The 61190-nt window shown below is 40.8% G+C and overlaps 4 protein-coding genes, 1 long non-coding RNA gene and 5 other non-coding genes across 14 annotated transcripts; 5 read left to right on the top strand and 5 right to left on the bottom strand.

Moving 5' to 3' along the window:
* Nucleotides 1-6141: 6141 nt before the first annotated feature.
* snx15 (sorting nexin 15) lies at nt 6142-15000 on the top strand. 2 transcript variants are annotated; one of them, XM_038731250.1, is made up of 7 exons: nt 6142-6345; nt 7106-7262; nt 7881-7996; nt 8217-8499; nt 8584-8757; nt 10614-10811; nt 14338-15000. In XM_038731250.1, the coding sequence occupies exons 1-7, from the start codon at nt 6247-6249 to the stop codon at nt 14475-14477; spliced, it is 1167 nt and encodes a 388-aa protein (XP_038587178.1). In that variant the 5' UTR covers nt 6142-6246; the 3' UTR covers nt 14478-15000. The 2 variants fall into 2 exon arrangements, with proteins under 2 accessions (XP_038587178.1, XP_038587179.1); XM_038731251.1 differs by lacking the exons at nt 6142-6345; nt 7106-7262 and adding an exon at nt 7284-7657.
* trnal-aag lies at nt 9673-9754 on the top strand. The gene has a single exon. It is a non-coding gene; the product is annotated as a tRNA-Leu (tRNA).
* Nucleotides 13671-13752, top strand: trnal-aag. Its single transcript has one exon. It is a non-coding gene; the product is annotated as a tRNA-Leu (tRNA).
* Nucleotides 15001-20249: 5249 nt separating the features above from the next.
* prox3 (prospero homeobox 3) lies at nt 20250-33399 on the top strand. 2 transcript variants are annotated; one of them, XM_038731809.1, is made up of 7 exons: nt 20250-22135; nt 24071-24163; nt 24620-26478; nt 26584-26691; nt 28559-28671; nt 29416-29521; nt 31390-33399. In XM_038731809.1, exons 3-7 carry the CDS (start codon nt 24622-24624, stop codon nt 31561-31563), a joined length of 2358 nt encoding a protein of 785 aa, XP_038587737.1. In that variant the 5' UTR covers nt 20250-22135; nt 24071-24163; nt 24620-24621; the 3' UTR covers nt 31564-33399. The 2 variants fall into 2 exon arrangements, with proteins under 2 accessions (XP_038587737.1, XP_038587736.1); XM_038731808.1 differs by having other exon boundaries at nt 26578-26691.
* On the bottom strand, nt 27803-27876 carry trnai-aau. Its single transcript has one exon. It is a non-coding gene; the product is annotated as a tRNA-Ile (tRNA).
* trnai-aau lies at nt 30336-30409 on the bottom strand. Its single transcript has one exon. It is a non-coding gene; the product is annotated as a tRNA-Ile (tRNA).
* Nucleotides 33400-35782: 2383 nt separating the features above from the next.
* tmem179ba (transmembrane protein 179Ba) lies at nt 35783-41407 on the top strand. Of its 2 annotated transcripts, XR_005446173.1 has the most exons (6): nt 35783-35933; nt 36957-37153; nt 38176-38313; nt 39409-39487; nt 40247-40496; nt 40627-41407. XR_005446173.1 is itself a non-coding variant. In XM_038731741.1 (5 exons), exons 1-5 carry the CDS (start codon nt 35838-35840, stop codon nt 40415-40417), a joined length of 681 nt encoding a protein of 226 aa, XP_038587669.1. In that variant the 5' UTR covers nt 35783-35837; the 3' UTR covers nt 40418-41407. The 2 variants fall into 2 exon arrangements, 1 of the variants encoding a protein (XP_038587669.1); XM_038731741.1 differs by having other exon boundaries at nt 40247-41407.
* Nucleotides 40640-40721, bottom strand: trnas-gcu. The gene has a single exon. It is a non-coding gene; the product is annotated as a tRNA-Ser (tRNA).
* Nucleotides 41408-51287: 9880 nt separating the features above from the next.
* brms1 (BRMS1 transcriptional repressor and anoikis regulator) lies at nt 51288-59450 on the bottom strand. The gene is made up of 10 exons (XM_038732572.1): nt 59297-59450; nt 57827-58037; nt 57646-57736; nt 57357-57484; nt 53313-53392; nt 53119-53215; nt 52106-52195; nt 51850-51914; nt 51661-51700; nt 51288-51577 (listed from the first exon to the last, which is right to left on the bottom strand). The coding sequence occupies exons 2-10, from the start codon at nt 58029-58031 to the stop codon at nt 51570-51572; spliced, it is 804 nt and encodes a 267-aa protein (XP_038588500.1). The 5' UTR covers nt 58032-58037; nt 59297-59450; the 3' UTR covers nt 51288-51569.
* On the bottom strand, nt 54270-57347 carry LOC119913209. 2 transcript variants are annotated; one of them, XR_005446406.1, is made up of 3 exons: nt 55802-57347; nt 54987-55159; nt 54270-54837 (listed from the first exon to the last, which is right to left on the bottom strand). It is a non-coding gene; the product is annotated as an uncharacterized LOC119913209 (long non-coding RNA). The 2 variants fall into 2 exon arrangements; XR_005446405.1 differs by having other exon boundaries at nt 54987-57347.
* Nucleotides 59451-61190: the final 1740 nt, after the last annotated feature.

The following is a 61190-nucleotide window of genomic DNA, read 5'->3' as shown; positions in this document are numbered from 1 at the left end:
CTAGTAGCTAGCTGAGCAACAGAGCTGACGATTACAAAAACACATTTTATAATGTGTCAAATGTTCATAAGAATGGTTGCAATGAATCGTTTGCATTAGCAAGCGACTGATTGGGGTGCTTGATGGCAGTGATTAGTTTCCTAGAGAAGGTCCAGAGGCAGCCTAGTCACTTATTATTAATAAAACTTTAAAAACAAAATACGTTTGTCAAGTTGTTCTTGAAGTTGCTGCTTTTTGGTTTCTGTACAAAAGAATAAAGGTTGACCAAATTAATGTTGATGATCAATGATAGTACGTAATATATAGTAATACTGTGTAATGTGATCTATATTATATTAGAGACAACATTGCGTTTGCATCAGCTAAAAAACAGTCTCCTGTCCGTGCTTGTGCTCTGAAGCCTTCCCCAGCTGTTGTTGATCTTCTCACAGCAGACTTCTAGGAAACACACCCACAAAATCCTGATGTCATGTACATGAGGTGCTGTGGTATGTTTGTATACAGTAGGAGATGAAGACTAGGAGAATGACGTTGATGTTGTTGCTGTTGTTTATTTCTGTAACGCAACCTGAGAGTTGATCAAATGCCAGAATAGGTATATTTTTGAGCAAGCACATGAGCCTTGTTATTACTGTGTGTAAATAATAACCATATTCCTGTGAGGTGTATTTGTGGTAAATGTTCATTGTTCATTGGTCATTTTCTACATTTTTTACTAACTGTTGTAAATATGCATTTACAAAGCAAAGAACACTAATTGGATTGGCTGACTGAAAGCAAGCAAGACAAATGTTTTTGATGACTGATTGATGGCACAATGATGTAGCTGATTTCTTTCATTTTGAAGTCCATTTTGTATTTTTTCCTACTTCTTTGTTACATTCTATCCCCACCCCCACCCCAAAATCTAGACTTACGTCTTTTTGTCCTTTATTCCACCTGTTCTTTCTGTCCCGCTCCACCACTTTTCTCTGATGTAACTGTACCTTTGCGTTTTTATGTGTGCTTGTTTTGTGCACCTGCATGTTTCTGTTCAGTCTATATCTTATTTCCCTGAAGGGGTTTATGGCTGAAGCACAGTAAAAGCCAGTATTAAAATATGTAGTTCGTAGGGTAATAACAAATCTCAAATTGTGGCCTGTGGACAATTGTCCCTACAGATAGTTGGTAGTTGGTAAAAGGATATTTTAATTTACTATTATTGGTTTAACTAGGAATAATGTTACTGAGAGACTGTATTTTTTTCTCTAATGTCAGGCTTCACTCTTAACTCTGCTAACTTGCCACATGTAGTGCAAACAAATTCAGTATAAACACATTCACCACAACATCTTTCTATATGCAGACCTTTCTATATTTGGGTCTGGGATAGATTTGGGTCTTCTTTGTTTATATGTGTGGCTTCATGGGTGGCAGTTTGTCTATTTGTGGATCTGTGACATTATAACCCGTTATAACACAGATATTCAACCTCAATTATTGTGGCAGGTTTTGTAACATGTAGCAACACAATGTGACTGCCAGGGCTACCAAACTGGAAACTTCTGTGTCTCTCCTCTTAACAAACTCAAACACACACCATCTGTTTATGTTTTTATCTCGGGCCTGTTGATCATGTGTTTTTGGCAGAGTCAGGTTGTAACAGAGCTGTTGACTGCAGTGTTGATCCACGAAGGATGGCGGACAGAAAGGGACACTCTCCGTCTCATGTTTCTCTGTTATTCATCGTCCCTTCCCTGTTTTTCCTAACCTTTCTGCTTTATAGACTGAAGGCAATGAACTGGACAATGTTTGAAGAGACATTGATGTAGGATAGTAGGAGATATGGGGGGGGACAAGGAAAAAGGAAAATACAGATGAGCGGCTAACTTAGGAAACAAGAGTAAGGAGGAGTGGCCCAGAAATGAGAAGCTCGAAGAAAGAGAGGAAAGGACATATGGAGAGAGGGAAGGGAGGGGGTAGGGAAGGGTAAACATGTTCTGGGGCTGTAGCAAAATGTGAAATGGAGCATGGGTATTAATGGAAACCACGCTGAACTACAGCAAGACTGTGTCTGTTCCCACATTTTGTCCGAGTCCTGTTGAGTCCTTACATCTCAAAACAACCAGAGCTTACATAGCGTTTGAAACTTCATGTGACAGTACACTAATCCACGTGTTTAGTGGGCCTACAATGGTGATGAGTTCACGGAGTACAACGTGTGCTTTGTTTATGTTTGGCAGTAGGGGAGGGGGCGGTATCACTAAATCCATCTGCAAGCCTGCACACCCATAGAAAGAAGGGGAGAGAAAAGAGAGACAGAGAGAAGTCAGGATTGCAAAGTATAGTATAACCTGTTGTTTTCTCTGAAGCAGGAAGGGGACAGGCAGGGATTACTGTATATTACATTGCACTGGTGTTTCTGGGACCGTAGCCTGTTGTCAAAACAGCTTCAGTGCTTTGAATTGATTTTGTCTGTTTCTTTGAAAACCTCTCCTTAAAGAACAGAAACTATCTCAATCAAATTGTTAAATGGTCTAGTAAGCTGACTGGTGTACACCAGACAGTTACAGCTGATAACTGGCTCGATTTAAAGTGATGACTCCTGCCCTCTGCACAGTGAATTTCAACGTCTTCCTTCTAGACGATAGTCCCAAAGTGCAGAACAAAGCAGTATATAAATAGCTTTGTTCCAGCAGCCATCACTCTGAAGAACAAGTTGCACAGATGAAAAAGAAGCAATGTTTACATTTTATTATGTTTGTCTAGTGTCTGCCGTCTGTTGTCTATGTTGCTTTTAAAATGTGAGGATGACTTGTCTACTGCAAAACCCATCTACCAATGGGCACAAATAAAACAACCTGAACCTAAAACATATGGGTAATAAAGAACTACATCTTTTTTTCTTTCTAAAATCCCTAAAAGTTTCATTATAGTGATGCTTCCATTTCCTTGTATTGTTCTGTAACAAAACTATAGTCTGCAGGGCTGGAGGGACACACACACCCGCACACACAGGGCCTCACTATAAAATCCCTGTGTGATCCCTCTGAGAGAGTTTATTTTGCAAGACAGCTTTAGCTTGAAAAAAAAGAGGCAGAGCAAACCTGGACTAGTTTAGACCAGTTTGCCCGGGGTTTTGTGCTTTCATCTCATTGTTTCAGGCTCCCTGCAAAGATTAGACTGAAACAGGGAGATACGCTTTCAGTGTGTTGTGTGTGCCCTAAATATGGTGTAGAAATGTGAGGCAAAATAAAAGTCCATTAGATCGCTGTGCTGCAGAGAATCATTTAGAGAGAAAGTTGTGGGTGAGACATTTCATAAGTTCATGCAACATGCACACACATTCGATAATATAAAGTTTACATCATGGGGACTTTGTGATTTAATGTTGTTGCTGTATGGTCTGTTCCACTGATATTGCTGGAATATTGTAGGTGTACATAAAACCACTGAGTATAGCCGTGGAATTCAAATTCACACTCACGCCATGCCTTGCTGATTGTACATTTTAATAACTTTTCAATTTCTAATCTCTCTCCTCTTCCATTTGTCTTTCTTTCCGTAATATATCCTCCCTGTTCTTTTTTTCTGTCTTTGTTCGTCCACTTTCTCTTGAGATGAGAATGTGTGGCCTAGTTTTTCTCTCACATACAAAGGGGAGACTGTTCCATGTGGAAAGCCTCCCTCTCTAACTCTTTACTGGCACGAACAGAGAGCTAATATGGACAAGGCAAACACGGATTAGTTCATCACATTCGCATATTCACCACAGAAATACATCAAAAAGATATAAAAGAATAAAAAAACAATGAGTATAGTATGTGGGTATGTGGTGGGCTGCAAACTGCAGAAATTAAGAGGAACTCAGAATCACCAGCAACACACCCTGCTGATACTACAGCCTACTTTACCACAAGTTTCACCACAGTATTTGTCGTATATTAAGCGCAATGTAATGAATTCTGTCTGCTTTTTACATCTGCCATCACTGTGTAGTATTTAGGAGGATCAATTGACAGAAATGCAATATAATACACATATCTATGTTTTCGGTGGTGTATAAAGACCTTACATAATAAACTGTAATGTTTTTAATAGCCTATCTTAGAATGAGGCATCTCTATTTATCAACACCGCGGGTCCCCTTACAGGGACGTCGCCATGTTGCGCAACCATGTTTCTACAGTAGCCCAAAAGGACAAAAGCTCTTCGGAGCCTGTTTCCTCACTACGTTGCATATGTATGAAGATGAAGAAGAAGTAACCTTAGAAGTAGTAGTCATTTGGTTTATTAGAAATGAGAAAAGAAGAAAATTTGGACAAATGGAGGACCACAGGTATTATTTAGCACAAGAGCTGACAGAGCGTTTCGGCTACTGTAGCTTCTCCTGCTGGGTGCATTCATGTGTAATCACAACTGTTTTTCCTCCTTAAATCTTTATTGCAAGAAGAGACATAAAATGCATGAGACATACAGAAGTATACAGAACTTTGATTCGTGCATAATCAGGTGTTGCTTATTTTGCAAACATGTAATATGTTATATGGATATAACAGTTAGTTTGCTTTCCATGTAGAGTGAACTAGATGTCTGTGTGTTGTTTATATGCTCTGATAATGCTAATCCAACACATCTTTGCGGTAGCATCCATGTTGGTTCCATATTCTGACTTAAGATCACATGAACATGTCGGAAGAACGACTTCACAACTCAGGAAATGGGACCATCCCAGGAGCACCTGAATGCACCGTGAGCCACTGGCTGCAATTTGCAACCTCCCCACTCAAATGTACACACTGAACCTTTAATCCATCTCTCTTTTTTAAGATTTTTTGTGGCTTCTTTGGGCCTTTATGTAGAAAGGACAATGGATAGTGTTTGGAAATGGGGGAGAGAGATAGGGGACGACACTCAGCATAAGGCCGCAGGCTGGACTCGAACCCCGTCCAATACAGTGAGGACTCAGCCTTGTACATGGGGCGCGTGAAAGCATTTTTTCCCTCTCCTTTTGACTCTCTGAACCTTGTTTCCTCGTCTGGGCCCCTTTTTCCCCCCTTCCCTACCACCTCCTCCTTCTGTCAACTGGACACAATGGTTACACGTTATGTAAAACTGCTCCAGTCTGTGAGGAGAATTTCAAACAGTTCACGTCAGAAATTCAATAGTGACTCGCAGTAAGCACGTTCGTCGCAGAGCAGAGTGGCGCAGCGGAAGCGTGCTGGGCCCATAACCCAGAGGTCGATGGATCGAAACCATCCTCTGCTAACTTTTTTTGCCCTTCATAGGCTTTCATTGTCAAAAGTATAACCACATTAAATATGTTCTTTAGCCTTACTATATAATCCACCATAAATCCGTTTGACTTCTAACGTTATTTGTCTCAAAGCTTGTCGCTTATTCATCACTAAAACGAAACCAGCCTAACACGTTATCTGAAATTAAATATTTGCCTCATTTGTGTCTGCTACACATTTTCCCTTCAATTTAACAGGCAATTCCCTGAAAGGAAAGCAGGCACCAGTAACGATGAACACCGACCTTTGAGCCACAGCTTTATGAATGCACAGCTGGAGACTTCCACGGCATCACATAAAAGTCTGGCATTGCTCTCTTTGTTGTATTGTCTCAAACAGGCTAAGGCAGAGATCTGCTTTTCTTAGTTTAGCATTTTTGACAAAGAGACACGTCTTAGTTTATCTGCAAGAAATATGGACCTGTAGTGCCCCCTGCTGTATTCCAATGGTCTTTACATTGATTTTTTTTTACAACTGACTTCCAATTGAATTAAACCATTGTTACGGGTTTTAGGTACATTCAGGAGGTAAATGCACTGTACTGACATAGACCTCTATTTCATGTAGCATTTTATAAGCTTTTGGATTCTATATTTTTGACTCTCTTCTTTGACATCTCTTATTTGATTTTGTAATTGCATTGCCATTATGAGTATTGCAAGTAAGCTAATTAGATTAAAAAATAATGTTGAATATTATTACAGACAGCGAATAAAATATGAACACATATATTAGAACTGCTACAAAAAAGAATGACATTAAGAATAAAGAGATGTGTATATGAAAAAAGGAGAAAATCAAATAATTTGACGATGAACTTGACGCACATTACGTAGTCACGCATTTGCACACGTCACCAGCCAGGAAGTGAGCGGAGAGGAGGGACGGAAGAATCACAACAGAGATACTACAGCTTTGACAGTTGTCTTTTGCGCCGCTGAAACACTTTTTGTTGATACCGAGAGCTGACATGTCACGAAAACCCAAAGATGAATATTACCGTTTTTTTACCGTTACCGACCCACGCACGCACGAGAAGGGACACACCGAGTACAAAGTGACAGCAAGGGTTGGTTCACACTTTTATCTCTCTTTTGCTACAGTGTCACCTATGGAAACATAATGTTGTTATTATGCTTAATAACTCTCTATTAAGCTAACTTACTCATGGTTTGCCTACATATTTTGTTATTACACATTGCTATTGTTATTTCTCTTAAGTACGTAAAATATTACTTGTTTTGTATGTTGTAGCCTTGTATTAATTGGTCAGTTACATCCATCAAAAGCAAGTGACTTTGTTTTGTTGTTCGTTTATAACACAAAGTCAGTCAGTCATAAAAGGACAAAGGCCCTGCAACTAGCTCAGAGTCAGACAGATAGATAAATACACAATGGGCCTTTTATTCGAGGCAGTGGTGCACACTGAGCACTCCAGTGAAGCAGAGCGAACTTGTGATTCAGTTCATGAGCTCCAGCGCCCCACATGACCACACTAATACCCCGTGGACAGGCATGCAGACAAACTCAGAGGAGATGACATCTTCCCAGAGCTAAGCCTTCATCAGCCTCATGTATATTTACACATAAACATATTTACACAGAACAACTGAACTGACTCACGACTTGTTGCGCCTTACCTTTACTTTACCTACTTTTTATATACAGTCTATGGTCTTACTTCTTTATACTGTTCATCTATTTCAAAAAACAATATCACCCATAATTTCAACATAGCTGTCCTCTGATATGTGCAAAGGTGCCTAAAAAGCTGACACTTAATGTCAAACATGTGGTTAATGAAATGATCTGTGCTTTCTCCTCTGTAGTTTGTGTCCAAGCGTCATCCAGAAGATGTGAAGGAGGTGGTCGTGTGGAGGAGGTTCTCAGAGCTGAAGAAGCTCCATGGGGAGTTGGCCTACACACACAAGAACCTGTTCAGAAGACAGGAGGAGTTTCCACCTTTCCCCCGCGCACAAGTCTTTGGTATAATAGGCAAAGATTGCGATATAATTTAGATAAACCCAGTTCCAACATGATCCCCTGTTGCTACGATCACTGACTATCTGAGTTGGTTTTATGTTGCTGCAGCGGCAGCGGCTAGATAAATCACAGAAAAAGCTCATAATACACTACAGAAATGTTTACACTGTCAACTCAACTGTCATTTTTAGGATGTGGTTTTTAGCTTCTTTTGCTTTAGTTGAGTGTCTTTCAGTCATTTCTGGTAAGGATGCACTTTTTTTTTGTATTTTGTCATGATTCTTGTGACATTTCTCCCTGGCATGTTACAATATTTTTCTGTGGTTACAGATTTATAACTGCAAAGGGAACAACACAGTTGTGTCATATAGTCTACCAATGGATAGTCACCGTTTACAGTGAGTTTCAAGACAGCATATAGTTTCTGCCTTGTTGCATCGGTTGAATATACAAAGGCAAATCGCTTTGACAAAGAGTGACAGTGGTTCCAAAACCTCACTAATTCTGACTTGATGGGATCTTTGCTTAACAACACTGCAAACTACAACCTAAAAAAATGACATCATCATCATCATCCAAACCGTCATTATTATGTTGGTTATCTGTCTTTCTCTGTTTCAGGAAGGTTTGATGAAGCTGTGATAGAAGAGAGGAGGAAGGCCACAGAGGCCATGCTTCTATTTACCACCAGCATACCTGCTCTCTATAATAGCCCACAGCTCAAGGACTTCTTCAGAGTAAGACACACTCACACACACACACACACATACAGGAAGTGAAAGAGAAATAGCCACGAACTTCTGCACACAGAAAAACATATGCCAGACCAAGTCATAATGTGACTGGAATTTTCACTTAGCCTCTATGCAGTGCTCTCCACCACACCTCCTTCCATCCTACCTTTCTGTTTCCCTACATCTACCACATTTTCCTCTCTTTCTCCCTACCCTCTTTCAGGGCGGTGAGGTCACAAGGCCTCTGGATCCCACGCCTGTTTCCTCTGCTGGGCCTCTGCCTCCCCCTCTCATTCCCCTCCCCAAGCGGAGAGCCTCAGACTGTGAACCTGCAGAGGAGGAGGAAGGGAGGGAGGCTCCCACCTTACCCCAAGACCTGGGCACCAACGTGGGCTTAGAAGTGGGAGAGCCAGAGGTGGCGGCTGAGGCTTACAGCGAGATGGGAGGGTCTCCGAGAGAAGAAGAAGAACAAGAAGTACTTAGCGATACAGAGCTGGAGGAAAGAGGTATGACGGGTAAAATGCACACAGGTTTGTTCTTTTTTGTACGTAATCTTGTGTTTAACTTTTGGTCCCTGTTTCCACCTCCAGTTCCGTCTCCTGAACAGTCCCCAGCCAGAAACCACCAATCACAAGAGTCCCAGGAAGAATTTGACTCACTGTTTGACTCTGTGACAGAAGAGCAAGTCCCATCCCCAAAGGAGGAAGGTCCGCCTCCTCTGTCTGATAATGACTTGGCTGTCTTTGATCCCTGCTATAAAGAAGGTGAAAATAAATGTGAACGCACACATAGAAAACAATACCACTGCTCTTAGTCCACTCAAAACTCTGCCTTAAATTAATTCCTCCCTGGCTTTGTTAATTTTCTCTAAATGTTTGTGGCTTGTGCAGATTCTGTTTTTTTTTAAAGTTCTGATTTCTTTTTTAATTCCAAGCAATAATTTCTGATCAGGTTCCATTTTGGAAAAAAAAACAGTTGTGTTGGAAGTTATAAAAACTTATTTCCTTTAACCACTCTACAGATTTCATGTTAAGAAACTATAGTTTTGGGTGTCTGTCACTCAGGAGGTAGAGTGGGTTGCAGGCAATCTGCCTGTAAACAAATGTTGGAATTTCATTTACAATTCACTGTATCACATTTAAGTGCGTCTGAAGTTTATACACACACACGCGCGCGCGCGGGTAAGTTGATAGTGCCTTTAAACAGCTTGGAAAAGCTGTTATTCCAGAAAATAACGTCTTGGCTTTAGATTTATTTTAAGGCCTACCTTTAAAGTCAGTGCCTCACTGCTTGTCATTATGGAAAAATGAAAAGCAGCAAAAGACCTCAGACAAAATAATCTGGAATGCCACAAGTCTGGTTCGAAACAATCTTACACAAGTAAATGCAGCCGTCATACTGCTCAGGATGGAGTTGTGTTCTGTCTCTTAGAGATGAACATACTTTGGTGCGTAAAGTCCAAATCAATCCCAGACGGACCTTGTGGGGATATTGGAGGAAACGGGTACTAAAGTATCTGGCTGTAATGACCATCATTATGTTTGGAGTAAAAAGGTTGAAGCTCACAACCCAAAGAACACCATCCGGACTGTGAACTTCACCGACTGACAGGTGTAGCAGAGTTAAGTTGAACTACCCTCCCCAAAGAGATGTCTGATAATGATTGTGGTGTTCCATGTGGTAGCGTGGCAGAGCGGTCTAAGGCGCTGGATTAAGACTCCAGTCTCTTTGGGGGCGTGGGTCCGAATCCCACCGCTGCCAAGATGTTTTTATTTAATTTTTTTCCCCAGCTGTAGTGTACTTTCTGAGAAGCTGGATCTTAAAGTGAACAGCATGTTGTCAATTGATTTCAAGTTCATCTTTGGAATCAAATGCTTTTCTTCAGAATTAAGAAATTCGGAAATAACGATAGATGATACACATGTCATGGGATGGTGTGGCTGCTTGGTCTAAGGCACTTTATTAAAGATTGAGTATGTAGTTCTGGAGAAATCCAATACCATGATGTAGAGCAAACAACGACACAGCTAGCAAGTGTTAGCAGCTAGCGTTATCTAGGTTGTGGGTTAGCAGACTGAAGCCAACATCACAACAAAAGCACGTCTTGACAAACTAAGCTGAATGTCAGTGGGCAAGTCATATAACATTACCTGACACACAAAACATTGTGAGGAGATATTTGCTGAATTTGACAAAGAGATTAGAATCGCTTTCCCTCCAGTCTCTAAAGGGAGTGTGGGTTTGAATCCCACAGCTGGTTATATTCTTGATGAATTTATTATTTATTTAGCTATAAAAAGTTAGAAATCCTGAAGTGTAGATTATAATTTCCCAGAGCCCAAGATGCAGATTGCTTGTTTTGTCTGACCAACAGCCCAAAAACCAAAACATCATATTAGACAACCAGTCAAGGCAGCTGGAACCAGACAGGGTTTCCCATTTTATCCAGTGATTTGTTATAAATAGTGATAGTTTTATAAACCATAGTTTTTTAATTGTTACAAATGTGAAATCAAACATAATCTTACTATATACACAATTGGCTAACTGTGAACAACTGTAATTTTTCTAATTTCTCTACTAGTAAATCATTTTCTTCCTCTTTTTCTCTCTGTTTCAGATGGATCCAATCCCTCCAGTGACTACTCAGAATTGTTCTCAGTGCCACCAACCAGTCTGGACGGAGGCAACGCTGAATACTTGAACCAAGCTGCCACTGAGCTAACAGCTGCAATGGAGAGGGAGAAGGAGGGAGAATTCAGTTCTGCCATTCATGGATACCGGACGGCGGTGGATATACTGATAACTGGAGTACAGGGTGAGAAGATGTATAAAGGGGTTTTGGAAGATGGGTTGGTGGAACGGGGGAGAAGGGAGGGGGACATGGTAAAACACCCAAAAACTGTGTGGTCTCTTTAGGTTATTCACAATCTTGCATCTGAGTATGCATGGTATGGTATTTTACATGAAAGCACTCTTTCATGTACATTTCTGCATGAAGCTTGACCCAGCTTTGTTGCTATAGTGACAGACCATGCACTCAGCTGCAAAATCTGCTAATTGCGTGATCATGCTCCATGTGAAAACAAGCTAGTGCATCAGCACAAATTATACTGTGCAATTAACTATGTGTCGTTGACCGTATTTAATCTGCGCTACATATTCTGACGTGCTACTCACACGCTACCTCACTGATGAATGCGTTGTACACAGCTGATACACGCATTAACTCAAGCGAGCAAATGGACACTGCACAGCAGAGCATGCGTGGGATGTCAGCATGTGCCCTCGATGTAAAGTCAACACTGCTATTTTGTTTTAGTATTGGCTGTCCTGCTGTAGCAAAGGTAAAGCGTGTGGCTCTGCCATTTAATAATTTACATGATTCATATATATTTTGGCAGAGTTAAGTTGACCCACCCTCCTCAAAGAGATGTCTGATAGTTGTTTAAATTTTTTTATTTATTTAAAAGGGACATCTTTTCAGCAATGTAAATATGCCAGAATTAGCCCAAAGGCTATTTTACATCTGTAGTCCCCCGTCAGGTCATCACAGTACAAGTTAACACAGCTAAACATTGAATTTGGATACGATACAACACAATTTAAGAGACGCCACAATTTTCAACAACATATTATAAAAGACACCACAGTTAGCAGAGAGGGATTATGTAATTTAAGGTGCTGTTTTATGCAGTTAGTTGTTTTTAAAAATCTTTTATTTGAAAGCACGTCAAATTTTACAATGTAAAAAGGAGCGGTGCCCCACACACAAACAACAGATAAACACCCACACACTGTGCTTGCTAAAATGACCCCATTAATAAAAAAACACACAAGTCCTGTTCATTGTGAGGTAGCGTGGCTGAGAGGTCTAAGGCGTTGGATCAAGGCTCCAGTCTCTTCGGAGGTGTGGGTTCAAATCCCACCACTGCCACGTGTGCTTTCAGAGGATGTGTGTCTTGGGTGAAAGTATTAATTCCCACCGCTGCCAGGGAAGCTTTTCACTCTCTGAAAGACAGAAAGTAAAGAATTATATACTGCTGAAAAAAATCAAATAAGGGAACACTTACTCATCACAGTGTAACATCAAGTCAATTAAACCATCTGTCCAGTTAGGAAGCATAATCTGTTGTGAAACTGGAGAGGTAACAGCAAGATAACACCCAAATAGGGAATGGTTCTGCAGGCGGTGGCCACAGACAGTTGCTCTCTCCTAATCCTTTCTGACTTATTCTCTAGTTTTATGTGTGTTTCGCTGGTGTCCTTGTCACTACTGGGAGCATGAGGCGGTACCTGCAGCCCATACAGGTTACACAGGTAGTCCAGCTCCTCCAGGATGGCACATCTATACGTGCTGTCGCAAGAAGGTTTACTGTGTCTCCCAGCACAGTCTGAAGAGCATGATGGAGATACCAGGAGATTGGTCGTTAAGCTGGATATGGCTGTAGAAGGGCATCAACCCAGCAGCAGGACCGTTATCTGCTCCTTTACACGAGGAGAAGCATTGCCAGAGCCCGACAACATGACCTCCAGTGGGCTACTGGTGTGCATGTTTCTGACCAAACTGTCAGAAACAGACTCCATGAGGGTGACATGAGGGCCAGACGTCCTCTACACATGCGTAGTGGAAGTATAACCGGTCGGGAGAAACGCTTTTTAAACCTTATTTTGAGGCAAAGTCTTCAAACCTTTTCGTTTTTTTATCAGATTTTATTGACTGGGTCCAGTCATGTAGTTTTTATGTCCCGGTGACCAGTAAAACTGCAGTTCTGTCTCTCTCCCCATTCGTTCAGATAGGAGCCTGGTCTTGTTAGTCCGAAATAGCTCCCCGGAGGTGTTGCCAAGATGGCTGCCAAGTGGCATGACTTGCCTATAAGGACTCTGTTGGCATTCACAGAGAACACCAGAATTGGCAGGTCCACCATTAGCACCCCGTTCTCTTATCAGATGAGAGCAGGTTCACACTGAGCACATGTGACAGGTGTCAAAGAGTCTGGGGACGCCGTGGCGAACTTAAAGCACCTACAATCATCAGAAGGTGCCAAATGAATTGCTTCAGCATGTTAGTCCATTCATGCAATTCTGAAAAGTCTAAATTCTATAAAGTCCAGACAGGATCAAAGTTTTCAGCTGTAATTCAATAAAATCGTAGATGTTGATGATGCTGTTCATTCATTCAGAGTCAGCATTATTGCCAGGTATGTGTATACATATGAGGAATATGACAATGTGCATTGCTCGCGATGTGCTTACTTATACAATAACACAATAATACAGTAATAAAATCAAACACAGGCTACATTATAGAGAACACACATATATACACACTGTAAACAAAACAGACAGATGGAGACAATAGTGCAATGAGCAGAGTACAAAGGATGCAGGAGAAAATTATTATTACCATTATTGCTATTATTATGTACATGTTGGAGGTGGATGTGACATACAGGTGCACATACAAGCATACATGTACACATGCATGCATTAATCAACCAAAGAATGAACCCTGTGTCTTCTGGTGTGCTGTCTACTAACTAACACAGGTATGTGTGTCTTCTGCTACTATGCTAACATGTGACAACCCTCTAACGGGTTATCTATGGTCCCTTTGTGCCTTCCCAGTGTCTGTGGGGTTTTTCACCTTGTCGAGATCTATTCTGGAAAGTTGTGAGGTAGCGTGGCCGAGCGGTCTAAGGCGCTGGATTAAGGCTCCAGTCTCTACGGAGGCGTGGGTTCAAATCCCACCGCTGCCAAGGGATTTTTACAGCAAGTGTGCTTTCAGAGGACGTGTGTCTTGTGTAAAAGGATTAATTGTGGATTTATGTTAAAGCATGTTGTTTGATCTTGTCATTTTCCAATTTCTGATTAGTGTTTCACTCCTGAAAATACTTTCAGTCGTGCAGTCTACATCCAGAAGTGCTGAGGAAACTGAGCGTTCTTTAGATTCATGAAGACATTTCGCCTCTCATTGAAAATACTTTCATACTTTCAAATGCAGTTCTTCTCAGTCTAAGGCACTGGACTAAAGCCCAAGTGTCTTTGGGGTTTGAGGTTAGAGGTTACCTTAGTGACATTTAATTGCTTACACTGTGTGGCCGAGCAGTCTAAGGTGCTCCAGTCTCTTTGGAGGTGTGGGTTCAAATCCCACTGCTGCCCCAGAGTATTTTTTCCTGAACACTTCAAATGATATAAAAAAGATTATATTGCAAACCTTCTTACGACGGCACGTATAGATTCCACAGCAGCACTACAAGGGGCCCAAATGCCATTACTGGACAATATTAATGAATATATCTTTCTATGTCTTTGTCTTTCTGTCTGTGTGTCTGTCTGTCCAGGTGATCCAGATCCAATTCGCAGGGAGTCTGTGGTGAGAAGGACAGCCCAGTATCTAAAGCACACGGAGATGTTGGTTGAAAGGCACTCCTCGCCCACACACACTCACACTCCTACACACACACATCCACAGGACCCTTAGATGCACACACACACACACACCGATTGCATACACTTTTAACACACGTGACAGATCTAAGGCAAACAAGCTCAGGGTTGTGACATACATACGCACACATACATGTCACACACTTAAAGACACTATGTTGGTACGCATACATAAAGTGAGATCACAGACTGGATTGGACAAGACCATTCAGAAACGCAAGCTCTTTCAGGTGCAAAACTACAACCCCAGCACACACACACACACACACACACACACACACACACACACACACATAGACACACACTTGTGAAGTACACTGCACAGTCCCTTTAGCTACCTTTGTTTTGTGAAAAAATCTGTGATTTACTAAATCAAGAGAATCTGGAAACTAAAAGTGACCTGCAAACCTAAAGGATAAATAATCCCTTCTCTTTCTTAAATATTTCTTTCCTTTTAAAATGTTTTCTTGTTAAATACAGTAATGAATATGTATATCAGCAATTTGCATTTTGCACAAACTGTGTATTTGTTAATAAATATGATTTTAATCAAAGTCAATAAGATATCTGTTTTCTTGGCTAAAAGCTTCGCAGGGGACAGGTAGTTTGCTGCAACAGTGTTCAGTAAGAATGTAACTGAAACTGCTGGGTTACATAACCAGATGGTCAACATAACAAGGTCACAAGGCCAGGATATTTTAGTAGGTCTAACCTCATTCATCAAAGTCAGAATCACTTACTCAACATCTACAAGGAATGCACGGGATTTGTTTTGATGACAAATGGTAACACCACTTATAGCGCAGGAGTCGCTGGTGCTAGAAAAGCTAGAAACTTCCAATTTCAGGCTGTTTGGCTGTAAAAACAACAGATTTGAAACTACACCTCTTCAGCATGCAAGTTTTATGTACATATATATGTATACACTAATGTAGTATTTTTTATCCTTTCATCATTTCAGAGGACTTTGTCCAATAATGTCGCTGTAGTTCAGTACACAATGGCTGCTCGTCCAATCGTTCTCATAGATTTTGGAGGTTTGAAGGTTTGCAGTAGCAAGGCTGTACCTCTCAGAGGCGCTGTTGGCTCTTAGATAATATTAATTACATATCTACTCGTGCAGAAGCTCCTCATTTCCTGTGTTCACCACCTATAAATTGCTATATCAGTATCAGTGTTTGCTTAGCGCTTACTGCAATAAGCTGCTGGACTGTCGAGGAAACTAGAACTTGCACCGCTGATGAACCCTGTAGTCTACAGTGCCACAGTGATCAAATGGGAAAACAACTGTGGCTAATTCTGTTTGTACTTATGTTAAATGTACTGTATGTACTGTAGCAAGTACCAAAAGAGAGCCCTCCAGTGCTGCAAAGTACACATTACTCATACCTCACATTGTTGGCTAAATAACATCTCTAACAGAGCTGCTGCTATCTTGTCTATGTGGCCACATTGCACATGCTATTTATTGTCCACCAGTTTGTATGCATGCTAATTCCCTGTCCTCCTTCCATGAACAATGCTAATCTGGTTAAATAATAATAATAATTGTTAGAAGATGAGTTAAAATTGTAACAGATAGTATTTTTTGATTGATAACATCTAGTATACATTATTCCCGACCATATTCTGTTAAGAAACACTTATTTCATGCGTTTTGTTAACTATTCACCTTGGGAGGGATTCAATTTCTGTTTTGAATGATATCTTAAAGAAACAGACTAACCTTCTTTTTCAGGTTAAATTTTGGTATTTTGCGACAAACGAGGAGAGGGGCTGATTGAAAGAAAAAAAAGAGGAGGAATTGGGATGCAAAAGAGAGGGAAAAGAGGAAAGAGATCAGCGCCATACAGCAGAATCCCTTCTCTGGAGAGGAGAGGGGGATGAGGAGAGGGCTGGAAGGACAAACAGATGGAGAGGTGACAAAAAAGGGAGGCCGGCGAGAGGAAAAGGCTACCCTTTCTCTCACCAGATGAGGAAAAAGAGGGGTTGCGGGGAGCGAGAGATAACAGACATGATGGAGGAGAGGAAAAAAGAAGGGTTGTGATTAGAGGATAAGCAGAGATCATCCCTCCATTGTTGAAGGGCTGGAAAAACTGACCCTCCCTCTTCCTATATTTTCATCCCCCCCCCCGCACACACACCGTACGTCTTTTTTTCGGTTGCATGCTTTGTTTTGAGCATTGTGGGGAGCTTGAAGAGGATGGAGGGATGGCAGAGAAAGCTAGAGATAACATTACTCCATCCTGTGGTTCATCCCTCTTTTCCTCTCATCTCTCCACCTCTCTACCTTTCTGTCCATCTTTCCCTCTCTCTAGTGCTGCACCTGTGAAACGCAGAGGATGTGAGATAGAGGAAAGATGGAGAGACAAAGAGATGGATGGAGGGCGGGAGGGAGGGATGGAATCAGAGGAGGGGGTAGAGCCTCGCAACATTAGCATGCTGAGAGTGTCGGCACTCTCCTCTTTTTCTCTCTTTCCCTCCATCCCCATCTCTCTTTCCATCCCTCCCTCTGTCTCTTTCTCCTCACTGGTCACTGCAATTATACCATCAAAACACTCCAGCCTGAGAGCATAATAGCTTCCCCCTCTGTGTGTGTGTTATCATGAGAGATCAAAAGAAAGAGATGTGTGTGTGTGTTTGTGTATGTGTGCGTGCGTGCGTGCATAATTTAGTGGCATACATGGTGCATTACATGTGCATGTATGACATGAAGGGCAGCTGTTGGTGTGTGAGTGTGTATGCTAAAAACTGGATTTGCAGCATATGAGTGTGTGTGTGTGTGTGTGTGTGTGTGCAAGTATCCTTTGAGTCCTACCGGCTAGAAAAACTGCTTCTCCAACCTCTGACCAAACACACTCTTAAACGCATGCTAAGAGACCCACTTTACATGTGTGTCTAGTGAGTTTTATATTTACACACACACACTCTAATGGATGCACACAGGCATACAGTGATGGCTTTGAGACACAAACCGTTATGACCTACATGCCCAGTGGGTCATCATTAAGCCAAACAGCACACTCTGACACCTTTGGCTGTCCACACACACGCACACACACACGCACGCACGCACGCACACACACACACACACACACACACACACACACACACACTCTCACTGTTTTTGTTTTTGTTCCCTCAACTTCCTCTATCCCTCTCCCCTTCCGCCCTCTGTCTCTTCCTTTTTCTCTCATTCTCTAACACACACAAGCACACACAATACCCCCTCTATGAGCTTGTTATCCCTCTCTGTCCGTTCGTTTCTCTCTGTCACCTTGCCCTGAGCTATTTGAGTACACTTCTGTCTCTCTCTCGCACTCCCATCTCTCTCACACACACAAACACACTCGTTCCCTTTCTGTCTGTCTGTCTTTCTGTCTCACCCTCGTGCTTTGTTCCAACTTGTCTCTCTCTTTCTGTTACTGTCAGTTTTGACATACCGGTATGTTATCTGTCTCTCGGTGTCTGTTTCACTTTAACTCGGAGCCTGATCGTTAGGTGCACAGTATCACCAAAAGCATCCCAAAGTAAATCCAACACCTCGTACAGTTTCAAAATTAAAGGGGCAACCCACCAGTTTTACACATGAAAGTTTACTCATCACAAGGAGTGCTACACAGCTCGTGCGTGAGACATACCACATGACCACATGACCTTCTCCCATTCTCCCTTCATCCCATTAATTATTTAAAAAGCATACAATGTGATTTTCTGGATTTTTGTTTTAGATTCCGTCTCTCACAGTTGAAGTGTACCTATGATAAAAATTACAGACCTCTACATGCTTTGTACGTAGGAAAACCTGCAAAATCAGCAGTGTATCAAATACTTGTTCTCCCCACTGTACATCCAGTCATGGGCATAAGGAGTGTGTAATGAAATATGCTATTGAATTGCATTATGGCAAATGTAGGATGCAGACCCATACTAGGGACTTAAAGACAGGATATATCAGCCTTTACTGCTTCGATTCTGGCCAGTGTATTTAAAATCTGTCTCTTGTGAGTCCCCAAACTTTTGTAAGGGAAGTACTAAACTATACTAAACTAACTTCTTCTTAATTTATTTAAACACAGAGCCAACAATATGAGTGTTTCATTAGTCTTGCCTGTCAGTTAGGAGAACAGGTCAAAACAAGGGCAATATAGGGAATGTGATCTCCACTGATATTATTGTGTGGTGAAGCAATCACATTTCACACACAATCTACATAATTATATATAGTTATTTAATGTAATTCAGAATGGATCTCAAAGAAGATAAAGGACATTACTATGATGTATATTTAAGGTTGAAAATTTAATCTAAAATGTGGACTATTAAAATTCCAAGATAGACCTGCAATAAAAATACATAAAATAAAAAACACAGAAAAAGTTTAGTTGCATTAATTGATTTATTTTGACCTTGTGGGAGCAAACAAATTTGGACTCATCCAAAATCCACTCTCCCTTTAGCTCTGTTTTGGTCTCCATCAACTCCTGGGGGAAATATTAGTCTCTTTACCAGCTAGTTGCTAACTTTGTCTGTTAGCTGTATGGTGCTGGGCAGGTAGCGTACAGTGGGTTCATCAGAGTTTTTTTTTTTTGCTGAAATCAGCTGCCCGCTGTGTTTGGGGATGAGAGGGGAGTTTGCCGCCTGGAAAACAATGAGCTCAGCTACTGAGTTGGTGATAATTCTCAGTGGATTCGTCACTATGAGCAACCACTTTCACATTACACATAGTCATTTGACACACTGTCAATATAAAAATATTGATTAATGCAGCTTTAAATTGGTCTTTATACTGCACATACCCCCTCGCTCTATGGTATGGCTCTGACTCTTTATCATGGCTGTCTCTCTCCCTCTTTCTCCCTTCCTCCCCTCTTTCTGCTTCTATCAGCTCCCTGCTTTTTCTACCCCCCCCTTCCCTCTTTCTCTCCCCATCACTCTCCCTGTAAGTAAATCAATGAACATACACTTTATGCCATCTATTGATCCTTTCATATCTATCCGTCCTCACTCTATCCGCTCCTGTTCTTGCCCTCTCTATTTCTCTATTTTTTACTCTTTCCCCCATCCCGTTTTTTCTGCTCCCCCCCTCCCTATGAATTTATAATCTCTCTCTTCCCCCTCTCTCTCTCTCTCTGTCAGTCCCTTTCTCTTTATATCTCTCGCTCTGGGACGTCCTATTTATATGGCTGGCACCTTCATGCTTGTACTGAAGTGTGTGTGTGTGTGTGCGTGTATGAGCGAGCGAGAGAGAGAGAGTGTTTGATGTTGGTCTAAGTGGTTAACATAATATGAGAGATGGTGTTCCCGCACTCACTCACACACACACACACACACACACACTCATGCACAATTTTGGGATTTTTTGGTAGGCTTTTCTGTGAACAATTTGTGCTTTTTAGTATTCTCTAGCTTGTGCAGCAGATCCATGTATTATCTATCAATTGCATTCTCCCACTCTGCCACTCACACAAACACACACCTTTGTGGCTCAACCACCTTCCTAGAATGACAAAACCCCAGTATTATCTTTTGTTATTTATTGTTGCAGATGGAGCAATCATTTTGTGACCTCGCTGTCTCTGGCCCTCCTCCCTCTGCATGTGTTTTTATTTATTCAGACCTCGCTCACTTTCTCTCTTCCCCGGCCTCTCCTCCTCTCTGCATTTTTATGTTTATTCAGACACATGTCCCTTTTTTCTCTCCGTCTCTCCTCTCGCTCTCCCCCTCTGGACCCGTGTGTCCAGCTTTTGTTAACAGCCTCGTTTCCATAACAACTGCGACCTTTCAGTCAGCACCTAACCATTTTTAATCAGAAGTAGAGAAAGACAGAGATGAGACAGACAGAGTGGTGGGGAGGTGGGGGGTTACCCAGGTGAGGTATAGGATGGATGTAAAAAAAAAGAAAGAAAAAGAAAAGATCATCACATCAGAATCAGAATAAACAGAGGAATGGAATATGGCACTGGTCTCTGGTGAAACCCTGTGAGCAGTTCTGAGGCGGGTTTCGATGGGCAACATTCCCAGCAACAGGTAACAAGTGCTGCTCAAGGTGAAGCATCTACTTAAATGTTTTCCCGGAAACCCAATGTTCCAAATGATTAAAGCAACAAAGCTGAATCATTACAGCTAGTTTAAAAAACACTTCACTAAAAATGTTTTGGTGCACCCTGACATAGATTGCTTTTTACCTTCATGTTGCAGCTGTCGAGGGGTTTATTCTAACATCCTGGTTATATTTTAATAAACATTTAAATGCTACAGACTATATTTTAAAGTCAGCAAAAGTTATGTTTAAATACATTTCATGGATCATCAAATATAGTTATTTAAACATATGACATACATAATATCACAAAATTTTCTATTTCCATACATTTTCTCATTTTTAATTTAAATAAAAGTGTTCTCTTTATGTTGTAACAGATTTGGTTTGGAATCAGAATGAGTTTACTGTAATTACCTTACCTTACCTTCACACTGTGTTGAAAAGTGGTGGGGACATTTGAGTGGGGACATTAAACACTTAATTTCCTGCATTCTAATGAGACATTTTCTGCACCAATTTATGGAGGAAATGTCTTTATTTATACGAAATTAAGGTGGCAGGTGACAATTCAGAATGTAAAAATATAATATAATATATTATAGATGTTTCTTCTACCCCGCGAGCCGACCCCGGATAAGCGGATGAAAATGGATGGATGGATGTTTCTTCTATATTTACATTGCATTGCAGGTTTTCTTATTGTGCCAATAAACCTTTCTTATAGCATTCATTTGTTAATTTACATTTCTTTGTGCAAGTTTTGTTTTTAGAACATTTTAAACCAATGCATTCTAAAAGTGATGGGGACATGTCCCCATGCATCCCCAGTGTAAATGACACCTATGCTTACCTTAATTCTGAGTGAACATTTTAAAGGCTGACATTGTAACAAACAAGATAATTGTCAGTTCTGTGTGGGTTTCCAAAGAAAAATTCCTGTGGTGAGATAAAACTGTTAATGAATGACCACCTCACTTTGAATGGTGAAAATAACCTTTGCATTAGGTGAGAATGTGCTGCTAAAAGTCTGTGGCTCCACAATTGTAATGCAGCTTCAACATTACAGACTTTGTCTTTTAGAAATGCTCCTCAGTCTGGCTTAAGGTAGCCTTTCTTATAGACTATCATAAACGATCACAAAAGATGCCCAATTGCAATAATTTGAAAGCAGTAAGTTTTGACAATTTTGTATGTGTGTGCGCACACACACACTGGGGGTCGTGCCAACATGGGAGGGACCGGACCGTCAAGTGGCCAGCTCTCGAGCCCACCCGCCCACCCGCCCACCGCGCGCCACTCCACACCGGCAGCAGCGCGTGAGGATGATGCCAGCCAGAGATAGATGGACAGATGACGAGGGAGGGAAAAAACCTGCACAGTGACACAAGTAGAGTAAAGAGGAGGCGGTTGATGAGTGAGAGCAGAACTGAGAGAGTTACGGAACAAAGGACAAATAAAGAGGAAAGGGGAACTGGAAATATCCCGATACGCGCTGCTGGCTGGTTTCTTTCTGCCCGCACCGATGTCCGAGGCCCGCCCGGTGCCAGCTGAAGACAGTTGACCGAAGCAGAGCGCACAGGACCCGGCCACTGGAGTGGAAGGCTTCGGGGAGCGGACACCGCTGGAGCTCTTCTTCGTGACTGAGAGTGAGTTAATTTTGAAACTTCACAACATAATGTTAGAAACTGTCCACGTTCAATAAGCCACGAGGGCCGTGTCTGCTCGGACTGTTTATTTTGTCTTTCATACTGCGACATTAGTCCACTGCTGCCAATTAGTCACAGGACGCACCACGGGCGCGCGCGCACACAAACTGACAGCTCGTGCGTCAGAATGGCCAAAGCGGATTCCTCTCGCGTGGCAGAACCGGCAGATGTTGCCACGCGGAGGCTTCAAACATAAGCTTCAAACATTACATAAATTATTCAAAGTAACGGTATTTCCACCAGCATAGACAGACAGCTAGACAGATAGATAGATAGATGAAACATTATAGCCTAGGCTTTAGGCAACATATATGACATATAATCAAAAAGTAGGATTTAAAAAAAGCTAGCTTGTGTAGGTATATGTCCAGACAAATAAAAACAAAACTAACTGACCCAAATATGTCCTCTTAATAAATCTATTTGAGATACTGTAGGCCTACAGTATTTGAGTATTTGAGATATTGCAGCAGTCCAAGAGTACCCTTCTTAAGTCTAATCTAGTGGTTAATAGCTTTCATTTTCATTGCTCAGTGTTCATATTTTGTGCAGCTTTTCGATGGCTTTGAAAAGCTAATCTGTCCCTGATATAAGCGCATTGGCTGGCTTGCCATCTGGGCTGTATAATAGTAGAGAGGAGAGGGCATTTGAATAATTGATATTTAGCTATTTATAGTAGGATTATTCTCTTCATGTTGCACTGGGGGACTATCTATCTATCTATGTATCTATAAATGTATCTATCTATCTATCTTGTAACAATTTTTAATTCTGACCATTGACAATCAAGTAGCTCCATTTGCCTAAAATTTAAAATACTGTGTGTTCACATTTTTTTCTACCTACTGTACCTCTTTTAGTCTGTCCTTATATCTGTCCATTTATCATCCATCCATCTTTCTGTTCGGTGAGTGGTAGTGTATCCATCTGAAGTGGATTAGGGGTGTTATCAAAGCTAAGTAGGACGACTGTTCACACACACTCTTGCATATGTACACACTCACACACATACACACAAACACGTACATACATGCTACTCTCACTCCATTTCACTCCCCAAGGACCATTGACCATTGTTAGCCCTCTCTCAAGCCTCTTTCGCTTTTGTGCGAATGTGTATGTGTGTTTGACGGTAAACACTCTGATCAAACAGGGCTTAACAAGCTGCCTGAACTGATAACAGAGAGAGGAGAGGAAGAGAGGATGAGAGAGGAAGGAAAAAGGGGAAAGGGGCGTCGCGAGGGAGAGGAGGTTACATACTGAAAAGCATGGGGATGTGTGTTTTTGATCTTGCTTAAATAGTGCGATGTTATTCCTATAAGCCTAGAATTCACTATTCTACATTTTACGAGCGTTTCCAGGTATTGTAGGCAGGCCGTGCTGAATTTGGTTAAAAAAAAATACCTGCTCTCTTTTAAGTATACCAAATTTTCCTGCTAGGCCTGTAAAAATATTTTCCAGTAAAACTGCTCAGTAGTATTTTAGCACTGTTTTGTTATTGTGCTCCACGTCCAAACATCTGCCTCCATATTGTCACATATATTTTAATGACGTTTGTGCTTTCTTAGACAGCCCACAGTTGGGAGAAACAGGAAAGATAGTGTGAAGAGAGGTGGGTGAGATGTGACGAAGATCATGAGCCAGATGTTAACCTACTGCACCACCGGCACGTAGCCTCGTCCCTAGTCGGACTGACACCCTCTTTATTTCTGTCTTCCACGGGGTTTTGGTCATTTGTGCAGTGAGCTGTTTCTTCCTTTGACATGAACAGTATGGAGGAGAATATCAACCCTTTGAATAACTATTTTGGGGAATTCATCTTAGCCAACCATACTCTCTCCAAAACTGTCAACAATGTGTGCTTATATTTTACAGCCCTATGCAAGAAAATTGCATCTCATTCATATTACATTTAAAGTGGAAGCAGCTGTGTCCTGTGATAGACCGGTGACCTGAGTTGCTGTTCAGGTAAGCAGAAGTCATGTGCCTGTCATGTCATGATTTGCATCTATTCATCTGTCAACATGGTGTGAAAAAAGAGTTCACAGAATGGACTATGGATTATGCAGAGTATCTGGGACAATATTATTAGAATGACACATATACATTGATTTTTTAAAATGTTATTTTTAAGAGCTTTGAGAACCACAAACAAAATTCCATTCACCTCCATTGTATTGGGAGGAGGCAGAAACCTTAGGCATACAGTACATGTCAAATAAAACCAAAACTATCCACATGTCTATATAGGACTATAGGTATAAATGAGAAAATATACAAATTATTTTGTAATTTGGGCAAACCTACCCTTCAAGTAATCTAAAATGTGGTCTCTGGTTCACTCACTTCTTATACGAAACAACAAAAATATAAGCAGCAACAGTAATTCTGTATTTCTCTATCCTTCTGTGTCTCTCTCTCCAGCGATGGATTCCCCCAGAGATCTTTTCGATGACTCTGCTCCCCAGATACATGCGTTCGCTCCCACTCACAGCTCTACAGGCCTCCCTGGAGTTCATCCTCAACCCAGTGCAGGTCGCCCTCCTCCTGCCTTTAGACCACCCGGCTTCCCCCTCATCCACCACCTTCTCCAGCCAGGTGGAGCGCCCAGGAGGATTGGAGGGCAACTCAACACAAACCTGAGCACACACAGAAACCAGGAAGACAGAAGTTTGGAGGATGACAGGGGAGAGAGGGATGGACAGGTGGAGCAAGGGATGGAAGGAGGAGAAGAGGAAGTGATTGAGGGAGAGGATGGCTTGTTGGGGGTTAAGAAGAGGCACAGTGATGCCGTCCTCGCGGCCGAGTGGAGTCAAGACGTCTTGAAAGTGAAGAGGATGAAGCTGGAGAGCCGACCAAGAGATGGAGAGGCAGAGGAGGGAGACAGGAGGCGCGAGGGAGGGAGGGAGGGGAAGAGAAGAGAGAGGGAGGAGCTGAAGGAACAGCTGGAGGAGGCAAGAGAGAGACTGCAGGCCCTGCAGGAGAAAGTATGGAGGGCTTTTGGGGAAAAGCACATGGCGGAGGAAAAGAAGAAAATGAGGCGCCGAAGCAGAGGAGATGGAGGAGAAGGAGATGTGGGGATGGTGGAAGAGGAGGACCTCACAGAAGGGTTGTACAATGAAGAGGACATTGATGGAGGAGAGATGGAAAAGGAAACCTTCTCCCTTCTTTCTGTTTCCCCTTTTGACAACTTTCACAAACGAAGAGAAGAGAGGCAAAAAGACAGAGAAGGGAGGGCGGAGAGAGGAGGAGTAGGAGGGTTGCACTTGGAGGGCGTGATGGAGGGAGCGGGGTTGTGGTTGGATTGTGGGGGGCTCGTCAGAGGAGACTGGCATGGAGGGATTGAAGACGAGGGCGAGGAGGGAGGGCAGAAGTTTGCTCAGGCGCTGAAGCTGGAGTTGGGCAGCGCTGTGGCGCGAGTCATCGACCGGGTTCTCCGCCTTTACACCGAGATGACGGATTTCACTCCTTCCTCCCCTCCTGCCGCCATCTCTTTCCTCCCGTCTGACGTAGGAAACGATGGAGGGAGGGAGCGGGCCGTGTGGATGGGACTGCTAACGAGAGGAAGAGGGGAGGGAAAAACAGGAGGTAAGGAGGAAAAGACAGGGGCGCAGGATGGAGAAAGGGAGAAGCAGCTCCAAAAAGTGAGCAACGGGAGCGCCCGGCCTCCAGGACAGCCTCATCGCAGTGACCCATCAGATCTGACGATGCCATTGGCCTCTCAAAGGTCACCTGACATACGGAAAGCTCACGCACTCATTGGCCCACCTCTCTCTACTCACCTAAATCCCTCTCATCCGAACATCTCCCTCCATCACCCTTCTCTATCTCGCCCTCCCCCTCTTTCTCACCCTCCTCTCTTGCCTCCAGCCTCGCAACCCAAGGACCCCTCTGCCTCCTCCTTTCATCCATCCTCATCCTCCTCTTCTTCTTCCTCATCTTCCTTTCCTGCGCCTCCCCCTCCCCCTCCTCCTCCTCCCCCTCTCCCCCTCCCCCTCCTTCACTACTCCATGCAGCAGCTCTTCTCGCGCTCTCTTCACCACCCTCAGCTCCCCCACCTCCCCCCGACCCGCAAGGAATATTTGAACTCCGATCCTTTCTTGGAGTTCTCGTCCCACCCCTCGTCTCACCCCTCTTTCCCACCTCTCCCCTTGCTCGGTCACCTGGACCCCTCCCTTGCACGCCACGCACATGGAGGCCGAGAGAGGGAGAGGGGGATGAGGGGGGATGGGGGGATGAGAGGAGGGATGGACGGAGGAGAGCTCTACCTGACCGCTGGGGGAATATCCTTTTGTCAGCAGGGGGGGAGGAATGAGGGAGGGATATGTGTTTGTTTATGAGTGTGTGTAAAAGGACACATGTATCTCCTTAACTGGCCTCATGTATACACCCAGGAGGGCTTGTCTCCCTGCCATCTGAAGAAAGCCAAGCTCATGTTCTTCTACGCACGCTATCCCAGCTCCAATACACTCAAGACTTACTTCCCTGATGTCAAGGTGTGTGTACCCCATCACAGTGCTGCATCAACATTTTGTCCATTGCTGAACAACAAATGACTCCAAAGCCACGTTTTACCTTTTACTTACTCATTATTACAGAAGGCTAGTGATGCACACCTAGTGCGTTCCTCTTGGTTCAGTGTGCTGAGGTTAAGGGGAGGTCTATGGCTACATCCATTTTTAATAAAGCTTGATTTACAACAATATTTTCGACAACAATAAAATAATGACATATCAGCCAATGTTCATGTTTTACACATGTGACACTAACAGTGAAATTAAATTAACTGAAAGGTCTCAGTTATGACAAAAATATAGTTATTTTACTTCTTTTTTTCGTTTGTTTTTTATACAGTTTAACAATATACTATACTGGTTTCATTCACTGCAAAGGTTTTTAAAATCTTCATCTGCAAAGTAGCACTGACAATCTTTATACAGTCTATGGTGACAATAGCTAATGAAGCTAATGGAGTAAAAGTAGCACAACATTCAAATACTAAAATAAAGGAACTCAGAATTTTACTTGAGTAAATGTACTTAGTTTTACAGGTGCATCCCAAAATATAGAATATCAGGACAAGTTAATTTTCTACCTTAATGTAATAATATATAAAACTTTTATATATTTTCAGATATTCTAGATTCATTGCACATAAAGTGAAATATTTCAAGCCTTTTTTTGTGTTAATCTTGATGATTGCAGCTTACAGCTCACGGAAATCAAAACTCCTGCATCTCAAATTATTAGGATTTTAGATTAAAGCATTTATAACACAGAAATGTCGACCTGAGAAGAGCTCTAATCAGCTAATTACCTCAAAACACCTGCAAAGGTTTTCCTGAGCCTTTTAATCTCTCAATCTGGTTCTGGTACTCACAATGAACATTTCCACAATAAACCCGTTTTTTGAGATACACCTGCACTTTCAAGTGTTTCACAAGTGTTTCAAATATTTAAGGATAAGTTTGGATGCTGTTTTTCCTGGATTTAGGGTAGCAACGTATGACACCTACAATAGTCTGTGTTTAATGTAATTTTGTGGTCATTGGAGTATACTATTAGATGACTTTTTGCTAACACTTCAATGTTCCCTTAAAAGCAGTTTGGCCCGTACGGGGATCGAACCCGCGACCTTGGCGTTATTAGCACCACGCTCTAACCAACTGAGCTAACCGGCCATGTTGAAGGTGAAATAAGGTGGCCATTTAGTTGGGAGTCATTATGATATCAGCCTTCTATGTCATACGATGGACAGGCCTTCCATAACCAGCACTGACAAGCTCAATAAGCAATAGACCAAAGTGGAGGCAGTATTCCAGTCAGCGACCTGAACTGACTAAATCTGAGTTACTGTCCAATTAACATCAGTAGGGATTGTTTCCACATTTTATGGACCGTTTTGATTAAATGATGTTATGTGAAGAATCACCCAAATTCTGTCATTAAAGAGCTCTGATAAAAAATGTACTGAAGGATTTTATCTTACAGTTAAACTGCAGCAATTAATATTAGAAATGAAAGCAGTTGTAGATTGTACAATTTGAACAGTTTACTGGAAATACAATCATTTACAATCAATATAAATAATAAAAGACAAGCACAACAAAAATACATTGATCTAATGTGGTCATTTCTGTTTGAATATCTGTTGATATATCTGTAAGACGCCAATATTAGCTGATAATACTGGCCTGCAGACATTATCTTGATTTGTGGTGAAAGTCCCAAAGTTTGGCCAATGCACTCTTTGAAGTCAAGTTTCTTTTATATAATTATTAATGCTAAATGAAATGCTCTAATAAGCGCCCCTCTCTTGCTGTCCTCACCTGCTCACTTCCTGTCATGTTTTCCTGTGTCTAGTTTAACCGCTGTGTGACCTCCCAGATGATTAAATGGTTCAGTAACTTCAGAGAGTTCTTCTACATCCAGATGGAGCGCTTTGCACGACAGGCTGTCCGCGAGGCTCTCACCCGGTTGGTTTGAGTTGGCACTGGTTCATGTTAAACTCATTTGCTGCAAAACTTCCATTGTTTGACTAGATTTTATAGGAGCTAGCATGTTGGCAACTGATTTTTTTTACTGTCTGCTTTATGCATCAGATGCTGTGCATATGTTGGCCTGCATATTGAGTAGTTTATAGAAAGAAAGAATTACAAATTGCAGAGTGACATAACTTTGTTGCATCATGCCCCAGGCTTTCCTGTTTTATGCATCAGTGGGAAGTATTGTGGTTTCCTCCCTAACAGTCATTCATTTCAGTCAGTCAATTTTTAATTTGTATCTTATATATATTTTTTTATATTGCCTGGGATTTTGAATGGTTATGAGGTAGTCATGCTTGTGGCAAGAGGATATAGATAAATTTTGATCATTGTTGATTGGATTAAGTGTGAATTCACCACCACTACTACCACCAGCATAGGTACTGGATTAGTTTGACAATAGGAGTGTGTAAGTAATGTCTATTAATATTTCAGTCTGAGTGGTCAGAATTTGCCACAGTGCATGCAGTGTGCAAAATCAGGACTGTTGGGAATGAAAGAAACAGCACTTTAATTCTTTCTGAACATAATACAACACTAGAACAAATTTAGAAGGTGGATTGCCAAAACAAGTTGAAAGTAAATAATACAAACAAATAAGTGTCAGCTTCAGCATTGTCAGAATGAATTTTGATGAAATTAAAATGAGCCTGTTTGTCTCTCTGTGTATCTCAGGGAAGGTGCACCTCGTCTGGGCAGAGAGAGTCAGCTGCGAGTGGGCCGTGACACAGAGCTTTACCGCATACTGAACATGCACTACAATAAAAGTAACGTCTACCAGGTAAGGCGCGTATGTTTCTTTTCCACTGTAGCTATAGTTGTCAACTTGATAATATAATTTAAAATTTGTACAACTGTATTTAGTCCTTGGGTGGATGCTTTAATACTTTGTCAGTGCTGTCAGTGTAGTGAAAGCATGATGCTTTTATTTTTTCATAGATTGGGGACCTTGAGTATGATTAGCTCCAAGTGTTATTTGTACAAAAACAAGAGGACAGGAATAACATGGCCTTGGTTGCTCCAGTGCAGGTTGAGCTGCGCTTTGCCAGAGGAAGAGTCACATTTTCTCACACATGCCCATAGAATTTGTATAGACTTATTTTCTGGGTTACATTATGCAGATGTGCTGGGTTACATTGAACTAAATCATTATTGCAAATATTGTGTCTTAAATCTGTTAGACCATAAGTGGATTGAAGCTGAGCTAACCAGCCACATAGTGCAACATATGGGACGGAGCTCTTGCATTCTCATTAATCATGCATGGTTCATATTGATGAAACAAGAATGTGAAAATGGACCAACTGTCCATTAACAGTAATTTCCACAAAGGTTACCATCATCAGTTCTTTGTCCATTTTCTCTAAATCTCAAACATGGGTGTGACAATAAGCAAGGGATTTTACAACAAGTGAGTGTGCCACTGACAGACTTATCCGATTAGAAATAAATCAGATTTAAGCTAGTTAAGCTAAGCTAATTACACTCTTGGAGTGTAATCGTAAAACGAACAGGAGCATCTCACAGTTGCAGTTTCTTAACACAGTAACGAATATCCCAGAGTACCCCAAGCTTTTAGTACCTCAAAAGTGTTTTGGCCCGTACGGGGATCGAACCCGCGACCTTGGCGTTATTAGCACCACGCTCTAACCAACTGAGCTAACCGGCCTTCATTTTTAAAGTTACATGTTATTGCCCGACTCCTCCTCGGAACGGCGCCAAAGTTGTGACTTTATATAGATATATATATATGGCAGTAGAAGTAGCTGTGAGGATTTTCATATTTTATTGACACACACGTTATTCATTTGTGTTTTGTTTTCTTCTGCTCAGTTTCTCATTGTAACCTTCTTTCTTCTCATTATAATAATACGTTATATATTAGCAAGACAGATTTATGTTAAAATGACTTATTTTAACTTCACCTCAAGTTATAAGGAGAACAAAACGTTAAGTCAAAGCCTAAAAGAGAAGAGCCTATTCTGGAGAAATGAAAATGATGATTGATTTTATTAATAATATAATTATTTTTAGTTCATACTCTGAATGAGAAGGAGAATCTGTTTTAATGAGCAATATTAATGAGTACAATATGGCTTTGTCCTTAGTATGAATACCAGAAATTTTAAGTGAGTGAGGCTTTAAGAAGAAAATAATCTGAAGTAGTAGTGTTATATCTTATTTAACAGCTGTGGGGGGCAGAAGGCTGCATGGAAAGCACTAATGTACAGTGTCTGTGTGTATCTTACACAGGATTATTTTTAGTCATGGAAAAACTGTGATCAGAGCAACTCCCGTAGGGTAAATTAGTGCTTTTCTTGCTACAGTTTGAGACGTCACTTTGAAACAGGAGCAGCTACAAACTAACAGGAGAATCAAGGAAAACATCAGTGAGGCAGTGTCTGTATATTCCCAAAGAGATCCAATCAGGCAAAATAAACGAGTGGGTGCGCTATAGGTGTGTAAGAGCTTTAATAATAATAAGAATACTAATCTGTAACGTGACTTGTAATCTGCTTCCTACTTCCTACACACACTTCTATACTATAGACTACAGTGTCTTCTCTGGGCTTTGAAAAGACGTTTAAAGCCCTAATTCTATAGACCTTAAAATATTTTATCTTTTGACATTCATATTTCTGTCTGCAGGTCCCAGAGAGGTTTATCGAGGTATCAGAGGTGGCTCTGAGGGAGTTTTACTCAGCCATTTGGACTGGGAGAGACAGCGACCCCTGCTGGAAGAAAGGGATATATAAAATAATCTGTAAACTTGACAGTCCTGTACCAGATGCCTTCAGACTGCCTGGTTGTCCTGTTGGCTGATGATCGGAAACTGCTTTCATCTGGTACATGAATACAAATGCACAAATGCATGCATAAAAACATAACCTTACTGAAAGTGGGGAATTTTATTAAAGCATTCACAAACTGTATAATACCACACGGTGAGGACTGAACGTGTGAGAAAATCCATTCAATTCTACAGTTCGGTTCATTCATAATTCATTCATTTTGGAAAAAAGATATTATCATTTAAGATGATAAAAAGGATTTTGCCTGACATCGTGTGCAGGGAAATACATGTACGTGCTTAAATAGACAGAGCCACGCTGGGTCAATACACTCAGTGCTGTGATAAGAGTCTTGTGACTGCACTTATCAAGCAAGGCAACCATACCATTGAATTAAAATGGACATAACAGGAATTTCAAAACATTCTTCACCAGTCAGTTGAGCAGGCATGCAAATGTGCGTAGCTGCTGCGTGGTGTGTTACCATGAGATGGCTACTATTTTAGATTGGTCGTCAGATGAATATATAGTATGCAGCCCCCTGGCAGCCCCTTGTATATTATTGCAATCCACAAAAAAGCATCATTCTAGACATCAAATGTAGTACTGACAACTGTTTACCAAGCATGGGCACTGTACAAATTCATGTTTCAAATACTTTCAGACAAAGAGTCCACAACCTGAGTACATACCAGGTTTCTCAGATTAGGTTCCCCAGCTTCCTGATTACTAGTTTTAGAGAACGTAATCGTTAGCAATCTTGCACAAACAGCACCTCACTATCACACACCCAAACATTTCAGTGCTGCTGTCCCTCAGGGGTGTTCACAGTTTTACAGTAGAGACTCGTTAAAACATCAAATATGATTGTTGTTTGCTAGAAATAAACTGTTATTGTTGCCTTGTGCGTGGGTGTCTGAAGTGTGTGAGTGTCAGAAGTACCTTTTTTGTTCAGTGTGCCCCACAGCTTTTCCATTTTAGATACAGATATTTTACCATGGCTGTGTGTGGATGCTTTCCTTTTTTATCCTGCTCCAACAACACCAGGCTGTCGTGTTTGCTTCATCTGAAGGTGGTTTTTGTTTCCACTAGAGAAATCAGGCTTTGTTTAAAGAAAAGGACCAAATGTAATTATTATTACATTATATATTGAAACTCTTAATTTTAAGATTAAAAAAATAAAAGTTGCCCTTGTTTTTTGGGAACTGCCAGCAGTGGTTTCAGTGGATTTATTTTGCGTGTATATCCATCTCTTTGTTTAATATTAAATTATTACAGAGCTTTTGTACATGATGGCACAATGTAATCAAAATGTAATTAAAATACTGCCAAAAGGGACAATATATTGAATTCAAAATAGTAAAATGAATGTTTTGTTGTTTCCTTGATGTATTCTTACTGTTGAGATATTCACTTTTGTTTTTGTATTCCTTTAAATGTATTCTGCTAAATTAAATAGGCCGGTTTCACAACTAGTATATAAATCGACATTTGTTTCCCAAAGGTATTGCGAAAACTTTCACTCTGTTTGCTGTATATCATGAAACTTGGGTTTCTGTTCATTAAAACGTTGCTCGACTGCTCCAGATTGAGGCCTCCTCTGGCTTAATCACCACTCTGTGAGGCCCGAGCCCATATGTAAACTATTTGTGACGTGTTTGTTTTCAAGTGCATGTTTTCCTATATCTACATTACATTTTTAAACTGTAATCTCTTATGTTTCTCTCATTGCTTTTATTGGTCTCTCTTTTATATTATACTCTTTTATATAGTACATATTGTATGCTTTTAGATCTGTGCCTCATTCAAACTTTGGTGAATTTTGATGTTTAAACTTATCAGTGAATTAAAGTGATACCAGGCTTGTGTTGTGCTGTCTGAATTCACAACACACACACACACACACACACACAAATAAAACACACAAGCTCTCTGGTGATCAGGTCCCGGTAGCCTGATGCCAGCATACTTTAAGCCTTTAATCTAACAACATGACCGCACTAAAACACACACATACACACATTCTCACTGACACTAACACTTGGATGTTGGCTTTGTAATAGGCTCAGTCCTGGACTAGGTCTAGCCACCTGAGACAGCAGCACACACACACACACACACAAACACAGTATCTATATTCAATGTATCCAAACCACATTTTTTTAATAAGAAGCCAGAGAATGGCTCTTATAACAATGGATCTGTTGAAGCCTAGATGCACTGCACAGTGTTTTTTTAAATTGACATTTTGAATGAAGAGGTTGCACTTAGTCACAACAGACACAGAACACACACACACAAATACAAATGTTCCCTGACTAGCTTATTTTTGGACCATCTTTGTCAACATTTCAGAGTTTACCATGTCAGAGTTCAGCCATTCACAAGCAACACAATGTTCTAGCTTTTATTAGCTGGTGTCTATTCATGAATTATGTTCAGATCTGTAAACGCTTTGTGACACCAATTCAGTATTAAGGCTGTTAATTTCAAATTAAATGGCCTCTTTGAATGTTGTTGCGGCATCACTTTGTGCTCCCCTTTAGACAAATCAATCAGGGCTGTGGAAATGCACCACAACAAGAATGTTTTCATACATTTCCACACTTTTCAAATGTCACATTTAGTTTCACTTCTGTTCGTTCCTTATAAGTCTGGTGTATATCCATCAATCCATTTACCCTCTGCTACATACTGTATTTTACCTCTATGATTTCTTCTTATAATGTGTTTAATATAATGTGTGTGCATATAAATATATACCTCTCCCTAACCCTAACTACAGACTGTGTACAGCCTACTTGTAAACAAACTCCCCTGGAAGCTAACAGTAGTGATTTTCAAAGTAATGCAAACTTTTTTTCATAACATGACAAGTCTCTATATTGAAAGCAAAAATTAAAAAAATACTTTATATAGGCCTACTGCTGATGCATTTGTGCAACATAAGGTTTTATAAATTTCTTATGCAAACTTAAATGATGTAACACATTCCCTGTGCATTTGGATATGTGTCAGGAAGGAGTATTTCTTTACAGACTTTTGTGTGACATATATCAAAGTAGTATGCCGGTCATATGACATAAGTCACAAGGTTTGATTAAGCATTCTGGGAATGAAGTGCTACTTTCAGCCATCAAACACACACACTGGCCAGCATATAATACCAGGATGACATGCCTCATGTGGTTCAACCTTTGACTATAGCCGCCTGATCTGAGTGTACTGACTGGGAGGCAACACACATACTACATGTGATGTTCTGAAATATGCATTTTGCACAACACTGCCACTCCAGTAGTCAACAGGCTACCTTCTGATGAGCATCAACACACTGCAGTAGTGCATCATCGTGGATTAAAGGATTTACACTGTAAATGTTATAGACTACTTAAATTAAAAGCTGATTCATCATCCATCCATTATTCCTTCTGGCTGCTTCCCACAGCTTTTTTGTTAATCTTTCTGGGTCATCAGTTGAAACCAGCTCCTGGCCCGAAGAAAATTGGTCTGTATTACGACCAGTGTTGAGGTTCATGAACTCATCAGTGTGACAAATAAACGATTTTTTACGCATTCACAAGCGGACGTGCATATCTGTCTCTCATAGCTAAAGAGAAGCAGTGGCTTGTTGAAACTAAATAACTGGAGGGAATCTTAAGAGCAGGGCTGTCGCATCGGGCCACTAACACCTCCGAGTGAGGACCGGGTGAGGTCGACAAAAACGGCCAAAATAACGCCGGAAATCAAGGAGTCGTATCGCCAACATTTAAGCGTGGCATTTGTTACATCGCGTAAAGAAGAGGTGGGTGAGTTGTGGGGAGCGTGATGGTTTCATCCGGCTTTATTGGCAGAATTGTAAATTGTGATTTTGCAACATATGATAAGTTTTAAGAGATATTTCTTGAGTTTTTGTTTTCCCTTTTGTTTTGCTTTCTCGTCCAACGGCTCTTCAAAGACTTTCAGTTAAGCAGTGATACAAGAGAAGCTTGTTTTAAAATGGTTTAAAATAAACATTTAAATCAACTGTAGGCCATTAGATTATTTTCTGCCTTTACTGTGACAATTTCATCGGATTTCTAAATTGATTTATGCATTTGTCCTTCACACTGGACTGCCCTGTTTCTGCTATGCGCAATTCAATACATGCTAATTATTGTAACCTTGCAACAAATCAATTACTGTTATGACTGTGCGCTTCGTCTAGGATTTTATTTTGAAGCACTTTACCGGAAGCTTTGTGTCTTTTTGTGGCTGCCTTTATGCTGGTCTCTTCCCAGACAGCTGGAACCGGACCGCTGGACGATGGCGTTGACGGTGCTGCTGCTGGTGGAGTTGGGTCTGTACGCCAGCTGTTTCGTCTGTGGGATTGTCACCGCCGCATCCATCACCATAGTCCAGGTGACTTTACTCAGTAAAAAAAAAAAATACTTGCCTTATCCATGCTTCTGCTATCGCCATCCTCTTCCGGGTAGACTCACTTTTTATCAGTGCGTGTGTGTCTGTGCTAGAAAGTTTCAAGTTCACCAAAGAAACAGCCAAAACGAAACACCATTTCAGACCTTGTAGGTTTTTGTGGCACTTATTTGTACTTAATTATATATATAATCTCCTTTTAACTCCATGTGCGTAGTCTGCCCCGAAGTGGGTTTTATGGCAGGCTACTTTTTTGTCAAAACAAATTTGTTTATGGCTTATTAAACTTTCGCATATTAAAGAGAAATAACTGATTTTATAAAGCAGTATATTTTTCTAGATGTTACGTATTTTAATAGGTATACGTAACATTATTTGTCGAAAGCAGGGCGCGAGTAGGCTAAGCCACGCGCTTTCACTTTCTTCTGATTTCCTGTTGGTTGCGAGTGTTGTTGCCAGTTTCTGATAGCCTAATGACACGGGTAATTAAGTTACCTGTGTTATTAGGCCAATACATCTCAGTGCATTGTATCATTCAGCAGGGCCGTTACGTGTGCGGGAGTCACCATCACTAAATGCCCGTTCCTTTCCGCTTTGCGCTCATTTTACGCCCGTGAAAATAACATTTATTTTGAAGCTTAAAATCCCTTTAACATAACTCTGTCTCGCCTTAACTAACCGGGAATGTGTCAGCGTGTGAAAATGCGCGTGAATGTGGATGTGCGTGCGCGCGAGGGTCATGTGTCCAAAAACTTGTTGGCGTCATGTGACCAGATGTTCCTCGTGCCCAATTATTCCCTCGTTTCGTTAGAAAAGTCAGATGCTGCAGTTTGTGTGTTTGTGCTTATGTGTTTTCTCCGCAGCTTATTTCACACATTAATTGTATGAAACACTGTGTGTATGAAACAACACATAACACTGTAACAAAAAGAAGGTTATCGAAACAGTTTAACAAAACTGAATTTTCAAAATAAACTTGCACATTTCTCTGCCTGTCTCTTCCCTCAGGGTAATTTTGGAGGTCGGTGTATTCTATATGGACTTGTCGACTACAATGCAACAATGAGCCTCATTGGCCTGCAGTCATCCAGCTCCTCCTCTCTGTGCTATTTTGTGTCGGCCATATCAGTCATGGCAGCGGTGGTGTGTTTCTCGCTGTCTCTGTACTTGCTGTACTCTTTCTGCATTGACGGGGAAATCAAAAGGTAATGGCTGATGTGTTTGTGTGTGTCATCATGAACCACTGCCATTCACTGCAAACATTTTGTGCGTGTTCTTTAGTCTTTTTGTTTGTTTGTTGTTTTATTTGCTGTTTTCCCTTTTGGAATCCTTTAAGTCATCATTTTATTGCCCAGCGTTTAAAATGGGCTGTCGACCGAGTTTGACGAATACTGGCTGTAACTGCAGCTTAAAGCTTCCAAACCCAAATCAAACAGTACTGTGTTTATGTGCTGGGTGATATTTGACTTAAAGGGAACACAATGTGCTGCCAACACAGGTCTGGTCTTAAATTATTACTTTGTAATCTTCTTATTCAGCCACATGGAAGCACATTTTAGGCAGCTGTTAGACAACTTAAATGTAATTATTTAACTAGGATTTAACAGATATCATTGTTTGAAGGCTGACGTTTTGATTGAAAATAATATAAAAAGCTAAAATGTATCGATCACACACAGGAAGATATAAGATGATACAAGCTGACATTAAGTATCAATGTTTCTACTCAAAACAGCATAGTCAGTTTGATGTGTTGAAGCTGCAGATATCCCATACAGCTTACCATTTTAGCCACCACATGCATTTTGTTACAAATGCATGGACACGCAGCAGCACAAAAAAGCTTTGTAGCTTGGCAAAACTATCAATAAAAACAATAAAAATACAGTTGGACTTAAATAAGCATATATTGTTAAAAACGTACATTGATCAATGCAATGTAAACCTCTAATCCAGAACTGTATTCTTGTTTCCTTAAGGGCAGGTTTAGCAGAATGGGTTCCTTATTTTTACTTCACGTTTTACAGACTTTAACAGTACAGGCTGCAGGACTGATCAAAAAGAGGACACGCCTTGCTAACATGGTCATTCAGTAGTATTGACATAATTTCCAAATTTGTTCAGAGGTTGAAATAACACATTATTCTTCTATTTGTCTTTGCCATCGCTTTAAAAAAAAAGCTTACAGCCGTTCCCACACTCTTTCTGTTTATTCTGTCCTCCACAGGGGTCGCATATGGATGAACCTGACCGTGGCAGTGTGTGGCGCCTTCCTGTTCTTCCTGCTCATCACAGGGTGCATGTTGAAGATCGGACGCGACTCTCTCTGCAGCTCTGTCCTACAAGCCGTTTCCAACGTTACCAGGTGGCGCCGGCACACACACAGACACACACACACAGGCATGCACAGGCACCTCCACAAAAAACCAAAACCTCTCACAAACTATGAGAAATGAAACTAAAAACAACATTTGAAACCCAGTGAGCTTTACTTCATGTTTTTTGGTGTCCTACTTTCTCCAAACATATGATTTTTAGCTTCATTTACAGCTATTAAAAAACACATAGCCTTTGAGTTGTTCTGTCATTGAAAGCTCCACTTTCTTTTCCCTTGGCAGATGAAACATTTAATTTCTTTCTGTGCCTCTAATCATGTTGCACTGGCCCCATGACTGGCCTCCTTTTAAGATGTCTCTTTCTTCTAAAATATTTCATCAGCGCTGTGTAAACTGAAAGACGGAGAAGCAGAGAAGGAAAGACCCGTAAAATGTCCACTAATCCACAAACATGTTGTCTGTTTAAACACTGGCTTGTCGTCGTTCCGCCTCTGAAAAAAATCAGCGGCGGCTGCTTTGTTCATAGACTCGGGGAATTTTGGCAGCTAAAATATCTATTGTTAACTAGAACCCGACTGATAAATCGACATGCCGATATGAGCTAATTGCATATAAATGACAATTAAAAAAGAAACAGATCCTTCGGTCATGTTACGAGTGTTGTCGTTGCATAGTTTGCTCCACCTCTGTTTGCACCAGAAACAACAGTTACATATTATCCAAAGCGACTTTGGATACCTATACATGCTATGGATAGGTCATAGTCGGGGATTGAACCCAGGTCTCTCCCACCAAAGGCATGTATCTTATCCATTGCACCATCGCAAAAAAAAAGTCAGTTTTTGAACTCCATTATGTCATGTTATCTTAGTGAGGTCTCATAACTACACATAACAAATGTTAGGGATAATCTGTGTTTATGTTATGTGTTTCTGAAAATGTAAAATGTAAAATGTAAAAAAAGGATTACTGGCCAATACATCGGAATATCCAAATCAGTACCAGTCTTCCTGTATTGGTCTGGCTCTAGTGTTAACAATTGCTGGGACACAATAGATGGGTTGAAACTTGATTATCTATTTTCTGTCAACTTTCTAACATGCAGTCTGTTTCTGCCTCTCAAGATGTGAGGATGCCCAGACTAAAAATTGGGTCAGTCCACTCAAAGGAGGAAGATTCTACGACAATCTACATAAAGCCGAGGTCAGTAGGCTTCATTCAGTTTGTATTATATTATGTCTAGGATCACATGGGTACAATAACCAGTTCTCATAACTCTTGTTGACCAACTTGCCGAAGCCTCCTCCACTGCTTGTTTGGGTGGTAATTTGCAGGCTGATGAACATCCCACCCCTCCTGTGACTCATGGTTTGACTGTATGTGTATTCAGAGCCAGTGAGCAACAGACTTTCAAAATAAGAAATAATAATGCTATATATATATATATATAAGCTGTACACTCACTACTTTACATTGTAGCAAAGTCTCATTTCTTCAGTGTTGTCACATGAAGAGATACAATCAAAAATTTACAAAAATGTGAGGGGTGTACTCACTTTTGTGAGATACTGTATATCCCAGATTTAATAACCATGGCACATACATTTAGACAGTTTTAGTTGGTTGAAGTTGCAATGTGGCCATGCTTAAGTTAATCATTCCTTCATTTTCATAATTATAAACGTTTCTTAACATTCGCAGGAATAAGAGGTTTTAATAGAAAAGTGACCTGAAGGCTGAAGATGTGTGAATGAATTGAAACAGCTCCTAAAGCTGCTTATATAGAGCAACAGATTCGGTCAGGATTACTGTTAATTCTGTAAATAGCTATAAAGAACCATTAGTGCTTCAAAGTGCATAGGTAAGAGCATATATGTGGAGGATACGTCCATCACTGACTGTTCAAATGAAAGAGCTTCATATCCATCTTGTGTGTCGTCTCTCCCCGTGACTCCCTCTCAGACGGCAGTGTGGGTCAGTTTCTTCTTCTGGCTCATCATCGGGGTTCTGGTGATCATTCAGAGGCGTCAGAGTTTGGGGTCGAAGACGCCTGCAGGAGGGCTCTTCAGTGATCCAGGGGTGACGGCTGCAGAGACGGAGCCATTTTTCAACAATCCGGCAAGGCCACAGTGAAGACTGGTGTCACAGACGTCTCACAAAAACACCATACTTTTACACAGCATGATAATTTGGGAGTAGATGTAGAAAACGGGTAAAAACTTTTAACATACAGTGCCTTGTATTTCAGGTATTCCAATGAATAATCACATATCTCATGAGATAATACATGAAACAAACAAGTAATTTGTGATTAAGCCTTTTTTTTTTTTTACGAAACATAGAAACAAAAAGTCTCGACGAGGATGGGATTCGAACCCACGCGTGCAGAGCACAATGGATTAGCAGTCCATCGCCTTAACCACTCGGCCACCTCGTCAGGGTGACAGAGAGCCTTAAAACAAACAACCCTGCAGAGCTGCTTAGAGGCCACAGCAGACTGACCGGACATATACATTTACCCTTTTCCCACATTTACTTACATACCAAAGCTGTTATAGAAGTCTGACCACTGGATCTTGCAGAAATATGTATTTGTAAGTGTTTGTGAGATTTTGTTTACATAATCAAACAATTATGGTTTTATGAGTTTCTGTTCTGTGCCCGCCAGTTTTTATTTCTGCAAGTTGTTGTTATACTTTATTTATGATGGATTCTTTCCTTTCACATTGAGGTCAATTCTCACTTCTCTTCATTTCATCTTCAAATGTGGGATAGCTTAGTCCTGATATGTGAACAATACTGCTGCTTAAAGAAACCTTTGCTACAGCTTGAAACAACAGGAACATTATGTTAAACTCAAACCAAATGTTACAAATAGTTCAAATGGACCTTTACTTTTAGGTTTGATATATGAGCTCCCACCCCAATATTTACAGCTAATTTCACTCACAATACTTAATACATTACTTCTGAACATGTGTTAGTTTTGGGATATTAAACCATAGGAATTGATGTACTTAAAAAGGCTTTATTTAGAGATATCAAACACTTTTTCTGTAGTGGTGCTACTTGACACGCGTTGTGCTATTTTTTAAACCAATAAACCAAAGAGTTGCAACACAAGGCCCCTGATATGTTTACTGCAAATGAATTTTTAGAGGTAATGGAGACATGGGAATAGTTATGTTGAGCTTTGTCTCCCTCTGCTGGTTAATAAGAAGTAACGACTCATTTGTAGCAGAGAGAAAATTGTGTTGTCTTGTTTTATGTGTTAAATATAGTATACTGGTGTCACTTCACTGTCATTTACTGTAAAAATAATGTAATAATCTTATTATTGTAGCTAGGAAGTGATGGAATGACCGATTGAGTCAGTAACCTCTACAAACCTGACATCTATAAACGGATAATCATGTTCTCTTACCAATTTTGCCAATTGCAATGAAACTGTGCTCCTTTAGGCCTAATGTTGAACAACTAATATGCTAAGATAATTTCTTTGATCTGCACCTCTTAAACTGAGGATCATCTCATCCAAGCAGTGATTTAAGACTAAACAACACACTACTTCCAAAAACACATACTTTTGCCCTTTGCCCTTCCATCACAAGTGTGTCACTGGTATAACCTCATAAAAACTGACAGGACTTAACCATAGGTGTCATTTACTCTGGGGATGCTGGGGACATGTTGACATGCATAGCTTGCACCAAGAAATGTTAAATAACAAGTGAAAATGCCACCCCCCCCCCCCCCCCCAAAAGGATCCAATGAGTTTCACACCAACTGGTAATTTCAGCCCATATGAGCAAGCCCAAAAATAAATGATACTGTATATATTTTTAATTCAAAATACTCATTGTTAATAATAAGTTCACAGGTCAATCTGTGCACCAGTAGTAAGACACAGTATAGCTGCATAACCTAGAATATAGATTCATTATTTGGCCATCAGGAAAAAAGGTCTGAATGCCTTACCAGCAGCTGCCTGACAGATCAAAGTAGACAGAATGAGCTTACTCCTGCGATTACAACATGACTCAGTATGCCTTTACTTAACTGCCTAATCTCTGTGGATTACCTGACCTTGCTTGAGCCCTGAGGTAGAAGATGATGTTCACTGAAGAGAGAAAGTAAGGAGAGACGGACTAGAAAGAGGGAGACGGATGGGGACGGCAAAAAGTAAAAGAATTTAAGGAACAAACTGGACTTTTTACAGTAAGTCAACTTCTGACAGCTACTTCCACCATCCACACCTACAGTTGAATCCATACCTGGAGTTACTCTCTGCTTTTTTTATATTTATATAAAGGACGTCTACGGAGGACAACCAAGAGGACAGTGCACCCTGGAGAACACCAACCACTGCCTTCAGCTCAAGTCTCAGAAAACCACAAGGCTGGTGATAAATTTGACTCTGGAGCCGGTGGTAAGACATTCTGTCTGGCTGTTATATTGGGCTAGTGGTTATAAAAACAAGCTGCAATAAGGTAAAAACAATAAAATAAGAGTAGCAAGGAAAAGGATAGACAGAGACTGGTGGTAGAATAGGGATGAAAGAGAAACACAGGGAAGAGCAGTGGACACTGTAGAACGAGCTAAGCCATGATAAGCCTATTTAAGCTACTTCACTCTCCACAGATCAAATGTTCTGTTTTAAACCAGTTGATCTGTGCTGGACTTCTGACTGCGAGCTATTTATTCACTTTATCTGATTTTTTGGCAGGATAGCTGTAGTTGACTGCCAAAACAGACCTTGAGTCCTACATTTGAATCATAGAGAGCCTTTCAACTGGACAAACATATTTTAAGTCTCTGTTTTCAAGCATCTGCCTATGCTCAAAAGCCCTTGAACCAACCACTGTATAATGTCCAGATCCTGTTCTGACCTCCATCCATTCCTCTATCTCCGTCCAGAACATGTCTCACGATCAGTGTGAATCAGTGGCAGTGAGTGTGGAGTCCCTCCTGAAAGATGCCAAGAGGATGCAGCTGCAGTGCCGTGAACGCAGCGAGCAGCTCTCCATGGCCGCCACGCAGCTCAGGGTGGAGTCGGCCACCCTGAGGGAGCAGTGCGAGGCCTCCCAACTCGACATGGCCCGCATCCGACGGCAGCTGGAGGAGCTGATGGATACCAAATCCGCCTTCGAAGCCAGGGAGAGGCAGGCGCGTAAACTCAGCAAGCAGCTGTGAGGAAATGATTGAAACCATCTGATTGGCACCCAGGAGAGAGGGGGTCAAGAAGAAGGGGTTAATCTTTAGAGACTCTGCAGGGGAGAAAAATAAATGGGTGAGGGAGGAAAGTAAGAGATGGGAAAGAAAGTCAAGAGAAAGAGCAAAGGAATAATATGCGACTTAAAATGTGTCCTTTTAAGTTGGTGTCAACTTGAGCAGAACCTAGAATAGAGTTTAGGACAGAATATTGCTTTGGACATTTTGGTAAAATTGACAATTTTGAAGAAAAAAATGTGTGGTTTGTTAGAGAAGTTGAGGGAAGAAAGCACTTTATCAGCATTGACAGCTCTATCTCGGCCACAAAAATTTTATCCCCTTCCTCTTTCCCACTTTTTATGTCAAATAAACACCGTCCAAATACACGCTTGTCTCTTTGCCGTTCTCGAGCATTTCTACACTTTTCACTTTTGTTTGCTTCATGGAAACTCAACTACCTGCCACATGTCATTGTGTGTGTGAGGTAAGTAGTTTAACGTTGATAAAGAGCAACCGAAGTCTGTTAAGGAATTAGATCATGTAGTCTCTTAACAGGCTCGAAAATGAGAAATGGCCTGATGTGCCTGAATGCCTTGAGTGGCTTTATAACGTTGTTCAGATGGATACGGGGGGGGGTAAACATGACTGCTAGCTAGATTGTAGCAGCTCTAATGAGAGCACTGGTGGCTATCTCCCTCCATGTTTGAAAGCAAATAACACCACCAAGTCGATAAAATGTGACAAAGTGCCATACGGTGGTCCAATGTGCAAGAAAATGTGATAAAGTGCCCTCTAAGGAGCCCTACATGCCGTGCCTGTAAATGCTTAAATACTTACTAGTTCCTGTTTGTTTTTTTATTACAGAGGTGTAGTAGTTATACTTTTAATCTGAGTCACTTAATAAAATAAGTTTAATCTTAACCAGGGTTTCCCCCCAAAGCATGCAGCTGGTGCCCTGTACATTGTTTTCGCCCCTGGTCCTCAGACAGCCTGAGTCCGCCACTGCCTATTTAGCTAAAAGTAGCTCCTTACTGTCTGAGTTAGGAGAAACTCCTAAAAATAAACTGGTGCGTGTCAGTCTTAGCCTTAAGATCCACGAGATTTTAGTCCATAGGGACTTTTAAAACCATTATGTTGATGGTTTTGGAGTTAATAAGTCTATCTCTAATCTTCCATCCAGTTTGGTCTTAAGTGTTCAAAAGACATTTGGTATTAGAAATTACTTTATCTAACAAGACACGTGCCCATGTGCAAAACTGCATGTTCAATTGCCACTATTGCTGTCGAATGACAAAGTTAGTTTCGATGTCTTCATATATTTTTAAAGTTGAATCCTTTTACCTTAAACTATTGACTATTTGTCTGAGGGATGTGTCCAAATGATCCAAGTAGCTTACTTACTTACTTTCAGTCATAGTAGTGACATAGTCATGAACATAATAATAAAATGTGACAAAATGTGCAAAGTTGCACCAACTGAATATCAGTGTGTATGTTTGTGCTTGTTTGTCTTCGTCATAGTGGTAGTAGAAATATTGCAATCCTAGAGAGCAGGCCTCACGAGCCCACAGAGAAACCTACAGGTCTTACACGAACATTTAAATATAATAATAAAACAACTAAACATTACTGTGTTTGTCTGACACACACTGAAATTCAAAGCATACAAACATATAAATACAACCAAACATTTTTAATTATTGTTACAACTAACCCAGACTCTTGTGGCCATGAACTAGCTTACCAACCATGAAAGAAGTCTGCACAGACAAACAATAAACATGATTTAAGTTTGATGAGTTTGACTACAAAGCAGGCTTCGCTACAACAAAACGTAAACTTTCTTACCTCAAAATAATTTTTTCCTTCTATAATTGACTGTCTCTGTCACAGGGTGCTATTTATTCCCATGTTGAATAAGGACTAAACTGAGCATGTGCAGAGTGAATCAGGTGATTCATAAGTTGTTCCTGATTGGAGTAATTGGATGTGTTACAACTGACCTGTGTTAAAACCATCCCCGGTCTCCACTACTTGGATCGTTGCATTAAATGTGACCCATTTGTGAACATCGTTGTCTGAAATGATTTGATTCTCTGTCACTAACCTTTGGCCTGTGTTGGCTGGTAATGTAACAATACTGTGCAGTATGACATGTACAGGGTTGGGCGGGTTACTTTAAAAATGTCCGTAACGTATTTGCTTTATTTTTGTATCCTGATTATGTAACAACCTTCTTGGTCAACTTGGCAAAAAAGCTAAATTCACACTTAAACCAGAGTGCTAAGTCCTAAATACCGAACAATAAATGTCCTAAAACAGCTGGCTGTTTCTCACTCACCAATACATTTCTGGTTATTAATTTGAATTGCAACAGACATTTAAAGTGCTTTATTCAATATTTTATATAAATAATGGATTTTATGACTATCTGTATGTGAAAGAATAGTGACGCCAGTAATTATCACCGGGCTCTATAGTTAACCTCTGCTCTACAGAGCTTTATAGTGGCTTTCAGCATCTTGTTTTGGTTTTACTGTCTGCAATTTAAAGGTGCCCTGTGGAGTTTTCTTGTAAACAAACACAGTTATGTTTATATTATCACCATTATGCATTGTGTGTATCCTTGAGGCCTAACAAATGTGTTGAACCATTTCCTTCATAAAACATCCGCAGGGACGATTTTTAAAAAATATTTTAAAACCAAATGGCCCGAGTTAGCGACTAGCTGCTGAACAGAGTGGAGCATTTAGCAGCTTAAGAGTCAGATATTTCCCTTTGGAGTTGGTGGAGAGCAAAACAGTGCTAAAAGAAAGCGAATATTGGAATTGGACTGTCATCAGATGGCCAGAAACAGGAAACCAAATGAATGCTACTATTGCCCCATATCTGGCGGATGTGTGAGATGACAACTGCTAGCAATGTGTTTATAACTAGTTTCTGCTGCCCCCAAGAGGTCAAGAATCTGTTACTGTTGGTTTAAACAAGCACAATATGTCTAGTTATGCCACGTGTCATTGCTAGGGACATCTACAGTACTGTTTCAACTGATGGGGGAGAGTTGAACTTTTGACATAAACCTTGTCATGTTAGCTGACAGGAAAATGTGGATAGAAAAGGGACTAAGAATTGGTTTAAAGAATAAACCTAATCGAAAAAAACCCCACAATAAATAAATAAATTCATTTACACCATGCAGAGAAATAGCATGTCTAAAAGAAACTGACTATGATGGCATGTTGCACCCTGTGAATAAAGCATTGAGTCTAGAGTTCTTGATATTTGCTCTGAGCAGAATATTTGTGTCTCCTAACTCCTCCTGACCAGCTGAAGGTCTTCAGGCACATCGGGCTGCAGCTGGACCCTTCATCCTACTGTGTGTGGAGATGGTTCTACTCTATTCCTGACCAACTGACGCACCTCCCACACTGTTTACAGTGGTATGGTTTCTCTGGATTCTCTGAGACATCCTTTCTCTGCTCACCTTTCCCAGCAACGCTCACAGTTTTAGTAGAACACGTGTGGCTTTTGACACGCTCATCTAATCTGTAACGCTAACGGCTTCTCTGCTGTGGGAACACGTTGATGGCATTTCAATTCTGCCGGCAAAGTGAAGCTTCACCCACAGCTGCTGGTCTCCTCTTGGTGTGACTCCAGTGATGTGACTTCTGTTGGTCTGGTGGCTTTGGAGACACTCCGCTCTGTGGAAGAACTTTCCACACTGGCTGCACAGGCGAGGTTTCTCTTTAGAGCGAGCCGAGACAGTGAAAAGCTTTTCTCACACAGGTTGCATTGGTATGGTTTCTCTCCTGTATCAGAGAAACGGTATCGCTTCAATTGAGACACTGGTTAAAGGGCTTCTTGCAGTAGCCACAGTGGTGGTGTTTCTCCCTGTGTGTCCTCACTCAACCTCTGTGCTCGGCTAAAACTCTTCCCACAATTCTCAGAAATAATTTAAATTAGTTTTTAAAAACACACTTTTTCTTAAACTAGGTCTAGGACAAACTAGCAAAGATACAAATCAGGAAAGTCAAGGTCTTTATATAACATAAAACATAGGACAGTGGAGTGGAGGGAATCTTGTAAGTTTTTATTATATTTTATTTATATCACAAATGCCTATTTGGCATCATTCAACACATCAACATATCATCATAGTGACAGAGACTTGCTTTGAGATTATTCTGTATTGGGTAGACAGAAACCTTTAGATTGAGAACTCTGAAATAAAGAGTAGGGGTGCCTCTTGTGGGGATTAATATGTTTACCATCAACTATTAAAAACAGAGCCGAGCAAAATTAGTATGATGTATCAAGGTCAAAAATATCTAAATATCCATATAGAACAAAAACAATGTAACTTACAGATTTCTTGGTGGTCTTGGGGTTCCTCCTTCATAACAATAGAAATGACTCATGGTGTACTTGGGAAAGGAATATTCAATTAAGCATGTGCTCACACTCAGGAAAAAATTATTTGCTCACTCTATGGCTGGCACAACAAGACAAAGCTTTATGAATACTATGTCAACACAAAATATGTCTTGTGCTTGGGAAAGTGCATCATCTTGCTCCAGCAAGGCTGCACTGTGACTGGGTTGTTTAAAATTCAATTTGAATCTGCCACCCTATTTTGTAGTGTACTAAAACAAATGTCTGGATCAAAGCGCTACTTTTCCTGAACATGACCACTAAGGGCACATATTGTCCCCCCAATTATCAAAGCTGGTGTTCCAACACAGACACTTTCATCAACAGGAAAAGTGACAGGAAGACGAATGAAAGCATCAAGAAGTCCAGCGACAGGAGCACCAGCAGGAACAGGAGAAGACACTTGGTGTGAAAAATGTTCTGGAGGCATAAGTGTCATTTATACTGGGGACGCTGGGCCCCACCACTTTTTGAAAATTAGCTTGCAACAAGAAATGTTAAATAACAAATAGAAATTCTATGAGAAAGGTTTACATGCACAATAGGAAAACATGAAATGCAATGTAGATATAGAAGAAACAGATCTGCCTTGTCCAAGAAAAGTAACTTAGGCTAAAAAAACAAACAAGCTGCTGATTACTGCATTATATTCAATGATATTTTTATATTCAGAATTGTCACCGGCCACATGAATTTTGTTTCCCTTCATATAAATAAAGACATTTTCACCATTAATTGGTGCAGAAAATGTCTCTAGAATGCAGGAAATTAAGAGTTTAATTCTCAAAATCTTCTAGGCGAGTCTCGTGGACTAAGTGTTTCATCACACCCCTAATATGAGCCTTTCAATGTCCCCACCACTTTTCAACACAAAATGTCTGGAGGTGTCACTGTCTTCATCCTCCTCCTTATCGGTCTCCATTACTTGATGACCGTCTTCTTAAAACTCATCCTCATTGTCAGAGGAGAGTGGGGGAATGCCCTCACCGTCATCCACCATAACAATCTCAACCTCACTTTCCTCTTCGGACGACATGTAGATTGGGAGATTGTGACCTTCGTCATTGTCGACAATCCTGATTAGTAGTATCATTAAGCCACCAACACACAGGAGGGCCAGTAATATCAAATAGTATGCAGTTCTGCCTCTGTTATCACAAACAGAATGAGAATAATTTTATGCTGCATTCATGAGACTCTTAATGGTAACCGTTACACTACCTTTTCACCTGGAAAAACTTGTAACTGTTACAGGGGGAGTGATTCTGCAGGATTGTTGAAATTTGAGCTCAACCGCCAAACAAATGCACCCCCCCTTCAGTCAACTCTGAGGTTTCTCCAGCATTCTTCGCCCTTACCTGATCATATAACTTTCTTCTCTGTTTATACATATATTCAGACATTTTCTTCTTTGTCTGTTTCTCGGCCATCTCTCCTTCCTCACAGTTCCTGGAGTCCGGCACGTTCGAATGTGCCAGTATAATTAACTCATCACTCCTGTGCACGAGCACTGACGCCACCTGTTGCTGATTGGCTGGAAAAATGTTATGGGCAAGGTCCACACTTTCTTTGTTTTCCATTTACAGAGCCAGGGCTTCGTAGGAAAACCAGACTTTATTTCGCCACACAAAACGGAAAGCTTGCAAACCGTGAGGACATGTTTGCTCAATTTAACAAAAAGTGAAATGATTACAATATCAACTCAATATGCTTTATTAACATGAACGTTTAGGTTCAACAATGTTGCCAAAGCAGAAAGCCATAAAAAAATTTAATAAATTATTTAAATATATTTATAAAAAAAATAATATAAATAATAAACGATAAAATGACATTAAAAAAGTCTTACACTCAAAATATGTCTTGATGTTTGACAAGCAGTAGCATTTTTCCAAGGAACAATTATTAAAATAACAAATAATTGTGATAATATAAGTCTTTTTATATAAACAATAATAATGATTTTTTTTTTCTATATCAGTCTGAGTTTCCACTGGTTGTTCTCAGTTCATAAATAAAGCCCTTCAGGCTACACACAGAACATATATCCATATATTTAAAATTAGATATGGATAAAACCAGTTATAAAGTTACTTACACATATATTACACAAATGTAGTGGTATGGTAATGTGCAAAACGGACATAAGTTCCATGTTATTTCAGTGTGTAGAGGATGAGGTGGAGTTGAGGAGTCTCAGCCTGAGCAAAGAAGCTGCTCTGTAGTCTGGTGATACGGCAGCAGACTGAACAGGCTGGGACTGTCTTTTAGTATCCTCACCGATATTGCTGATGCTCGCACAAATGGGTCTCAATGATGCAATGTGAGTTTCAGTGACCCGCTGCAGATCCCGATCGGTCCTGGGCTGTGCAGATCCCATGCCATGTTTCCAGTCTCGTCTATAAAAGTGAGGAACTTGACACAGGTATCTGCCTATGTTTCTTTGTGAGAACCTAAACGGCCAGGTCTGAATGCAAAAAGTCAAGCTTTAACAATCAAAACACACTCAAGGCCACATCCACGCAGAAGAACATGCTTTAATTAAACCATTACGTCCTGACTTTTGAAGCTAATGGTTCCATCGTCTTCATGACCATGAGGAAGCACAAGAAAAAATATTTTTAGCATTTTTAAAAAAAATTTAAGATATAATTTTAATGCAAAAGTTGGATATTTGATTCCTTCAAGCCAAAATAACAGTGTATTCTACGACGCATATTGGGGCCATTGTAGGTTAAAAAAAAAAGAATTATGGAGTATGGCCATTATCCGTTACAGTCCCTCATATCTGACTGTCTAAAAGCTCCACCTCTTATGTTTGCACTGACTCTTAGCTTGTATTATTAATGACTTAAAAAGCATTTTTTTCTTGTAAATTTCCCAATTTAATCTCAGAGAATGTGGGTTTTGTTTTGTACATTTACAACTTCAGTTTTTTCAAGGAATTATACCCCCCTGACCATCATTTGTTAAAAACTTACAATAGCCCTAAAACACTACCTTAGAAATATTTTGACTTTAAATACATCTTTGTTTTCTCCAAACAGTTCTTCTAATACACACATAGTACTTACATACTTTAATAGAAATTATATTTTGAAAAGATTTTAGTTGCCTAGTTAGTTATAAAGCCTGGAGCAGGAATTGATCTCCCTCTCTCTCTCTCACACACACACACACACACACACACACACACACACACTTTTCCATCACTTCAGAGGACCTTACTTCATCCTGGAAGTTTATGACATTATGGGGACTTGCTTTTTGTCCCCAAAAGGCAGGCAAGTTCCCTTAATGTGACCGTGTCCCCCATATCATCAGTAAGGCACGAGAAGAGATCCAGCGGAACACGCAAAAACCTTGTGTCACAAAAGGTTAAAATTTTAATCACCATTAAAAATCCTTCTATAAATACATGGTTGTCATATCATTAAGACCTTATTTTAAATAGCAATAGATAAATAAGCAGTGGGGTGGTTGGTTGCTGGGGTCAGAGACGCAGAAAAAAACACAACACAACAGTCTGCTGGGTTTCAGTCGAGGAGACAAAGCCTTAACTGTTAAAGTGGGTGTAGCTGGGAATGTGTGTTTGTTAAGTTTGGTTTCTTTGCCGCTGGTCTTCAATAAGATGCTCCTATTATCACCGCTCTGAAAGACAAAATGAGATTGTCTTACAGAAAAAGTCTCCAACTGAAGGGTCCCTGTATGGGTATGCAAACGGGCAGACTTACTTTCAACCTTCTTTTTTAGTGGCGACAGCGCTGCTTTTGCCTGAAAAGCACACAGAGATCAAGTTAGCTAAACATCTCTGTAACCATGACACATTTTGCTGCTTCATTTGTTGGAGTGTATGCAGTGTAGTGCTGTGGGTTTCACAAATTTGGGAGCCAAAATCTAAACCTAACTACAATTTTCTTTACCTTCTTGATAGCAGACCAGTCTTCAAGGATGTCGATGTCTCTCAACATGTAGACAATGAAAGGCCCTGTGAGACACGGAGGGAGTGGGGTTAAATCTGTCGGTTTACAGGCAAATGAACTTCGAGATACGGTTTGTGGCAGAATCACCAACACAGAGAGGAACTGCAACACATATATCAACACAGGGGAACGGCTGGAATACAACAAAGTTGTATAAGAAGGAGTTTCTGACAAGCGGCATGGGGAGAAGTTTCACCTGAAACCAGAGCTACTTTCTTTTTCCTCTCCGACCGACCCAGCAGGTTCTTTCTTTTACACTTCTTGCCCCTCGTGTCATCACTCCACTCTGTAATGCGAAAATGAAGCATTAATTACATGGCTCGTCTCACTGTTTAGATTTAGGTTCACTTCTTCTAACACAAGGTACCATATTTTAATATAGGCCTACATTTAACTATATGTTGTGTGTGTAGCATGAAGGAACTACAAATTTCATTTTGTCATGCAGCCTGGTGCTATACAATGACAAATAAACCACCTTGTACCTTGTTACAAGGAAAAGTGAAAAATGTCCTGAAAAGACTTAAAAGGTTGGCTGAAAAGCAACTGCTAGAATCCAATTTTTTTTTGCCACTGAGAAAAGCTCATCCGATTTAACCTTTTTTTTTCAAATTAGTACTTGGGCTTTTGCCTCTCAGCTGAAGAGAGACAGCAAATGTGGGAGAGAGAGAGAAGAGGGATGACATGGTCTTGAACCCAGGACGCCGTGGTAAGGACTCAGCCTCACCCTTTTGAAGTTAATTTACAGTGTCGTAAATTATTGCTTACACAAAGTCAGCTGTCAGTTACAAAAGCTGGTAATATGCTCCTTGTGACAGATTTTGTGCCTATGAGTGTTTTGTTTTCAAGTTTGCAACTGCTGCATTTGCTCTGCATGGACCCCTTAAATGCATGCGTTTGCTTCTACACTTTTTGCTGAGAGGCACAGTATTTAATACATTCGGGGCGCTGCCAGCACGAGCATGTACTGCTACCTCTGCTACACAGTAGGTCAGTTTTTAGGTTATCACTGGGTTCGTCTTCAGAGTGTAGTGAGTATTATCTAGTACATGCAAAATGTGTGTACACACAGACGCAGATTTCTGTTCAAACATTAATGATGGCAGAAAAACTAGAGTCAATGTATTTTGTTCCCTAATTCAACAAGACTAATGATGATGACGATGATGATGTATAGATTTATCTTTGGGATTGACATCTTAGCCGTACCTGAGGTGAGGTCTGTATTCTGTCTGTCCTCCTCCAGTCTTCTAATCTTTTCCAGCAGTTCTGTCTTCATGGCATCAAACAGCAGTGCCCGCTCACTCTGTAACACACACACACACACACACATTTGTTCAATAACATTGGCTGAAGTGTGTGAGTGTTCATATACAGTACGCGTGTGCGTGTTTATATATTACCTCCAGGTGCTGCTTTGCTCCCTGTAGTTCACACTCGTGCTTGTGTTTGATCACCTGTAGACACAGCTCTCTGTACACTCCTGTAGAAAGACACAGAGAGGACGTTAAAGACAGAGACTGAAGATATGTCTTTATTTTTTGTCTGTCCTTTTAGAAGAAGAAAGAAACAGATAGTGACACCATACAGTTTATTAATCTAATGCAGCTCATGGCACTTTTTTTCCTGTATACAAGTTTTTTTAAATGACCCTTTTCATTCTGTGATTTACAAAAAGACATTGTCGTAGGTATAGGATTAAGAAATTGTGTGACCTCTGCGAGTTGAATGCCGTCAACTTTGCTGTCACGTCGAGCAATCTGAATTCACAGTTCCCTTACCTCAAACTACCAAGATTAGGATTTCACAAAGAATATCATCTCTGCCTGTCATCATTAAGCACGATGCAACTACACAATTAGCTTCAATATAAAATGAGCTTGCTGTCATCTTATCATCTCTATCCAATTACAGCATAATGGGTTCATCTCAAGTCTCTATTTTGTATCCACGAGTCCCTCACTTGTGTCTTTTCCTTGCGAGGAGAGAAAAAAAAATGAGGATCCTTTCTGATACGGGGGTGTGCTGGCCAGTAAAAGACTTCTATGAAGGCCGCACTTGTGGATCCTTGCTCATGGCCCCTTAGTATGAGGGATGAAAAATGACATGTATGAATAAATAAATGCAGAAATAAATTAAAATTAAATATATTTGTAATAAAAAGACTATTTCTGCGTTTATGCATTTCTGTATTTATTTATTTACGGTTTATTTTACCTTAAGTGTTCTTGCCAAACACCTTGTTGACATAAAAATCTAAATAACTACTTTCTAGTGTTTTACAATTTTCTACTTTAGCATGTCCAGCTAACACTTGTTTAATGTTTGCAGTAGGGGAAAAAACAACAACCACCATAAGATCCATGTAATCCATACAATTTATTAAAAATAAAAACATTTACCATTATGGTTTAGTTTGTAGTTCTGTTTCAGTGTCACAGCTCCCTTAGCAGTTGCTTTTAAACTGCACATTCATTTTACATTTTAATGGTCATTCCAGGGGAGAACTGTAGCCCATAACAAACGTCATTATCATGCCATCATTTGTAATCTACCAATCAACTCTAACCAAAATCTACCAAATAAGCCCCCGAGAGAGTTGTGATGCCGGAGTGTGCCTGCTGTGTGTTGGTGTTGAATGTGTCTCACAAGATTTTAGAGTGAGAATTGTCTTTGAGATTTCAGCTTCCTGTTAAAAAAATAAAACATAAATAAAGAGTGTCTCCTGGAAGCCATCTACTGCACTGATTTAAAAGTTTCTGTACCTACGAGTCATTTCAACACCAAAATATGTGAAAATGGGGCCCAGGTTTACAAATACTGAGATTATCCTTTAACCATCTGTTGCCGTGAGGAGTCAGTCAGAGCTTTCTTCGCCTTGATAATACGACCTCCACCAGGTTTCTTGGTCAGTGCAGATTCAATTAACTGTGAAAGGAGTAGAAGACAAGACAATATTCACTAACAATAAATAATCACGAACAACTTACAGTAAATACACCTACAGAAATAGCTACCAATCAAAAAACTGTGCAAAGGAGGCTCTCACAGTAAATACATTTTACACATCAACTTACGTGTTTGACATCAGTATCAGCCTTCTCTTGTTTTCTGGAAGCGCTTCATTCCTCATCCAGGATGACTGTACCATCTGAGCCACAAATTGAAACGTACAGTGCTGAGTTGGTTACGACATCAAGCCGTGGCCTGGTGGACTGGGAAGAGCTGGAAGAGGTTGTCCCCTTGGAATCTAAGTGTAGTTCAGGAGAGAGAGAAGAAATAAACACCATTTGTTGGTTTTTCACAACTAAAGTGTAACTGGGTCTTAATCCATGGACTATGTTGAAAGAAACGGGAATCAAGTTTACTGTTGTCAGATCTGATAGTAAATACACCAGCATCGGGTTGCTGTGCTGCTTCTTCAAAGACGTCTGCATCCACTTTAGTTCTCATCTCATCGTGTGTGTATAATATTTAACTTATTAGCATTACCACAACAGACACAGTTGCTGCTCTCTGATGTACTTTAAACCAGCGTTAACAACCGCAGCTTGCAACACATCATTAGTCTGTAAATATTAACTGCGAGCACTATCTCTGGCTTTAAATGAAATGTACGTCTCAGCCAGCAGCTGAGTTTACAACAGTGTGCCACATTTTAAGCTAGAGGGCAAAACTAAGCTAAACACTTAGACTAACGTTTCAGACAGACAGATTTCAATTTAGCTTGTTTGTAACATTTGGCTAATTGCCAAGCTAACATTAGCTGTGCTTGTTTAACACACAGAGGATGAGCGACTGAGGACAGAGCAGATTAAAATAACGCTTTCTACATGTTAAACTGATAAAGTAATATATTTTTAGTCACGAAGGTTTTATTGCACATACGTACACTAACGAGCATAGCTGTGGTAAACTGGTGTAGTTTAGAGCTCCCTTCGCAACTCGGTCTCCACTGCGTCCTCGCCCCCTGCTGGCCGCTGTGCGTGTGTGCAGGAGCCGACACAGAGCAGCAGAGGCTGCGGTGGTGGACATCAATATTAAGTTATTCTACAATGCGGCTTCTACTCAAATGCAAAAAACAATGATTTAATAAGTAATTTAGAGACACTTACCACAGACTTTCGACGAGGAAAATGGCGCAGTAAATATTCCGGTTGGTTGAGGGTTGAAATCCAAGAGAAGGAGTTGGGCGGGGCTTTCCGGAGTAATTTTTTCACCAAGTCTTTTAACTACAAAAAACTACACCAACAGTGGAAGAATCCTACTCTAGCTGTTGTTGTAATAACCATGGAAGAATCCATGTACTTTGACACTGAATATGTTTGACTACAGGAATCTACTGTGTAGCTGGCTTGTGTCATGTAGATGAATCGCTTGCCTCCGTCTGGTTTGCGTTGCGGCCCCCAGCTAACCACTCTGTTAGCATACAGGCGCAGGCATAAATAAATGTAGAAACATGGAAATACAGGCATAAATAAATGTAGAAATACAGAAAGCCTTTTTTTTTTTTTTTTTTTTACAAAAACATATTTAATTTTAATTTATTTCTGAATTTAATTATTAATTTTATTTATTTATTCATTTATACATATGTCTTTTTTCATCCCTCATTCCTTAGAGATCGCTCCTCGAAGCACAAATAAGAGCTTTGGGATGGCCTGCAAGATGGCGGACCAGAAAGACATCCGGTTCAAGTGCGGAGCAAGTAGCGAGGAAATATCACATAAGAGACTGGGATGTACCCACTGTTTCAGATCCACATTTACACTGACTGAATCAGACTTAGAGGTTAACGTTTTTTAAACAGCCCCACCTGGTGGCCAGGTGTTGTACGGCGCTACTACCAGACATGAGAAAAGCTACACCTCTACACCCAAAAAAACCCCATGGGGCCAGACATGTTCTGTTCAATTTCTCAGATATGTTTGAGCAACCGAGAGAGAATGAAAGAGGAGGAGAGGAGAGGAGACCACGGAGGAGAGTGAAGAGGAGGAAGAAGAAATAGACGGTATGGGTTGATCTCACTTCTCCTTCCGGAAAACGCTGGACTGAGTGGCAAAACATCTGTTACCATGGCTGCGTTTAGCAAACCGGGAGTAAAACAAGTGATTATTTGCTTAAATTATAGGCAGTCGGACTCAACAGTGGTCCTTACTGCTTACCAAAGAACCAGTGGTCCAGCTCTTTCCCATTTTAGATGTGGTGTTTGTGTTTTAGCTGATGCAAGCTAACACTGCTGCTCGTCTTTCTGCCACTCAGTGAGCGTAGCAGCGTTCTGTGACATCATGCGCATACCCTCTATTGTGTGCAGGGAAGATTCCAAATTACCCAACAAAATCACATTTCACATCATGACTTTATGACATGCAACGTGACTTGCAGCGCAAGCCATGACAAAAAAGCTAAAGCTGTTCAAAATCCAAGAAAAGGTGTGTATTGCCTACCAGCCACTTGTGTTCGTATCTGCATGCTGTTCTGTAGCGCAGCCAGTGGTTCTTTGTATTCTCCAGCCTTCCCTGTCAGCACCTCGTCCAGCTTCACTTTCACTTGGTTCAGCCGCTCCCGAAACAACCTGCAATCACACGGTGAGGTCAGTCAGTGACGTTTTATGAACAACTTGGGGTCAGTCTCTTGTCCTTTTTTCCCTCCATCCTTCATAGAACTTGAGATAAGTTCAGAATCACACCAGGGGGACACAACGTAGAGTTTCTTCACCCTCCTGATTCAACTCACTTCTCTTTCAGATCCTGAAATTGTTTTTCCAGATCCAACATCTCATCTAGACATTCTCCTCTCCTCCGCTCGCAGTCTTCATCATCCATCTCTTCACACAGAGGACAGAGACAGCGTGAAAAACAGACAAGACAATAACAGAATCTTTGTCACAATTGAGCCGAGTACTTAGGGTCTTTACCCGAACTCTCCTCTTCCTCCTCATCCTCCTCTTCACTCTCCTCCATGTCAGTCTCCCTCTCCTCCGTGCTCTCTTCCATGGTCTCCTCTCCTCCTCTTTCATTCTCTCTCGGTTGCTCCACCTCTCCGTTGGCCTCAGGGAGTTGTGACTCTCCCTCTGCCTCCATCTCCTCCTCCGGCTCCCTCACAGGGGGTTGAGCGGGCATGGCTGCCTGAGAAACATGACGACACACACAAACTATTCTCACAATGTGTCTGGGTAAGTCAACCAAATCCATCTCTTTTCTGTCCGCTATTTCATCAACAACAACAAAAACTCTTAACAAAAACTTTTGATGTCATGTTTTAAAAAAGAAACAATTTATAATATAAGTATATAATATATGAACTATTTCAAATAGTAAACGGCGACATTTGGAAACAGTCGGCGCCCAGTTTATTTATTTTTTCAATTTTATATGAAACACAACTGCCTTCAACATACTGACACTAATATCTGTTGATTTACTTGTGCTATTTTTGCTCAATATTGGTGATGTTGAGGAATTACAGCACTGCAGCTTGTTTGCAATAACAGTAAACCACACACACAAAAACACACAGAAAGCAAACAAACGTATAGGACAAACATGCTACTCTGTATGTAAAGCAGAGACTCGTCCGTATTTTAACTGTGAATTGTTGCTTACTGTGCAGATAATATTCAAATAATTTTCACCATTGAGCTATTGTATGGCTTCTGTATCTCTGTCAAGTCAGCTTTAAAAAACACAGCACAAGACCTGAAATTACCCGATTTTCCTTGATGAAAAGCAAAAGTGTTATGAGGAAGAACTAAATAATGTACCTGTGTTTGAATAGCTTAAACGAAAATAAGCGGCTTGTTTCCACCAAGAGATGGCTACATCCGTTTACATTGCTTTTATTTTGTTACCTTACCAGACTTCCTGTTTCACCTCGCCTAGCTTGACCACTGGTCGCTTCCGTGATGTCATACAGTCAAACGGTAAGCGTTATGAGCTATTTGAACCCGAACTGAGTCTGAAGCATCTTAATACTGTCCAACTATTTACTTACAACACCCAAAGGAAGTAACCGAGACTGGTTGTTGCATTTTACTGTCATATCAGAGGCAAATAAACCCGAGTGAAGTCAAGTGCAACACTAGCTAACAACTGAACCCACACAGCGAAAGAATGAATGCGTGCTCACATTGACAGGCTCTTTAAGTCATTTTATTGTCATATCTTCTCTAAACGAACGTGACGTTAGATAGTAATCAATATAATCAGCGCTTAAATATCATTAAGCACGCTGAAGCATCAAGCTTTCATTCTGACCCTGTCCACCAACTGCACACGGATTAACAAGTAACGTTAACGTTATCCGTCCGTGTAGGCAGGCGATGCTGTTTGTAAACAGATAACCTTCCCTCCACCGGACAAGACAGTGACTACAAGAGCCCGCTCACCTTCTCCCTCTGCTCGGCTGTAGAAAGTTAAAGTAGGATTTGTTATATTTCCATTTTAAAAAGTACTTCCTCTTCAGTTCAGTTATCAGCGGACACTTTGCCGGACTCTACAACCCGTAAGTTTAGCCAATCATCGCCAAGCACTACCGATGGCGCGACCAATAGGAACGACCTTCCCGAACGTCGCCTGTCCAATCAAAATGCTAAAGCAGGTGTAGTCAGCCAATCATAAATCAGCTTGTTGCTGGAACACATCATAATTAACCAATAGAGTACACGTCATACAAAACCCGCGCATCTCCCTTTTTTAAACGCATCATAATAGAATAGACCAGAAAATTTGCACTTCCTGCGGAAGGTGCGTGTGAATGCTGAAGCTGGAACGAACTTGCAAGAGTTTAATTCAAATGCTCAAAGAAGCTGAAATGCTCAAACAATTGCAAAACACCGCAGAAAATGCAAAAAAGCTTAATTCAAATGCACAAAGAAGCTGAAATGCACAAAAATAAGGCAAAAGATTGCAGAAAATGCAGAAGCAATTAAATCAAATGCAAAATGAAGTATTAGGGCTGCAATTCACTGAAAAAGAGCTTGGAAGTGTAACAGAGCTAAAATAAGTTGCTAAAACGATGAAATGTGTTATACTGTCATAAATGGAAATTGAAATGAGTCAGTCAAAAGAAAAAAGATAGAGAGATAGAAAGTTAAGGGGGAGATAGGCAAGCAGGAAGACAGACAAAGTTAAGGGGGGAAAAGGCAGACAGACAAGCTAATAGATAGACAGGCAGATAGATGGATAGAAAGAAATGAAGTTGAGTGGGAGACAGACAGAGACAGGTAGAGATACAGGCAGTCAGACATTGACAGAAAGAGAGGCAAAGAGACAGACAGACAGACAAGTTGAGACAGAGAGACAGACATCAATTAAGTTGATGGGGAAAAGAGCAGCCATCCATACAGCTTCCAGACACTTTAATATAGGCCTTTAATTGAACCAATCACAGACAGACTAACAGACAGACAGAAAGTTAAGGGGTAGAAAGGCAGGCAGGCAGGCAGGCAGACAGACAGACAGACAGACAGACAGACAGATGGATGGACCGACAGACAGACAGTTAAGGGGGAGACAGACAGACTGACAGACAGATGGATGGACGGAAGATAGATCTGCTCCTGATCCTTCACACTTCAGGACCTTGGTGGTCTGGTGACTGGAGGTACAGCTGTCGTTGTACAGGGAGGAGAGCAGAGGGGAAAGAACACAGCTTTGAGGGGAACCAGTGCTGACAGTGCAGGAGTCAGACACATGCTTTCCCAGCTTCACTTGCCACTTGCCGTTGGACAGTAAATCTGCGATATGTAAAAGTTGAATACTGCCTATTATGTATCAAAACTGTTGAGCTTTTTAAGGTTCAATAAGGTCAAGAAGGCTCAAGAAGCTGGGTGTCACATCCTGCAGTGAAAGGTCCTTTGTTTGGGCTTTTATTTTGAAACATTAGGTCAGATAGGACATAGCACAAACAATAGGACATCTTGTCACCATCGAGGGATTTTATCTTGAAAAATCAGCCTCATCCTGAATTCCCTGTTAAGATGCTTTAACTGTCTGTGGTTTTAATTTGGAAGAATTTGGGTCCGGAGAACTATTGAGAAGCCTTTTTCAACCTGACTAAGATTAACCCAGTAGGGCTTTTATTTTGTAATTTGTGTGTGTGTGCTCATCTGTGTGTGTGTGTGTGTGTGTGTGCGCGCGCATCTGTGTGTGTGTTTCTGTCTGGGTGTTTGTGTTGTTTGTGTGTGCGCTTGTGTCTGTGTGTGCATGTCTGTTTGTGTCTCTCTCTGTGTGTTTGTGTGTCTGTCAATCAAACTGACCTGATTACATGATCTCAATCAG

Source organism: Micropterus salmoides, unplaced genomic scaffold (assembly GCF_014851395.1).
Source record: "Micropterus salmoides isolate LMB-PRFRI ecotype aquatic unplaced genomic scaffold, ASM1485139v1 Ms_hic_scaffold_2, whole genome shotgun sequence".
In the NCBI taxonomy this organism is placed as follows: domain Eukaryota; kingdom Metazoa; phylum Chordata; class Actinopteri; order Centrarchiformes; family Centrarchidae; genus Micropterus; species Micropterus salmoides.
Note: the sequence above shows the minus strand (reverse complement) of the source record. Positions and strands in the feature narration are given on the sequence as shown.

Coding starts and splice junctions, on each gene's coding strand:
- prox3 (XM_038731808.1), top strand. CDS start 24,622: ATGGATTCCCCCAGAGATCTTTTCGATGACTCTGCTCCCCAGATACAT. Junction 28,672..29,415: donor GTCCGCGAGGCTCTCACCCG/GTTGGTTTGAGT, acceptor TGTGTATCTCAG/GGAAGGTGCACCTCGTCTGG. Junction 29,522..31,389: donor ATAAAAGTAACGTCTACCAG/GTAAGGCGCGTA, acceptor TTCTGTCTGCAG/GTCCCAGAGAGGTTTATCGA.
- brms1 (XM_038732572.1), bottom strand. CDS start 58,031: ATGCCCGCTCAACCCCCTGTGAGGGAGCCGGAGGAGGAGATGGAGGCA. Junction 57,737..57,826: donor GGAGGAAGAGGAGAGTTCGG/GTAAAGACCCTA, acceptor CTCTGTGTGAAG/AGATGGATGATGAAGACTGC. Junction 53,393..57,356: donor GATACGAACACAAGTGGCTG/GTAGGCAATACA, acceptor GTCTTTCTACAG/GAGTGTACAGAGAGCTGTGT.
- snx15 (XM_038731250.1), top strand. CDS start 6,247: ATGTCACGAAAACCCAAAGATGAATATTACCGTTTTTTTACCGTTACC. Junction 7,997..8,216: donor AGCTCAAGGACTTCTTCAGA/GTAAGACACACT, acceptor ACCCTCTTTCAG/GGCGGTGAGGTCACAAGGCC. Junction 8,758..10,613: donor TGATCCCTGCTATAAAGAAG/GTGAAAATAAAT, acceptor TCTCTGTTTCAG/ATGGATCCAATCCCTCCAGT.
- tmem179ba (XM_038731741.1), top strand. CDS start 35,838: ATGGCGTTGACGGTGCTGCTGCTGGTGGAGTTGGGTCTGTACGCCAGC. Junction 37,154..38,175: donor ATTGACGGGGAAATCAAAAG/GTAATGGCTGAT, acceptor TGTCCTCCACAG/GGGTCGCATATGGATGAACC. Junction 38,314..39,408: donor GCCGTTTCCAACGTTACCAG/GTGGCGCCGGCA, acceptor CTGCCTCTCAAG/ATGTGAGGATGCCCAGACTA.